The sequence below is a fragment of the Nuphar pumila genome, chromosome 10 (assembly GCF_984573655.1).
Source record: "Nuphar pumila chromosome 10, dmNupPumi1.hap1.1, whole genome shotgun sequence".
Classification (NCBI taxonomy): domain Eukaryota; kingdom Viridiplantae; phylum Streptophyta; class Magnoliopsida; order Nymphaeales; family Nymphaeaceae; genus Nuphar; species Nuphar pumila.
Genome location: NC_143258.1, coordinates 38,004,537 through 38,076,625, shown reverse-complemented (window position 1 = coordinate 38,076,625; position 72,089 = coordinate 38,004,537). Strand labels below are relative to the sequence as shown.

Sequence of the window (72,089 nt, the reverse complement as noted above, 5' to 3'; positions counted from 1 at the left end):
CCTAAGCAAACTGAAACTCTAGACTAGAGTCCTAAACCAACTAAAACTCTAAAATTTAGGTTTTTGAAAGCCAAATAAAGAGGTTTTTGAAATATTTTCTCAAAATAAGTCAGAAAAGGCAGTCAGGGTTAAAGTCTTAATTCAACTGAAACTCTGAAATAGAGTCCTGAATCAACTAGAACTCTGCAAAATGGACTAATTTTTGAAAAACAAGTAAAGAGAATGAAAATAAAAGTAGAAACAGAAATTAGAATGGAGTCCTAACCGGATTAGCACTCTGCGACAGAGTCCTGATTGGACTGAAACTCTAAAATTTTGGGTTTGTTTTCGAACAACAAGTAAAATAAAGGCAATAGATGAAATCATGGTAGAGTTCTAAACCAATTGGGACTCTGGGAAAGAGTCCTGATTCAACTGAAACTCTAGAATTTTGCTTCTTCTGAAAAACAGATGAAAGGATTTTTAAAAGCAGATAAAAAATAACAACAAACAGTGAAATCAAAATAGAGTTCTGACCCCACCGAAACTCTGAACACAGAGTCCTAATTCAACTAAAACTCTAGAATTTTGATATATTTGAAAGATAAATAAAGGAGTTTTAAAAGATTTTCTCAGAATTTGATAAAATGAGCTAAAAAATAAAGTTAGGGTCAGAGTCCTGATCAAACTGAGACTCTGGGATAGAGCCTTAATTTGACTAAAACTCTCAAAATTTTGAACAAACAAGGAGGTTTTAAAAGCTTTTTCGCAAAAATAGATGAAAATAAGGTGAAAACTGAAATCAGAATTATAGTCCTGATCTAACTGGGACTTTGGGATAGAGTCTTAATTCGACAAAAACTCATAAAATTTAGGGTTTTCTAGAAAACAAATGAGAGGGTTTTAGAAAACGTGTGAAAATAAGACAGAAATTGAAGTCAGGTTCAGAGTCCTTATCCGACTAGGACTCTGGGAAAGAGTCCTAATTCGATTAGAACTCTAAGAATTTTTGGTTTTCTGAGAAGCAAATGATGAGATTTTAAAAGGAACTTTTGAAAACAAATGAAAATGAAGTAAGAAAATGAAATCAGGATAGAGTCCTGATTCGATTAGGACTCTGAGGCAAAGTCCTAGTCCAACTGAAACTCTAAAATTTTGGCCAAAATGAAAGGTTTTGAAAGGTTTTCTCGAAAAGAGATAAAAATAGAAGTGAAAAGTAGAGTCCTAATCCGACTAAAACTCTAGAAAAGAGTCCTAATCCGACTAAGACTCTGAGATTTTGGCCAAAATGACAGAAATTGACAAGGGATGAGACTACCTCTGATTTAAAACCAAAATAGAATTTTGAAAAAGTTTTAAAAAGTAAAAAGATAGAGTCCTGATCCGACTAGGACTCTAAAAATTTGAGAAATTTGAGAAATGAAGGAGTCCATAAGAGACACCACCTAGATGGGTCTCATCTGAGAACTGAGATCAGTTAAGAATTGATTTTAAAATGAATCCAAATAGTTTTTGTAAAGAAAATATTTTGAAATAAAAGAATATAAGACCCAGGGGTTAACAAATGGCAAAATGTCGATTTAAAACCCAGGTATTTGGAATTGATTTTGAAAGAAAAGTTTCAAAATCGAATCTGGATTGAATATTTTAAAAGACTAGAGTGTTGGATCTCGAAAATGAGATGCAATGTCGTGCAATGCAATGAAATTACATGCAATGATATGCAATGGTGTGAGATGATATGTAATGCTATGCAATGAGATGCAAAAGGCAAACCCTAGATGAGGGATTTGAAATCCCGAACTCTTGGCAGAGATAAAGATTTGAACATTTCTGTTTAAAGGCAAGAATTGATAATTGAAATCGAGCCAAAATAGATATTAAATCTTTATTGCAAGATGAAATATTGGAATTTGATGCAAAACTTGGGCTTTGGATAGCCCTGGCTCGGGTGTCGACTAGCTGGTTCTCTGGAAGCTTTAAAGAGTGGGCCCCAGTGGCCAGAGGCAGATATTTATGAATGAAGGTAAAATTTTGGGGTGTTTACAAATATGAAATGCAATAAAATGACATGCAATGACTACGAAATGCAAACCCTAGATGAGAAATTTGAAGTCTCTGACCCCTGGCAATGATAAGGGATTGAAAATTCATGTCTGAGGACAAGAATTGATATTTAGATTAAGCCAAAAAGAAGTTTAAATCTTGATTATAAAATGAAATATTGGAATTTGATGCAAAACTTGGGCTCTAAACAGCCCTGGCTCAGGTATCGACCAACTGGTTTCCTGAAGGATTCAGGAGGTGGGCCCTAGTGGCAAGATGAAGGAATTTGAGAATGAAGGTGAAAATTTTGGAGTGTTTACATACCCTCTCATAACTTCTATAGTCCTCCTTGGTTATCAGCATACCTGGCCTCCAAGGGTTGGACGTTCAACCCTTCTCTGGAGGCCGAGCTCCCTCAGTATTCTAGACCATGTGTTTTGTTATTACGATGAACCTAGTAGTGTCTCTACATTGCAGATCGTGTGTCCAAGTTCCAAAATGTGATAAACTACATCTTAACCTGTTACAGACCTCTAAGGTACTTCTACTACCCTTCCTAAACCTTAGATTAACTTTCGTTGATTCCCTAGATCCCTAAACCCAAAATTGCATCTTGTTGGGTACCTGAAATACTCGAATTCCCTAAACTGATAACCTCTGACGATCAATAGCCTCTCTCAAGTATTACACATCTTAGACCTTTACATGCATTCCTAAGTGACCCTAGAACTCTCAGACTAGGTCTTTTCAATTTTGAACCAAAATCGTACCTGAAACGCTTACTGGGGCCAAACCATGCCTACCTGATTTAGTCATTTAGCATTGTTTCTTTTGTTTTACCCAATCCGCAATCGCGAGAAACCTCAGACCTTTTCCCACCATGTCTAGTAGGGTTCTACACCCGGATATGTGTACCACAAGTCCCACGATCAAAGAATCTCATGTTCGATCCTCTTGAGTCTGTTGGGCTGAAATTGAAATACCCATCCATCGAAAATCTGAACCTACCTTGTGGGCTTTCTTCTGAACCACCCGTTTCAAAAATTCTGCAGGGTCTAACAATTTTCTTGTCTATTGTTCCAAGAGAATTATGTTTTTGAAGTCGATTGATCTGTCTAATACGCCCAATACAACATATATATTACTAAGAGTATTTGATTAGGTTGTGGAAGATGTTCAACCTCAAAATATTATTCAATTCATTACTGATTGGCAGAAAATTATGGGTTATTCTTCTGAATTTTATGTGTTACCCATCGCATAGACATCATGCTTGAGAACATTGGCAACATCAATGAGATAAAGAATGCAGTTGAATGTTGTCAATAAGTTACTAAATTTGCATAAATTTTAAGCCTAATGAGAAAGTATACAAGTGGTGCTGAGTTGATTCATAGAGCAGTTACTAGATTTGCTATGAATTTTTTGACAATGCAAAGTCTAGTAAAGAATAAAATTGTACTAAAAAAAGTTTTCAGCAGATGAAAGGAATACATATCCCCATGTATAAAAAGAAAGCCAAAAGAATTTGTATATATTGTATTTAGAAGTGAATTTTGAGATTCATGCATAAGTTGTTGAAAATAATTATACCTTTGGTGAAGGTGATTCGATTGGTTGATAGTGAAGACAAAACAACTGAGTTATCTCTAAGAAGGAATGAATAAGGCAAAAACGGTCATTAGAGATAATTTGTATAAAAAAAATTTGTACATATATATATGGAACATCATTGATCATAGGCGGACTGAAAAACTTCATCAACATCTTCATGTTTTAATATGTTATTTAAATCCTACACTTAGATACTCTCCTCCATTTAAAATGAATAGGAATGTCAACAAGTGACTCTTGGATTACATTGAAAGGTTGAACCCTAATTATGATATTTAAGATAAAATTCAAAAGGAAAAGAAAATTTATGATAATGCATTGTATAATATGGAGACGCCTGCAACAGTGTGAAACCGTGCCATGATACATCCAAACAATTTATTTTATCTATTTTTATTTTAATTTCATATTTTTATTTAGTTATGATGTTTTGTATGATTATAACCGTTAATCTTATTGATTTTTTATTTTTTTATTTTGTTTTAGACATGTGAAGGACCAAGTTTCAAAGTGATGTTTTAAACTTGAGAGTTTTTATCATTTACATTTTTAGTCAAATGTGTAGTTCAAGTGGATGTGAGAGAAATTAGATCGTCATTGAGCAAATACATACAAAACAAATAAATAGATTGAAACACAAAAGGCTCAATGACCTTGTCGACGTTTGCCACAACTTATGGCTACGGTAAAGGTACATAAATTTATAAAGTTTATTTGTCATTTTCATATGTTTATATAAAAAAAATTATATCATATAAAACCCAATTAATTTTAATTTTTTCATGTCATCTTTTTAGGCAACTACAAAAGTTATCATCAAAGAGGCACAAAGAGCAATTTGATCTCAATAATTTGGAAATTTTTGATGTACTAAATGCATGGGTTCAAGAAGAATCAGATATTCTAAATGAAGAGGATATTTAGTAGATAAATATGAAAAAAGCTTAGGACATCGATGATGAAGAGCCCACGTACATTGGAGACGATGTGAATATTGAAGGAGGAGAAGAAGAAGATAATGACGATGATGATAATTGATAGTATATTTTAAAAAAACTTTGTTATTTAAGTGTTAAGTATTCATAAACTTAGTTATTTTGTTTTTTTTATGTAATATGAAAGTATGAATCTTATGGCATGTTCTTAATTGCAAGATATTTAATATTTTGCATTGTTCTTGTGAGATAATTTATGTTTGATGTTGTCTTATGTAGCTCACGGAGACATAAATGCTTCTTATGTGATTTTATGGTTGTATTTTGTGCAATTCATCATTGTTTCATGTGTTGTGATTTTTTTAGAATTTTTGAAATTTTTTATTAAAAATTTATGATTTTTTACTATACGATACAATACAAAATGTATCTTATTTTGGACCCGACCGATATGAGTAACGATACAATACTTACAACCTTCGTCATTTCCATGTGCAATTTATCATAATGATAGAGTTTTGAAGACAAAGCAACAACAATCCAAGGAGGAAACTAAGAGAAGTATAAAAACAAAATCATTATAACGATATGGGGACAAGAAAGCAGAACATATGACCCGAGAGGAAGCAAACTGCTGATATGAACAATTCGACTACTATCCTATTGAATCTGAACACTTGGTCCTGAAGGAGTGCTAAGGGTGTCATTGATCCCATTGTTGTTGTCTCCTGAATTCATTTATGGAGATGCCACTTTCAATTGATCTGTTATCACTGGTCTGTGGTGTGAATAAAGACCAAACCTTAGCTTGCACACCTTCACTTTACTTTTGGACCCTGTTATTACTTGAGATTATTGCTACCTACATGATGCAACAAAAAAATGGCTCAAATATTTTTAACCATAGTAATTTTCAGATTGGTGTTAAGTGAAGGGGAGTGAACCTCAAGACATTGTGCGAATTTTCAGATTAACCCCACCATGAGTCCTGTTTACTGGTGCCAGTTTCAAGCCTGAATAGAAAAGGAGGATTGGATTTAGCTGAAGGGGAGTGCACCCCAAGACGTGTGAATTTTCAGATTAACTCCACCAGTGGTGAAGTTTTGGTTTACTTGTGACGCTTCCAAGCCCGAATAAAAAGAGAGGGTTGGCATTAGGTGGTAGCGGCCATGAGACTTTTGCCATATCCTATATATAATCGAGTCCTGGAATTTTTGGATTGAACATATTGAAGGCATTATGGCATCTTCCTAAATGTATAAGACTAGTGTTGAGAGTTTCTACATGGTTGAATGTGCCTGAATCACTTGCCTCTGTACACGGTTCCCCAGTGCCACCACCTTTTCAACATTCTTTTTTCATGCTCTATGTTTCAATGAATTCATCCAAGATGAAAAAGCATGAGGACAACAAAGACAAAACACGATATTAACTAGGCTGTCAGCAACTTAGTTTTGTTGGAAAAACTGAAGTTTTAATGTTGGAAAACTGAAGTTTTAATGTTGGAAAAGGTCTGAAGCAACGCATTTACATATATTTATAACTAAAATCAGACTGTTGGATCATGGGGTGATGATGTTGTTAGTACCAAAAAGTATTTGGGAGGACAGTCTTGTATTTTACAACACTTTGGTCATGCACTCATGCTGTAAACCTCTCCCAGACGGGCGGTTGTATCTTTCTTACCTGGTTATTCTCACTTGAAAGCACTCAGAATGGGGTTATGCAAGATTCTCAATAGTTGAATGTGGACATAGGGGTCCTACTATAACCTTAAATTTCAGAGATAGCAGGACCACTCTCATGTCAATGTGGACATAGGGATAGTTCTGTTTTATGTAAATATTCTTGTTTCATATCCTCGTCCTGCTTGGTTTTGTCTCATCGGGTCATTACTTATGAGAGCCGTTGACTAGATAGAAAGAGTTCTACCAATCTACCAACAAATTCCAAACTTCAAAATAAGATAAAAAAAAGACCTGCATTTGTTTTTTAGTAAAACCATTCCCAGTCAATGCTTTGAAGTTTGATCAGCAAGAACAATATTGTAAACCAGACCAGGCAAAGGAATGGCTACATTAGTTTCAGTTTCAACATTTACATCATGCCATTCAGCGCAATGCAAGAATATTGCACAGACGTAAGCACATAAAATGCCTTGTGTTTAAGTTCTGAAATTGATAGTCTATTCCTTTGGATCTTATTCCACATGCATAAAGTTTGAAACTCTAAGTTAATCTTGCACTCCCTTTAGTATGGATTCTCACAATTCGTTTAGTCTGTGCAATACGGGAACCTCTATTACAACTAGAAGCTTCATTCCGTCCCAGGCTTTCCCCTCTAGTAGGTCATCCGTTAAACTGGAAATAAGCAGAGGAGCAAGAATAAGAAAAGAGAAGATTCATTACAGTCTATATCCCTACAAGGTTAGGATTGAATGCTGTTTTTATGGCTGAATTAATGAACACGATAGATCACACCATTCAGTTCAATGCAAGAATATTGCACAGACGCAAACACACGAAATACCTTCCATTTAAGTTCCAACATTGATACTTGAGTCTATTCCTTTGGCTCTTAATTCCACACGCATAAAGTTTGAAACTCTAAGTCAATCTTGCACTCCTTTTAGTATGGATTCTCAGAATTCATTTAGTCTGTGCTGTAAGGGAACCCTCCATTACAACTAGAGGCTTCATGCAGTCCTAGGCTTTTCCCTCCAGTAGGTCATCCGTGAGACTGGAAATAAGCAAAGGAGGAGCAAGAATAAGAAAAAGAGAAGATCCATTACAGTCTGTATCCCTAGAAATGTATGATTGAATGCTGTGTTTATGGGCGAATTAATGAACATGATCACGGGCTTGAATCGGTAGGGCCTTCATGAATCTCATCAGCCATTTGATACCTAAAAGCTACTTTCCATATGGTTACCTTCTATCGCAAGTGACTGTGTATTATTTCTCTTCTCTCAATCCTTCCACCACTTCATCAAGAATAAAGTCAACTAATGTTTGATTTAGAGCGCTTCTATGTTTCTGAGAAGGAATCTTCCTCATTGGAATAAGAAAGGAACATCCTGCTCCTAACAATCAGATCGATGAAGTCCAAAATCCCACTTGACCAAGTCGTGAGAAGTCAGTTTCCACTTGCAGGCTAAACATTCTTGGAAAATAATCGAGGCTTTATAACTACCTTCTTTGGTAATTCAATCTTGGGAACCAATCAAGACCGGAATTGGAGACTAACCACCCTTAATTGTTAGAATCAAAACCTGTTGAGCAAGATCTTCAATTCAATACATACATTAATAGAAAAGAACAATCTTACAATATCATATACCAACCAAGGTCGTATTATCCAAAAATTACAAAGACAAGACAAGAACCAAGTACAAGTAAGGCATTGCCAATGTTAGATACCTCTTCATTGAATGAAGTATCCAGAGAGGAAGAGAATAAAGAACAGGATCAAGCTTCCATAGATCAACACGGCCTTCTGGCCGGACGTTAACGAGTTGCCGCCGAGCCCAAACTGCTGGTTCTGCGCGAACCCTGCGATCTCCACGCTCTTGTTCTTGAAGAAGGACTTGGCCGCCCCGCAGGTCGGGCATCTCCAATCGTCGGGCAACTTCGCGAATTCGAACCCGGGCGGGATCGGGTACGAAGGATCCCCCAGTTTCTCGTCGTAATTGTACCCGCAGGACCTGCATTCATGGATTCCGGTGTTCAAGACCGCGAATTTCTCCTCTAATCTTCGTCGGGCCGCCTCCCCAATTTCAATTTCGTCGTCCGTCGCCGGAGTCTCGCCTGGTTTTCCGGCATCGACGGAGGATTCTGGGGGAGATGAGGGGTTTTCCGAGATGGGTTTGTCTTCTTTGGGGATATTGAGGGACATGCAGAGGATTTGCTTCCGGAGGGGAAGGGGTTTCGGGGAGAGAAGATGGGTTCTTTTGCAAAGGGAGGGCAGGAGAATTGGTTGGGGTGTTCTTGAGGATAGGAATTCAATTGGGTGGAGTTGGAAATAGAGAGTTGTCGACCCCCCTGCCGATAACGCCATCTTCAGTAGGATTTTGCTCTCGGAGAGTGTCTGCAGGAGCCAGAGATTTGAGTGAGCTCCCTCGGTTTCTCTTCTGAGTTTCTCTTATGTCATGTCGGGTTAGAGAGAGAGCATATGCCTCTCTTCTTTTTCTCATTCCATAAATTGGATAAGATGGTGTGTGTTGTTGGTTGTTTGTAGTTTACACATGGAAGGAGGAGGGGTGGTAAGCACTTCTGGGAGTAACACGACCCTGGAGTGGGACCATATTGAATTCAATACTCCAGCTTCTCTCGCTCACCAAGATGAACAAATGGCTTTGTTGGTAGGTACAGGCTCGACGTGGTACGTTTTGTATTTCAAACCTGAGGTTCCTATGTGTGATTCCAGCGATAGCTTATGACGGAGTTCGGTTCCACTTACCGCCTGTGTCATCCCCCATTTTCATATCCTCTTAAATGTTATTGATGCAATTGTTTTTATCAAAATCTGAACTCATTGATGAATTCAGCATGGCCGATTTAATAAGAATTGACTTTGGGTCGTAACTTTTGGATGAAATACAAGTTTTTTTAAAAACACAAAAGTATGTGTTTTGTCAACCATTGATATTTGAGTCGCCAATAATTTCTGAACAGGATTGTCATCTCTATGTTCTTTCTTTTGGAACCATAAATTTCTTAATTCATCAAGCACACCAACTGCTCATACAACCCTATGAAATTTATATCAATCCAGCATGCATTTTCAAATACTGCATCTCAAATCATTCTCATAATAAGGAATCATGTCAACATGAGGATTAACAATTTATTCATGTAGTATCATAACATTTTCAATATTCAGGAACATGCATACAATAATATCACAGATATATATCATTCTACATTCGCACATATGGCTAATATGCAATAAAATTAACACTCATAATCATTTTTCACATGTTTTATACTTACAAACATGCTCATAATCAGTTTATCATAGAATAACATAATTAAACTACCATAATTGAACAGATTCACAAATTTCAATCACCATATGTGTAGAAGCCTTCTTTCTTAGAAACAGGGCACCCCTACACCATAATCATAATTTACCTAGAAGCAAGCAAACTCACCTTTATCTCTATCATAAATATTTATATCAAATCTAATATGATTTAAAATTAAATTTATAATAAGTTTAGGAAAAATATCAAAACATAATTAAAGTCATAAACCCAACTTTCTCGATAAGAGCTCCTATAAACCCTCACCGAGAAAATCAGTATGACTCCAATTAATATCTTGACTTTTCAGATCTCAAATCATACCCGACATACACCTTAAAGAATTTACTATAACTGGTCCGTAACTAAAAGCACATAAGTCTTTTTTCCCTATTCAGGCCCCCATAAGCCCAAAGTGAAAAAGCTCACATGTTTATAATTATGTTCAGTTGTAATCATGCTTAAACAAGATGAATACACTTTACTTAATTCAATTCATGTTGTAAAAACTTGTAAACATTCATATCTCATTGGCATATGCCTTTTGAAACATCAAAATCAAATAAAAAACTCAAAAACCTAAAATCGATTTCTGAGAAATCAGAGTCTTGATTCTATTATAAAGAAATCATCAGATATATATTAAATCAAGCATGTATCTAGAGATTTAACAAATTAATATGCTGAAAATAATAATATAACAAAAGTAATTGCCTTTGGAATCAATCAAAATAATTAATTTGCAAGACAATACAAATTGATTCATGTCTTACACATACAATTTGCATAAACCTTCATTCACATCTTCTTACATGTCTAACACATTATTTGTGATGAAATACGGTTAATAAACACTGATAATATGCAATACATGTTAGAAATATATTAAAATCATAAGTTCCTAACACATTAATACTTAAACACAAGTATAACTCTTCAGGAAAATTCTGATCCATGTTGACCCATTTTTATAAAATCTGTCAGAAACCACATAACATATATAAAATCATGAGATTTTTACCGTGGTTACCTGTACCTATCAAGAACACAACTCAATAAATAGATCTTAAAAATAATAAATACAAAATCAATTAAAAATCTGTTACAGAAACCCTATTCTAATAGAGTTTCGTTCCAGAATCTATAATCTACAAGATTTTCACTGGATTGATGTATTTCTTGTAATTTATATAAAATATTTTTTTATAAAACCCTTTTTACACAGTTTTTATTATGTATTAAGATTCACCCAAAAGTTTTATAAAATATTTGGAGTTTTTTTTCAAGGGTGTATACATCTTTTATCAGAGATGAGTTGAAACAATCTTGTAACCAGAGCCAGAAACTGGGCTATGTTAAAACTGGTGTATCTTCATCAATACGAATCCAAAACAGATGAAACAAGATTATAAATTAAAGATCAAGATATGTAGATCATCATAGTTATTTTATTTAGATTTTTCCCTGATATTCCTAGAGATATTGATTTATGTCTGAAACTAGTCAAGAATAATATATCAGACATCACAAATTTTAGTTTCTGAGAAAATATTTTTATAAAAAACCTTTTTAAAATCATAAAACCTTTGAAATCTTATTGTTTTTTATTTGATTTAACATAATATGAATTAACTCATAAATAACACCATCAAAATCATGCTATGATTGAATGTAATATGAAACAACAACAAAACCCTAATTATGAATGTTTCTCAAAATCATTTTTATGGAAAACTTATTATTTATCATTTTTTAACCGAAGAAACTATTTCTTCAACAAAAAAAACATGTAGAACAAATCAAAACATGTATATATGCTGCTAAAAACTAAAATAATCTGGACATGCATGCTTCATGTACATAAGAATCATCAGCTACGTAAATCTTTCTTGTGAATCGATAGATCTTTAGGGTAGAATGAGGGGATCGAGTAATCTGACTTCTACACCACCACCACCAATGAGGTATATGCAGGTTTAATGACTACACAACTCTTTTTCAGACCTCCTAGATGTTTTAGAGGAGATAGGAAACAAAAACCACAAAGGAGAAAAAGAAGAAGAGAGAGAAAAGAGATTTTTTTCTTAAAAGATGTGAGGGGCGTGTGGGAGGGAGTATTTATATCCCCTTCCCAACCCTGGGCTGATCTAATCTAGACTCTCCCTCTCTAAAATCGTGTGGAGGGGGGAGAAGAGTAAATTCTAAAAAAATTCTAACTTCTAGACTCCAAATTCTTTAACTAATTTAATTTTTTTCTAATTTTATTTTAGTAAGATAATTAGGTTTGACTTTTCAACAACTAACTCTAGCCCTTCCAACTTGTGTTGACTCTTCTAGAGGTGTGGGATGTAACGGCCTAACAGATTTTAAACCAAAAATACTAGGAAATTTTTTGTTATATATAAGGTTGAATATATTCTTTTCTTTATTTTTTTTCTAAAATATAATAATGCAATGGTCTCATCAACAGACTCATTTTAATTATTTCATATACTAGACGGCCCGCCTGAGCGCAATCGCGAAAGTGTCTTAGCCTCCTAGTACCAGATCCAATACGGAACCATCCATTAAAGAATCTCATTGAACCATTACATAACAGAAATCATTAATCTAAGTTTTTCAGCATTGACATCACCTTAATCGAATCCAGATCTAGGGAGTCAGCCTGTGCATGCACCAACGTTTGATAGCTTCGTAGAACAAGGTTCGAAGTTAAGGCATCTAAATGACAAAATCCTTATGTTATTATTAGGTGCGTAAACACAGCGAAAAAGTATTGATTTTTGAAATCAACTTTATAAACTGGTTTCTAGGTTAAATCTTCGGACACATTATGAGAACTACTACCCGCACATACCCGAATAGAAATTGACTACACATAAAGTAATTAAAATTTAGAATTAAACTAATAATCAAATGTCCAATTAAATAGTCCTTTATCAATTCAAAAAATATTAAAATCTAAATAAAACAAGAAGCCCTTGGGCTCATCAAAAACATCAGTGTACACAACCCCCTCCAGCCTCCTGCACTCGCTCTAGCATCACATATCTCCTGAACAATCATTTTATTTTGAAAAAATGAGACTTTTAAAAGTCCCAGTAAAAGTCATACAGCTAATGTAAAATACAACACCTAAAGCTTGCATGGTATAAATATCTCAGAAGTTGCATCAACTATCAACAAGGCAGATATAAAATTTCTACAAGCTATTCATGAATTCAAAATTCATAAGCAAGTATGGAATAATAATCTTAAGCATGCTAACATCAACTCCAGATGAGAACAAGATATATATTAATGAGCATGAATTTATCAACTTTCAGGAAATAAGAATAATTTGCAGTAACATAAAGTAAAGTAAAGCAAAGTGCAGTAAAGTAATGTGAGCAAGTATTTTATGTTTCATCTTAATTACCTGGTCTACTGGGTATGACGTAGACCAACCCGAAACAGGCTGATAACTTGGGTGTTTATTATGCTATGCATTTTACTATGCCTGAGAAGCCCTTTGAGTCGTAACCCCTAAGAACGGAGCCCACACACAATGAGAGGAAATGATTTTTCCTAGAGAATTCTACTTGGGGGAGTGACGCTCATGCCACAACGATGATCATGATCAGTCACTTCTACAGAAGTATCAGAGAACTGCCCACCTAGGACAAAGTGACAATCATGGTCCCCCTAACCTCTTTGGCTAGAGGACCGACGAGGTAATGCCCCTCATAAGCTCAAACCAACATATCTAGGGAGTTTCATACCTTTTACCCTCTCTAAGGTAGATCATAGTCAAGTAATCGGTTAAGCATACCTCAACGAAACAAGGCATACTTGGAAGGGCTATCATAGGGTATCTTTTTAATTAAGCCATAGGTAACACAGGCAACTACCATTTAGGCTAGTGCACTTCCATCTCATTGTTTCCTCTTATAGAACCATTAATATTTTAATTTCATTAAGCACACCAAGTGTCCATCAAACCCTATGGGATTTCATTCTTGCATGTATTCACAAATACTGCATATCAAAGCATAACATGCATTATAAGACAAGTTAACATGCTATTTAGCAATTCATTCATGCAGTATCATATCATTTTCAATATTCCAAAATAAACATGCAGCAATATCACATATACATCATCCTGCATCCGCATATATGGACAATATGAAACAACATTAACATGCTCATATTCATTTTTCACATGCTTTGCATTTACAGTCATACTCATAATCAGATTATCATAAAAATCACATAATCAAACTGCCATAATTTAACAAGTTCACAAATCTCAATTGAAACATGTGTAAGAACAATCAATCTCGCTATTATCTCTATCACAAATATTATATCAAATCAAATATGATTCAAAACTGAATTTATGAAAAGTTTAAAGAAAACATCAAAATATAATCAAAGCCCTAAACTCGATTTTTTCGATAAGAGCTCCCATAAACCCTTGCCGATCAAATCGATATAACTTCAATTAATATCTTGACCTTTCAATTCTCAAATCATATCAAACCTAATTAAAATATTTATGGTAGCATACACATTAAAGAACTCATTACAACTGACCCATAACTAAAACACATAAGACTTTTTTTCCTGATTCAAGCCCCCATAAGCCCAAACTAGAAAGACTTACATATTTCTAATCATGTTCAGTTGTAATCATACTCAAACAAGATGAATACACATTACTTCATGCTATTCAAACTATAAACAATTCATATCTCAATGGAATATGCCTTCAAAATCAATCAAAATCATGTATTTATAAAACAATGTGAAGGGAGTCATGTATTACACATACTATTCACATAAACATCACAATCAAATCTTCTCACATGTCTAGAAAACATGAGAATCTAGAAAACAAATACTTTTGGTGTTATTTTCTGTTTATTTTGATTATATCAACATAAATATTTCAAAAACCTATGTTTTTATAGCCTTTGGAAATATGAGGTTTTGATCTAACTTTGTTTTTTTTTTTACATAGCCGAAAACTCCTCTAGGGTCATCGTTTCTCGGCTAAAAAATGAAGACAGATTTTTTTACTACAGTTTGTGGCCACCAGACAATCTATCTTTTGGGAGTCATTTCTCTCCAGTCGTACATCACTCTTTTGTGATCTTGATATTGTTGGAAAGCTGGTTCTCTAAATTCTTTTGTTCTTTTTAGTTTTTCATTGGATTTCCAGCGCTAGTGCCTAGAAAGTAGCTTAGATCTGACAGGATAGGCACCCAAGTGTCTGTTTTAGGAGCGTTGTCAAAGTTGTATCTTAGTCCTTTTTGTCATTTTTCAACAATCTTAGTATTATTTGAAAGCTATTGCTTTCTCCTTTCTCTATTCATTTTGGGAGTTTTCCTAGATTTTGTTGTTTTATAGATCTACAATCACTGTTGAAATCTGCTACAAATTGTGGATTACAAAAAAAAAATGGTGACTCCCTGACTTCTTGGACCAATCAAAATCTGATGATTTCAGTACCCTTGAATTATTGTTTGCTTTGAAAATATTTTACACATCGTGTTTCCATGTTGTGTTGCATTTTGTTCCAAATAGTCTCTTCAGTAATGGTCTCTTTCAGATCCATTCTTCAGTCCCATGAGAATCAAGGTCACACAAGAAGGTCATTTCCTATGAAAAAATAGCTTTTTGGATTTCAAAATTCCTCATTTGAAAAAAAAAAATCTCTGTCTTCTCCTTCATTTTCTAAGTAAAATCCTAGTTAGAATGATTGTGTGAATGATATAGCTAGGGAACTGAACATAGAAATCCTTGTTGAAGAATTGCATACAACGCAAACTCTTTGGAAAATATCAACCTCCAACAAGTTAGTCTTTTAGCTTGGGTGAGACATTGTTCTCTTTGTGGTTTTTCTCTCTGTTGATTTTTTTTAGGACTTTGATTATAGAGATTTTGTTTTATTGTTTGGTTTTTAGAAACCTGTATCTAATCTTATTACTTGGATCTTCGGATCCCCCACTCATACCAAGACTTCTAGCTTAGGTATATTGGTGGTGGACCCCATAAGATGAACAATTGTTTTGTGCATACCAGGAATTTTAGCTCAGGAATATCTATGAGAGGTTCAAAAGAAATAGCACTTACCCATTAGAACCCAATGAAATGGCCTCACAGATTCATGGAGCATCCAAGGATACTTCAAAAACCAGATTTTTGAAAATTGATATGTATGCAAAATGCTTGTATGGACTTTTGTTTGTTGATAGAACCAAGAACCATGGCTAAAGATACAAAGGACTCCCAAGTGGATCCTCCTAAGAATGCTAGCTAGTAGAGACCATATTTGAATTATGATAATTTCCCACATTCAGGGCCCATCTGGGCTGATCACTAGGAAGTTCAAGGCTACTATAGATCTTCAAAACCAAGAATTAGAGGATGATCCTAGTAAAGGAATAATGACTCTCCCACCTGGTGTTGGGTCCTAGTTGATGGGACATGAGGAAGATCCAGAAGATGAAGAGGATGATATCCAGTTGGTCCATCAGGCAGTAGATAAGGGAAAGGGAATCATGTAGACAACCACAAGTAAATCTACCTATAAAGATTTAGAAAATGAAAATGTTGTCTTAATGTTGCTCATCCAAGAGAACCAACAAAGGTTCACAGAAAATGAAAAACTTTGTTAAGAACTCTTTAGTAGCAACAACAACAAAGGTAGAGAGGTCGGAATACCCTTCATAGGTAGGTTTAGGTCACTCGCCATCCAAAATTTGTAACCCCCCCCTCCCTTAAAGGCTTAATTCAAAATTCTTAACCCAATGAGTATGAGGTATGGGTTCATAGTTTGGAAGAAGAACTAGAGGATATGAGCCATCAGATTCAGAGTGTGAAAGGTGAGAGACGGCCATATAAGGTTCAATATTTTATCTTGGGCAGGAGCAATGAGCCCTTGAAAATTGACCCACAAAAATTTATTAAATTCAATGGAGTTGGAAACCCAAAAACCATGTTGCTTTGTTTTTGGATGTTTGCAGGGACTTCCAAAATAATTATTGAGCCTTGATCTAGTGGTTCCCCAAGAACTTAGAAGGAGCAGTTGTATCATGGTTGTCTACCTTGGACATTCACCAGATCGAAGACTTCAAGACCCTTATGAATTTGTTTATAAAGAGGTTCTGATAAAATATTGATGTTTTGCCTACAATTAGTCAGTTTTTAATTGATGGCTAAAGCAATTGTTCAACTAAATAGACATTCAAATAATCAATAATTATTAAATTTAAAAGAAACGAGGAACTCTTGGGATCATTTAAAACATCAGCATGCACAACCCCCTCCAGCATCCTGCACTCGCTCCAACCATCACATATCACCTGAAAAATATTTTATTTTGAAAGCATGAGACTTTGAAAAGTCCCAATAAAATTCACACAACTAATATAAGATACAATACATAAAGCTTGCATGATATACATCAATAACTAAAAAACTGCATCAACTATCAACAAGGCAGATACAAGATTTTTACAAGATATTCATGCATCCATAATTTATAAACAAGTATAAAGTACAATCTCAAACATCCATAACATCAATTCTAAATGAGATCAACATATGTATCAATGAGCATGAGTCAACAAAATTTCAAAAACAGGAATAAAATATAGTAAAGTAAAGTGAGCAAGTAATTTATGTTTCACTTGATTATCCATGTCTATCGGGTATGTGTAGAACCAACACGAACACAACCAAGACTACATCGGGGTGTTTATTATGCTATAAACTTTAATTTTCATAAGTAGAATATTGAATCGCATACTTCTCCAGGAGCAGAGTTAGACCGTGAGAGGAAACAACGTGCTCTGAGAGAATCTATCAGGAAGACACAACTTCAGGCCGTCATGATAATCATAATCACTCACTTTTGCAAAAGTCTTAGGGACATGCCCACATAGGATAAAAGTAGCAGTGATGGTCCCCCTAGTTTTTTTTTGGGCTGGGAGACCGTCGAGTTATTGCCCCTCGTAGCTCAAAATAATTAAGGGCCTAGAGAGTTTCATACTACCTACTCTCTCTAAGGTCGACCAAAAGACCATTCAGGTTCAGCATACCTCAGTAAAGGCATACCCAGAATCCTGCTCAGGGTTATCTTTATTAATCACGCCATAGGTAAATGCACTACCATTTAGGCTAGTGCATGGTCATCTCAATGTTCTCTCTTTCGGAACCATAAATTTCTTAATTCATCAAGCACACCAAGTGCCCATACAACCCTATGGAATTTATATCAATCCGGCATGCATTTCTAAATACTGCATCTCAAATCATAACATGCATTCTCATAATAAGGAATCATGTCAACGTGAGGTTTAACAATTCATTCATGTAGTATCATAACATTTTCAATATTCAGGAACAAGCATATAATAATATCACAGATATATATCATTCTACATTCGCACATATGGCTAATACGAAATAAAAATAAAACTCATATTCATTTTTCACATGTTTTATACTTACAAACATGCTCATAATCAGTTTATCATAGAATAACATAATTAAACAACCATAATTGAACAGATTCACAAATTTCAATCACCATATGTGTAGAAGCCTTCTTTCTTAGAAACAAAGCACCCCTACACCATAATCATAACTTACCCAGAAGCAAGCAAACTCACCTTTATCTCTATCATAAATATTTATATCAAATCTAATATGATTTAAAATTAAATTTATAATAAGTTTAGGAAACATATCAAAACATAATTAAAGTCATAAACCCAACTTTCTCGATAAGAGCTCCGATAAACCCTCATCGAGAAAATCAGTATGACTCCAATTAATATCTTGACTTTTCAGATCTCAAATCATACCCGACATACACCTTAAAGAACTTACTATAACTGGTCCGTAACTAAAAGCACATAAGTCTTTTTTCCCTATTCAGGCCCCCATAAGCCCAAAGTGAAAAGACTCACATGTTTATAATTATGTTCAGTTGTAATCATGCTTAAACAAGATGAATACACTTTACTTAATTCAATTCATGTTGTAAAAACTTGTAAACATTCATATCTCATTGGCATATGCCTTTTGAAACATCAAAATCAAATAAAAAACTCAAAAACCTAAAATTGATTTCTGAGAAATCAGAGTCTTGATTCTATTACAAAGAAATCATCAGATATATATTAAATCAAGCATGTATCTAGAGATTTAACAAACTAACATGCTGAAAATAATAATATAACAAAAGTAATTGCCTTTGGAATCAATCAAAATAATTAATTTGCAAGACAATACAAATTGATTCATGTCTTACACATACAATTTGCATAAACCTTCATTCACATCTTCTTACATGTCTCACACATTATTTGTGATGCAATATGGTTAATAAACACTGATAATATGCAATACATGTCAGAAATATATTAAAACCATAAGTTGCTAACACATTAATACTTAAACACAAGTATAACTCTTCAGGAAAATTTTGATCTCTGTTGACCCATTTTTATAAAATCTGTCAAAAACCACAGAACATATATAAAATCATGAGATTTTTACCGTGGTTACCTGTACCTATCAAGAACACAACTCAATAAATAGATCTTAAAAATAATAAATACAAAATCAATTAAAAATCTGTTACAGAAACCCTATTCTAATAGGGTTTCGTTCCAGAATCTATAATCTACAAGATTTTCACCGAATTGATGTATTTCTTGTAATTTATATAAAAGATTTTTTATAAAACCATTTTTACACAGTTTTTTATTATGTATTAAGATTCACCCAAAAGTTTTATAAAATATTTGGAGTTGTTTTTTAATGGTGTTTATATCTTTTATCAGAGATGAGTTGAAACAATCTTGTAACCAGTGCCAGAAACTGGGCTCTGTTAAAACAGGTGTATCTTCATCAATACGAATCCAAAATAGATGAAACAAGATTATAAATTTAAGATCAAGATATGTAGATCATCATAGTTATTTTATTTAAATCTTTTCCTAATATTCCTAGAGATATTGATTTATGTCCGAAACTAGTCGAGAATAATATATCAGACATCACAGATTTTAGTTTCTGAGAAAATATTTTTATAAAACCCCTTTTTAAAATCATAAAACCTTTGAAATCTTATTGTTTTTTATTTGATTTAACATAATATGAATTAACTCATGAATAATACCATCAAAATCATGCTATGATTGAATGTAATATGAAACACCAACAAAACCCTAATTATGAATGTTTCTCAAAATCATTTTTATGGAAAACTTATTATTTATCATTTTTGAACCGAGGAAACTATTTCTTCAACAAAGAAAACATGTAGAACAAATCAAAACATGTATATATGCTGCTAAAAACTAAAATAATCTGGACATGCATGCTTCATGTACATAAGAATCATCAGTTACGTAAATCTTTCTTGTGAATCGATAGATCTTTAGGGTAGAATGAGGGGATCAAGTAATAGACTTCTACAACACCACCACCAATGAGGTATATGGAGGTTTAATGACTACACAACTCTTTTCCAGACCTCCTAGATGTTTTAGAGGAGATAGGAAACAAAAACCACAAAGGAGAAAAAGAAGAAGAGAGAGAAAATAGATTTTTTTTCTCAAAAGATGTGAGGGGCATGTGGGAGGGAATATTTATATCCCCTTCCCAACCCTGGGATGATCTAATCTAGACTCTCCCTCTCTAAAATCGTGTGGAGGGGGGAGAAGAATAAATTCTAAAAAAAATCTAACTTCTAGACTCCAAATTCTTTAACTAATTTAATTTTTTCCTAATTTTATTTTAGTGAGATAATTAGGTTTGACTTTTCAACAACTAACTCTAGCCCTTCCAACTTGTGTTGACTCTTCTAGAGGTGTGGGATGTAACGGCCTAACAGATTTTAAACCAAAAATACTAGGAAATTTTTTGTTATATATAAGGTTGAATATATTCTTTTCTTTATTTTTTTTCTAAAATATAATAATGCAATGGTCTCATCAACAGACTCGTTTTAATTGTATCATATACTAGACGGCCCGCCTGAGTGCAATCGGGAAAGTGTCTTAGCCTCCTAGTACCAGATCCAATACTAAACCATCCATTAAAGAATCTCATTGAACCATTACATAACAGAAATCATTAATCTAAGTTTTTCAGCATTGGCATCACCTTAATCGAATCCAGATCTAGGGAGTCAGCCTGTGCATGCACCAGCGTTTGATAGCCTCGTAGAACAAGGTTCAAAGTTAAGGCATCTAAATGACAAAATCCTTATGTTATTATTAGGTGAGTAAACACAGCGAAAAAATATTGATTTTTGAAATCAAATTTATAAACTGGTTTCTTGGTTAAATCTTCGGACACATTACGAGAACTACTACATGCACATAATCGAATATAAATTGACTACACATAAAGTAATTAAACTTTAGAATTAAACTAATAATCAAATGTCCAATTAAATAGTCATTTATCGATTCAAAAAATATTAAAATCTAAATAAAACAAGAAGCCCTTGGGATCATCAAAAACATCAGTGTACACAACCCCCTCCATCGTCCTGCACTCGCTCTAGCATCACATATCTCCTGAACAATCATTTTATTTTGAAAAAATGAGACTTTAAAAAGTCCCAGTAAAATTCATACAGCTAATGTAAAATACAACACCTAAAGCTTAAATGGTATAAATATCTTAGAATTTGCATCAACTATCAATAAGACAGATATAAAATTTCTACAAGCTATTCATGAATTCAAAATTAATAAGCAAGTATGGAATAATAATCTTAAGCATGCTAACATCAACTCCAGATGAGAACAAGATATATATCAATGAGCATGAATTTATCAACTTTCAGGAAATAAGAATAATTTTCAGTAACATAAAGTAAAGTAAAGCAAAGTGCAGTAAAGTAATGTGAGCAAGTATTTTATGTTTCATCTTAATTACCTGGTCTACTGGGTATGACGTAGACCAACCCGAAACAGGCTGATAACTTGGGTGTTTATTATGCTATGCATTTTACTATGCCTGAGAAGCCCTTTGAGTCGTAACCCCTAAGAACGGAGCCCACACACCGTGAGAGGAAATGATTTTTCCTAGAGAATTCTACTTGGGGGAGTGACGCTCATGCCACAACGATGATCATGATCAGTCACTTCTACAGAAGTATCAGAGAACTGCCCACCTAGGACAAAGTGACAATCATCGTCCCCCTAACCTCTTTGGCTAGAGAACCGACGAGGTAATGCCCCTCATAAGCTCAAACCAACATATCTAGGGAGTTTCATACCTTTTACCCTCTCTAAGGTAGATCATAGTCAAGTAATCGGTTAAGCATACCTCAACGAAACAAGGCATACTTGGAAGGGCTATCATAGGGTATCTTTTTAATTAAGCCATAGGTAACACATGCAACTACCATTTAGGCTAGTGCACTTCCATCTCATTGTTTCCTCTTATAGAACCATTAATATTTTAATTTCATTAAGCACACCAAGTGTCCATCAAACCCTATGGGATTTCATTCTTGCATGTATTCACAAATACTGCATATCAAAGCATAACATGCATTATAAGACAAGTTAACATGCTATTTAGCAATTCATTCATGCAGTATCATATCATTTTCAATATTCCAAAATAAACATGCAGTAATATCACATATACATCATCCTGCATCCGCATATATGGCCAATATGAAACAACATTAACAAGCTCATATTCATTTTTCACATGCTTTGCATTTACAGTCATACTCATAATCAGATTATCATAAAAATCACATAATCAAACTGCCATAATTTAACAAGTTCACAAATCTCAATTGAAACATGTGTAAGAACAATCAATCTCGCTATTATCTCTATCACAAATATTATGTCAAATCAAATATGATTCAAAACTGAATTTATGAAAAGTTTAAAGAAAACATCAAAATATAATCAAAGCCCTAAACTCGATTTTTTCGATAAGAGCTCCCTTAAACCCTTGCCGATCAAATCGATATAACTTCAATTAATATCTTGACCTTTCAATTCTCAAATCATATCAAACCTAATTAAAATATTTATGGTAGCATACACATTAAAGAACTCATTACAATTGACCCATAACTAAAACACATAAGACTTTTTTTCCTGATTCAAGCCCCCATAAGCTCAAACTGGAAAGACTTACATATTTCTAATCATGTTCAGTTGTAATCATACTCAAACAAGATGAATACACATTACTTCATGCTATTCAAACTATAAACAATTCATATCTCAATGGAATATGCCTTCAAAATCAATCAAAATCATGTATTTACAAAACAATGTGAAGGGAGTCATGTATTACACATACTATTCACATAAACGTCACAATCAGATCTTCTCACATGTCTAACTCATTAATCTTGATGCAGTATGACATAAAATCACTAATAATATACAATTCGCGTTAGAAATATATTAGAATCATAAGTCTTTAATACGTTGCTAATTAAAAACAAGTATAATTTTCTGGGATAAATTCAGATCTCTGGTGACTCGATTTTATAAAATTTATCAAGACTAGTAGAACACTGATAAAATCATGATGTTTTTATCAAGGTTACTTGTATATGTCAAAAATACAACCCAATAAACCGTTTTAAAAAGTAGTGAATATAAAATTAATTAAAAATCTTTTACAAAACCCTATCCTAACAGAGTTTTGATCCAAATTCTGTAATTTGTAAGATTTTAATTTAATTAAAGTATTTATTAGAATTTATAAAAAGTGTTTTTGACAAAACACTTTTTACATAGTCTGGTATTCTGTATTAAGATTCATCCAAAAATTTTATAAAATATTTGAAGTTGTTTTTCAAAGGTGTTTATAACTTTTATCAAAGGTGGGTCAAAATCATCCTGTAAAGAAGGTCAGAAATTGGGGCTCTGTTAAAACAGGTATAACTTCAATAATACGAATCCAAAACGAGCAAAACATGATTCTATATTTACGATCAAGATGTGTAGATGATCATAGTAATTTTATTTAGATTTTTTGGACTGGTATTCATAGAGTTGTCAATTGTTTTCCAAAACTGGTTGAGAAAAGTTTATCAGACATCACAACTTTAGGTTTCTCAGAAAATGATTTTGTAAAACCCCTTTTAAGATTATAAAACCTTTAGAATCTGATTATTTTTTATTTGATCTAACTTAATATAGATTAATACATAAATAACACCATAAAAAATTATATTATAATTAGATCTAATAAGAAATAACAATAAAGCCCTAATTTCGCATGTTTTTCAAAATCGTTTTTAGGAAAAACTCATTGTTTATATTTTCTATCTAAGAAATGGCTTCTTTAACTATGAAAATGTGAAGAATATATCAAGAACATATTCAAAGTTGCTGGAGATCAAAATAATCCAATCATACATGCTCTAAGTTTATAAAAAAGTATTGACTATGTAAATCTTACCTGTCATGATAGATTTCTATGTTTAGAATGAAAGAAACGGATGATTTGACTCCTATTCCACCACCACCAAACAACTAAGTTCAGGTTTAATGGCTGCACAAGGGTCCTCCAAACCTCCTAAACATTTTGGAGGAGAGAGGAAACTACAAGCAAGAAGAAAAAGGAAAAAGAGAGTTTTTTTCTCAAAAGTGAGGGGTGTGTGGGAGGGGTGTATTTTTATACACTTCCTAAACCTAGATCAATAAGGACTGGACTCTCCCTCTCCAAAAATCCGTGAAGGGAGAGAGAAGACTATTCTAGAAAAAAATAAGCTTCTAGACTCCTAATTATTAATTATTTGATTTTTTTCTTTTTATTTTATATTTTATTCTTTTGTGAGATAATAAAGTTTGACTCTTCAACATTTAATTCCAGCTATGAAATTCATGTGGACTCTTCTAGATGTGTGGGAAATCTCCTATAATTAAAGCTTTAAAACCATTTAATTTAAAGGTCTTAATTATCCCCCTTTTATGCTTAATTTAAATTGTTATGAATTTAAAACCAGAGGTTTTAGAATCCATATGGACTCTTGGATCCAAATGGAGATCTACATTGGACGTCCCCCATAAGGGTCCAAAATACATCTATTGGGTCCAAATACTAATTAGAATTGGACCCAAACCAAACTAAACTTTTATGATCCAAACCAAACCAACTTGGATCCAAATAGCAATTTTGGATCCAAACCCGAAATTCAAGATCCAAATCACAACAATTCAGAATTTTTTTTATGATTTATCTTTTTTTATTATTCTTGAAATATTATTCATATCTTAAGACAAAGATTTATAATCAATCAAAATCAAGACAATCGCGAAAATCAAGAAATTCAAGGAAATCAAGAATATCAAAAATTCAAGATTTTTAATAAGATCGAGAAGATCGAGAAAATCGAGAAAGCACAAATATAATCATAATCACATCAATACATTTTTCATATCATGAAATTTTGGGCTGATCTTTAAATGTATCCAAAGAAAAAAATATACTAATCCAAAACATGTTTTTACTAAATCTTAGCATGAAGCACGAGGCATTTACAAAATCCTACTTATTGGGCTAGGAAGATGAGGCTCTACATGCCTCAATAGAGGGGAGAAAAAAAAAGGAATCAAGGGATGCAAAATTTAAGAGAAATGAACTCTTTAGCCAATTTGCATTTCCCCACAAATTTTGTTTGTTCTCCAACTAAATGCTTCCTGAGACAAAAGAGCCACCGTCTCCATAATATCACAGCTGTAATTAGTTTACCATTATTCTGCAGGATTGAAATGTCACTGATGGACTATATAAAGCCAAAAAGAAAATTTGAACTTGTCAGCAAGGAACCCAATATTTATTTTAATTATCAAGAAAATCTTGGGTTTTACATGGGACGACTCACCCTCTTAATCCCTTTATTTATTTTTTAAAAAATATTTTCAATTAAAAGTCTTGATTATCCCCTTTTTATTTTTTATTTAATTATTTTTTTATAAATTTAAAACTTGAGCATAATTTAATCCATATGAACTCTTGGATCCAAATGAGGGTCCACATTGGATGTCCCTTATAAGGGTCCAAAATATATCCATTGTATCTAAATAACATTTTAAATTAGATCCAAACCGAACTGCACCCCAGATCTAACTTGGATCCAAATAGGAATTTTGGATCCATAACCGTAGTTAAGATCCAAATCACTCCAAACTCATAAAATCTTCATAATTTATCTTTTTTTATTATTATTGAAATATCATTCATAACTTGAGACAATGATTCATAATTAATCAAAACCAAGAAAATCAAGAAAATAAAAAAATCAAGAAAATTGAGAAACTCAAGAAAATCAAGAATATTATGAATTCAAGAATTTCAAGAATTTCAAGAAAATCAAGAATGCACAATTATAGTCATAATCACATCAATACTCCAACATATATTTATTTTAATCATCAAGAAAATTCTTGGGTTTTACAACTAGAGATAAGTTTTATCTCTAGCAGGAGAGAGAGAGACCCATAGGGGGGGACGACCCCCTATGGAGAGCTTTTTAAGCCCTCCTCTCTAGTCTCTTATTCTCCTCCTCCTCCTCCTCCTTCTTCTTCTTCCTTCTTTTTTCTTTTCTAAAGCTTTTCCAGTAGCCATTGAAGCTCCTCTAAGGTTTGAAGATGGGAGACAAAGGTCATTCTATATTTAAGAACCTAATTAAGGTAAGTATATCAATCACATAGACATGGATCTATCCAAATGCATGAAATATGCATAGGAACAATTTTTAAATCTAAACCAATGAGGATAAGACCTAGAAACACCTCTTTAATATTGGTTTAAAATTTAGAGAACACTTTTTTTGTGGATCCATGTCACCATGGAAAAAAATGGTTTTCAAAATGGGACTATTTTCGGGTTTCTAAGGTGAAAATGATTTAGGGAAACTTGTTTTCTTGTTATTGGTTAGATCTTATTTGTTCTAACATGTTTAAAATGTTAATATTAGATTATATTGATGAAATATAAGTTCTTAAAATTTGATATGAACTTGAATCCATGTTCTTATATGCGAAAATCATTTTTGAAGAAGGTTTTGGCAAATACATTTTGGGGTTTTGATGTTTTATGATAAAGAAAGTTAATTTGCGCATATATGGTAGTTATGTTCATGTATAGCATAATTAAACTGCATGTTATTGCATACACAAACCATGATTTCATGTTGTATGTGCAAACCAACTCGGTGTGGGTAATACCAAACCGAGCTGGGTCAGTTGTGTTTTCCACTTTGTCTCAGTCTCACAAAAAGCAGGCAGACCGACTCGTTCTAGGTTCGACTAAACTGAGACACATTTTGTAGGGGGTATGATTGGCCATATGAAGGAAGTTTTGAACCGACTTGAAATTCCACTAGAGGGGGGTGAATAGTGAAATATGATAAAGATCGATAATATAAAAATTAAAGGCAATAAGGCACAACACAGAAAACACAGGATTTATACTGGATCGGTCGAGTTACTGACCTACATCTAGTCCTCAAGTAAAACACTTGAGCTTTTCACTATAACATTCGTGTTACGGGATAAATAGTACAATCACCCTCTTTCCCAGAGGTCTACTTCTCTCAACAAAGAAGGGAAACACCCTCTTTCACAGAGGTCTACTTCTCTCAACAGAGAAGAGATCTTCAATAGAGAAGGAAACACCCTCTTTCACAGAGGTCTACTTCTCTTCAACAGAGAAGGGAACACCCTCTTTCACAGAGGTCTACTTCTCTCAACAGAGAAGGGATACAGTGAATAACAGAAAGTTGCAATACTTTCTAAAGAACCTTCAGAATGATATGAATGCATGAATGAAGATTCTCAAAATGTTCTTTTCTTTTCACACAGATGATTCTTTTGTCAAAGAGCTTTTCTTGACTTTTTCTCTTTCTTTTTCTAAGCTCTCTTTTTCGAATATTGAATAAGAGTTTTTCTCTTTGTAAGCTCACGTATGTATGTCTCTTGTTTTGAAAGACTATTTTTTTGTATATATATAGTCTTAAAAAAAATAGTCGTTGCCTTTTTGAAATGATTGTCCTTTTGAGATATGAGGTGTCAGGTCATTTCAAAAACAACTTTGTGTGAAATGATAAGTGTACTATATTGCTATTTTAAAAAGTCTTCTTTCCATAAGTGTAGCATTTGGGGTACACTATTCGTTGTTTGCTTTTTAAATGTGATATAATTTGTAATAGGTCTTTTCTCATAATAAATGATTTGTAGTACATTGAACGTTGGAGTGTAATCTATCATGTTATTTTGTCTTTACTCAATTTAATGATTTGTAGTATTTAATATTTTTCTTACAAATCGTCACTTCTTTAGTTAAATAATGTAAGTACAATAAATACTTTGTTAAGTACTTTATTTATAAATGGTCATTTCTCAAATGCTTTTTGAGATGACATTTAATGTTTACAGAAAGAATGATGGCTTTAAGTAAGTCGATATTCTTGAGTGTGAATTTTTATTATTAAATAAATAGTCATTTCTCAAATGTTTTTTGAGATTGCCTTTAATGTTTACAGAAAGACTGATGAATTTAAGTAAGTCAACATTCTTGAGTGTATATTAAATACATAAAAGGTCTTTTCAAAACTTAATTGTCTTGTTTAAACAATAAGTAGTTTTGTATATAAAATAGTATTTGTTTTCTCAATTTGTCAATTCAAGATAGACGATTGTATATTTTGTCTTTTTCTTTCATATTTGAAATCATTAGCTTTTATATCATTTCAAGTTTTCTTTTTCATAAATGCATGTAAGAAAGTACAATGATTTGTTTCAAAAAGATGTTTTTGAAATATCGTATTCTTTTTATGAAAGCTTTACTTTTTGTAACTAGATGGCTTGTATGATATTTAAAGCATGTAATATGAAATATGCAATATGCATGCTTCTGAAGGTTCTGTTACATATGACTCTAAAGAAGAAAAAAGTTTTCATCTTGAAGTAGCCGAACTTCTTGGATAGACTTTATGAATGTATGGCCCATCAACCTTTTTCTTCAGAGAGTATGATTCCATCAACTAGTTGTACTTGATCAGGTTGTCTCCATTCTTCTCAGGGGAAATAACCTTGCATCAAATACTCATTAAATGCATGTAAATCATATTCAGTCATAATATAACATTTTCATGAAGGCATATCATCATATCATATTAAAGCATGTATGATAGTATATCATATTATGTATCATCAAAACATAGTTTCTCAACATTCTCCCCCTTTTTGATGATGACTGTAACGCCCCAAAATCGTGGACTTGAAACCTTTTATGAAAAAGGTTGAAAGCTTTGAAATCAATCATTTATCAGAGTTTAAAACAGAAGTTCAGCGGAAGATCAGGTTCAAAACAACAAGTCCCTAGACCTTGGGCACATTACAACCAAAAAGCAGTTTCCCCCTTACAAACCGATTTGCAGTTCAAATAGATATTTTATTGAAATTAAAGAAGAACCACATTTTGGTAATACAGTTTTAGAAATGCAGAGTTATAATCGAAAGAGATACTTTCAAAGAAACCTTGTACCATCTATCAAAAGAGTCCCCAGGAGCGCAACGTCAGGAAAGGGCATTGCCTTGAATGCATCGCATCATCATGCCATCGCAAGCTGTCTCAACCTGTTCACCACCTGCCCATGAAAATGGGTCAGTCACACAACAGACTAGTAGGGGTGCAAAGGACAAGAAAGAGCAGAAGCTGCAATAAGTAAGATAAACGCTAGCTCAAGCAGAAACAAGCAAGACTAGCAGATCTAACCAAATGTGATGTGGAGTAAGCAAAGCTCTAGTAAAGCAGACAGCTACGTAAAAGAGCAGGAAGGATCAGAGTGCTGAACAAACAACTATAGCAATCTCACAAATATAATAGGTGAAGAGTAACTAACTCTATCCACCAGCCAAGCAAAGCAATTTCATAAGACAGGTATTCATAACAACACTCATAATACCTACAAGTTCCATAGGATGGCTTAGTTCGTCGACAAGTGATTTCATTAATTGTGAGGCACAAGCTATTGCATCACAAGCAATTCATAAGCAATACAAGATAAGCAATCAACTAGTATGAGAAGTTAGTTATTACCAAGCAAGGAACTGCGTAAACAGTTTAACCAACAAGAGTAACGCCTCGATGGGCGTACCTAGCTCAACGAATAGCATACCGAACTACCGAGCTAACAAGCAAGCAAGCAAAGCACGTCACAACATGCGTATCTCACGATCATGTGTATAAGTTATATCTTGTCTCATTACTGAGCGGGCCGTTGTGGGTACGCACAAGGCAAAACGTAGAAACAGCCGAGATCGATTCGGGGGTCCATTATGCTATGTATTTTATTATACCCCGAATGACTGACTGAGTCCGCTTCCTAAGGGGACGGTCTGTGACCAAGAGAGTAAATCCCCAAAGGCAAACAAAGGCTCAATGGATGCGCATCCGTACTTCTGCAGAAGTGGCCCGAAGGATTTCCCCTAACCTTCGATGACTGGGGAAGGTCGGATCTTTGCCCGAGATTGCCATATATGACTGTCCATCAGAGTTTTGCACCATCCATCCTCTCTCTTGATGAACCGTCCCGAATGAGCACGATGGAGGGTTTCTTAACCGTCGTCCCATTCTCATGCTCTGGTCTTTCAACCCATTCGAGCATCTTGCCTATAAAGGCGCATGATTATTATTTAGGTGAGTTATACGCGCCATTGCGCGTTCGAGGCAAGCACACAATTCACATCTTACTCATAGCAGTACGCATCGTAACTATTCACATATACAATCACGATAAAAAGGGGGTCAATCCTCAGCGAGGGTAGAAACATCACTCTTGTGATCTCAAACACATGTCATTGCATGTTCGAGGCAGACATAGGCCTTTCATCCTACTCATCGTAGTACGCAACGTACCTGTTCAAAAGTACAACCACGATAAGAGGGGTATGGATCTCTCGCAGGAAATCCCAATGCTTCTACTTTATAGAAGCCTGCAGTGAACTCATTCCAGTTCCAACTGATCGTGCTCGGGTCCTTTAGACAATCGCGAGCAAACTGCCTATTAGGCGAAAACAACATAACATGATTAGCTTAATGTGTCAATACACACTTAGAGGTTACTGTAGACCTCTCGTTTTGCTCTCGTAGTCCAAACATATCGTATGTGACTAAGGGTACAACTACAAGAGGAGGAAACATGGATCCTTCGTAAGAGATCCGACAATACCTTCACAATGGAAGGCACTACAATCTTGGTTGAACCAGAAAGCCTAGAAACTAGGTCTCGTATCAAAGGTGAGGTAATGCCGATCTAGGGATGGAGCAAGTACCTCGCTAGGATCCCCGCCCTACTCGTGCACATGATCCTAAACAGGGTTATCTAAGTCGTATCCAATAGGCGAACTGAGGTTGTAACACATCTATCCTGAATGCATCGATTTGGGAGATCTGGCCGCTATCACTTTACAAGTGATACATTCCTGAAAATAGGATCGCACTTAAGACATCGTCTTTGGAGAACTGAAGTGCATAAGTGTGTCGAGACCTTTAAGATAAGTGAAACGATATACACTATACACTTGAAACTGCGCTCAAGGAGCGCAAGCTGACAAGAGGCAAACTCGTGCACAAACCAATACAAAGGCAAATCGAGTGGTAAGACTCGATGAGTGAAGCCGCATCGCGAGGGTAGAACGCTAGAGGTACTCACGGGGCATGAGATCATACCTCGATCATCGTAACGCACAAGCAGGCAACTACGCAAGCAACTCGTGAGGTAAGAGATCCTATACTGACTACGCAAGTGTAAAGGACGACTCACGAGGCATGGGGTTGCACCTCGATAAATCAATAAGCGCAAGCAGAAAAAGGAGCATGCGACAGAGATAGGATACATGCATGAACAAGGCATATGCACGAAGCGCAGCAACAAGGTAAAGACGAATACATACAAAAGGTAAGTGCAAGAGCAAGCACGTCAGTACAGGAAAGTAAAATACGAAGAATAAAGCAGAAGCAAAGCCATGGCGCATAAAGCGCAGGGCAACAAGTAAATACAGGAAGTAAAGTGCAAGAACGTAAAGGAGGACCAGGACTTGCATCATGGAGAACAGAGCAGACATAAGCAAGTAAATGCCAAGGCGCAAAGCGCGGGGCAGCAAGAAAGTAAAGTACGAGAAAGTAAAAAGGACAAGGATCGCGAAACCGCGTCCTTGAGTTAAAAGACAGGAAATGTAAAGACAGGAATGAAAAGCCTACGCACATATAGCGCGGCGGCGACAGAAAAAAAAGTGCAGGAAAGTAAAGAGGACAAGGAGCGCGAAACCGCGTCCTTGAAGGTAAAGACATACGTATATATATTATACGTATACATATATAGTCCTCTTTTAGTTATCTTTCTTATTTTAGCATTTATCAGTTCATTGTCCTTTCACGCAAGAATCCCCTACCTTAAGAGGTTGCGGGTCCTCGTACGCATGCAGTGTAGGCAAGCAAGAGCTCGAGCCACAGAGGGCGAGCTGGATCCACCGTTCAACCTGGAGATCTTAGAACGTTAGCACATGCCGAAAATAAACAAGCAATAAGGCAGCAAGGCCTCCCTGCCTACAGGAGGCAGATGCAGAAACTCTGCACCCTGCAGACAGGGGTGCCAGAGGCAGGGGCTTCAACCCTGCTTGGCAACAACAGCAGAAGCAGGGAGCAGGAGCTCCCTGTCTGCCAGGCACAAAGAAAGGCAGGGGAGGGAGCAGAAGCTCCCTGCCACACCTGCCACAACAAGGCAGGGAGGGGGGGGACACCCCCTGTCAGAACACGAGACAGGGGCGCAGCCCCCTGTCGTTAGCAAGAACAAGGCAAGGGGACAGAGCCCCTTGTCAGAGAACAGCAGAGGTGCAGGGGACAAGCCCCTGCTCGAAAACAAGAAAGCAGGGGGGCTTCGCCCCCTGGTGGCACAACGCAGAAGGCAGGGGGGCCTCGCCTCCTGCCGGCACAATGCAAGAGGCAGGGGGATAGAACCCCCTGCCAAGGAACAACAAAGAGTGCAGGGGGGCTCCGCCCCCTGCAGAGGAAAATAACCGAAGGCAGGGGGGCTAACCCCCTGCTGGCAAGCAACACAAAGGCAGGGGGAGGGACCTCTCCCTACCGAGAACCAACAAGGGAGCAGGGGGGCTCGCCCCCTGCCAGAAGACAAAAGCAAGGGGGGGGGGGGGGGGGAGGGAGCCTCGCCCCCCTGCAGGTAAACACCAAAAAGGGACAGGGGGAGAGGAACCCCCTGTTAACAAAACAAATGGTAGGGGGAAGCAGAGCCCCCTGCCAACCCAATCAAGCGAGAAGAGACGGGGGGTGATAGGGCTCGATCGGTCCCTACCGACACACCCCGAAAGCCCAAGGTGGTGGCAGGGACTCGGTCCCTGCCGACCCACCAACAAAGAGGCAGGGGGGGGGGGGTAACCCCCTGCCAAAACAAGCGACAGGGGGCTCAGCCCCCTTTGTCGACCCACAGCAAACAGGAAGGAGTCACAGGGGGTGGAGCCCCCTGCCAAGAAGGGCCAACGACAGGGGGCTCAGCCCCCTGTCGACCAAAAACAAAGGGAGGCAGGGGGGGTTTAGCCCCCTGCCAACAAGAGGTGACGACAGGGGGCTCAGCCCCCCTGTCGATCCACCCAAAACAAAAGAGGAAAAGAGAGAGGGGTTATACCTCGAACGACCACGGCAACGGGAGAAGTCGCTGGTCGCCGGGGATGCTGGCTACGAGTCGCCTGCGACAGAAAGGGGAGACAGCGAAGGGGCAGCCAACGCTGTCGGTTGCCGAAACGTCGGCGACTGAAGGGGGAAAGAGGCCTCACGGGAGCAGAACAAGGGGGAGGCGACGATCGCCGACGGCTGCAGCACCTAGGACGGCGGCCATGGCTGACGGCGTGTCGTCGGTGCTCGAGGTTGCTGGCGACTGAAGGGTGGTCGGTGGTCGGCGCAGTCGACAGCAGACAGGAGGGTGGCGACGACCGTCATCGGCTGTTGTCGACCGAGGTCACCGAACGGAGGGGGGGGCGCTGCTGAGGCTCAAGGGGAGATGAGGGGCGAATCGCCGGCGCTCGACGACTACAGGGAGGAACGCAGGTCGTCGGGGTGGCTGCCGAAACTCAGAGGGGAGGCGGCCGGACGAAGATGCTCGCATCGTCAGGAGGCCAGCAGCGAGGATCATCGATCGTCGGGGAGGCTGCCGGACGGAATCACTCACCGGCGTCTCTGATCGCCGGCGGCAGCGTGAGGGGCGGGAGATCGGAGCATAGGAGAGAGAGAAGGGGCGAGGGTTTTGCCCCTCGCCCGAGACACCTGCGTCTTTTTAAAAGACGCAGGTTCTCGAGAGTTCGAGAACCCGGGTCCGGGTTGATCTCGAGTCCGGCCCGGATCCGGCCCCGATAAAGGGGTCAGACCCTGACTCGTGTCCAACACGTGCCGGGCACGAGTCGGACGCGATTTTTTTTTTCACGGGCTTTACAATGACAATATATGCTCTCCCTATCAAAAAGTCATATGCATAATAATAATGATGTCATAAAAAATGCATAAAAAGTAAAAGTAGAGTAAATGTTTGAGTTTAAGAAAACGAGAATTTCTCCAATATAGGAGAGACAGGTTTTTCTCCCCCTTTGTCATAGACAAAAAGGAGGGGATCAGAGTATATAAAGTATTATTACAGACCAAAAAAAATAAAAAGTTCATTCGGATTCAGATGAGTGATTAAACTTCTGGAGTAGAGCATCTTGGCCGATCTTCAAAGATTGAAAGGCTTGGTGCAGAGAAGCTTGGTTCCGCAGTAGGAGATCCTGAGAGTTCTGGACGTCAACAAGGGCAGAGAATATGTCTAGTTCAGAAGTTGTTGTCAGATCTGCCTCACCATGGCCTTCGTCGTCAGAGTGGTGTTGAGGTGACCCTTCTTCAGGGAAGTAGGAGTCATCAAATGCATGAATGGAATAAGAGACGACATCATTTTGAAGTGGCACTTTGAAATACTTAAGAATATGGGTGATAAAATAACCGAATGGAAGAGAGCAAAATGTACGAAAATTAATCATGTTATTGAAAATGATGCTGGACCAATTTATGGGGAAGTTACAGAAGATTACATAGATGAGAAGAGAGATTTTGTTTGCCACGAATCCCTTGGATGGTTGTTTGGGGAAGACATTGGAGGAGAGGATTTGTGACAACAGCAGAGCATGAGGTTTCAAATTGCTCGTATGCCACGGGAAGTTGGTGGATTGAGTGGAGTGAAAGACTTTTTGAAACACAGTACGATCTATAGGTACTATGTTTGGTAATTCGATTCCATAGGAAGAAATGTTAAGAATACAGCCTAACAAGGGAATGTCAAAAGAAATTATGTTGCCATGGACCATGGATGTGATAGTCAATTGGTCATGGTTGACAAAGAGGTTGGTGCAAAAAATTTTGATTAGATGAGGATAATAGGACATAGAGTTAGACGATCCTAAGATATAAACAAAGTCTTGAAGGGAGCTTTTTAGGTCGAAGGAGGTGAATGCTTCAAAGTGGACTAGCTTACCAGTTTGGATCGGCAGAGAGTTAATGGAGTGGAAGTGGTGGATGAGATCAATATATCTCAAATCAGCAGCCTCAATTATGTTGACATCAGAAGATCTTGAAGAAGATGCCATTGCAAGTAACTTGAGAGAATAAAAGCTTGAAGAGAATGAGAGCTTGGAGAAAATAAGAGCTTGTAGGTTGATGAATGAATTTGTGAAGAGTGAATCATTTCATTAAATAGAAGGATGAAATTTATTATAATAACAAGTGAATGACAATTGAAGTGAAGGAAGTTTGGATTGTAGTTGAGTTGAGAACTCGTGAATTGTAACTTAAGGCACTTGTGAATGATAGATCAAATCACTCTTTGGAAGAGTGTGTTGATGAGATTATATTATGATAGATGACAAGAACATAGTTTCAAAAATTATTTTCTATATAAGGAAATTTTAATATAGGAGAGTCCATCGTGTTGTAAAATTTGTCATGGTTTGAGTATGGAGTGCTCTTTGGAAGTATAGTGTGTGATTGAAATCAGATGGATAAAAGAAAAAATAAATGAATGGAGCCAAAGAGGTGAGTTACACGATGTAAATAATGATCCATAGATTTTAAATATTTCAATTAAAGAGGTGATGAGATGTGAAGATCCTTGGAAAAAAAACGTGACAAGAAAGTGTGTAAGAATTTTATAAAGCAATATCATGTGAGATGGAAGATGAATAATGGCCTAATAAGACAAACAACAAGTTGAAAAAAAAAATTATTTAAAGAGGATTGATTCTATATTCGTAAGGGATGCATTTAGAAAGGATTGATTCTATATTCGTAAGGGATGCATTTAGAAAGAAACAAAAGAGACTTATGAGAGAAAAGAGCAAGAGTAGTCAAAGATGACATACATGGATTTTCGAATGAGACATGTATGGAGAAGAGGACAAAAATAATTGATGATTGATATGAGATGAAAGACATAAAGAAATGTCATGATTGTCTTGAATTAATGTTTATAGCTCATAGATTGTTGAAGGTCATTTTTTAAAGAAACTCGACATGAGAGAGTTCATTGTTTTAAAAAAAATGAGGTTGTCAAATCTTGTCATAGGGGTCAAAACCACGATTTTGAGATGACAAAAGGTGGATTCAAATTTTGTAGAGGAGAGAGAGAAAGATGGGACCAATGAAAAGGACAATTAATACTTAATTGATTTAAAAAATATAAGAGGAAAGACATGTTTGTCGAAAATGAGTTTTTGTATGGATTCTTATAGGGATGTGTAAAAGAGATGATTGGACATAAAGTTGAATGTACTTTGAAAGATATGATATATTTAAAAAGAAGAGTGACATAAAGCATTTTTTTGGTGTTAAAAAGTTTGTGGTGTACGTGAATACATGAAAGACTCTTTTTGGCTTTGAAAAAGGAAAAAGGTGATAAAAGAGAATGAAAACAAAACATGAGAAGAATTCGAGTATAAATTATGATGATAGTCTAAAATATAATTCATAAATAAGTGTGGAAAGACAAAAGATGATTTGACATAAAGAGTTTTTAACATACTTACATGTTAAGCTTTAGTTAAGATAAATTTTGTCAAGTAAAGTTTGTAGTTAAATTATATTTTATTATTTAAAAAGGTGAACTCGTGTAGAATGATTTTACTATATCCCAATTAGTCATATGAATTAAATTTATAAATCATTTAATTTACAGATTCCTAATTCTCTTCTAATTCTTATAAAGTCTTCATTTTTAAAAGGTTTAGAGAAAATATTTGCTAATTGTTTATTAGTGGATATAAATTCCAGCTTAATTATGTTGTTTAAGACTTGTTCTCTTAAAAAATGGTGTCTAATTTGAATGTGTTTAGTTCGTGAGTGTAAAATAGGATTTTTAGACAAATTTATAACACTTGTATTATCACATAAAATAGTTGTATTTTCAAATTTTAAACCAAAATCTTTTAAAGTTTGTTTCATCCAGATGACTTGTGTACATGCTAGGCTTGCAGCTATGTATTCAGCTTCAGTAGTTGACAATGATACACAGTTTTGTTTCTTACTGAACCATGAAACTAGTGAGTGTCCTAGCATATGACATGTTTCACTTGTACTTTTTCTATCAGATTTACTTCCAGTGAAGTCAGCATCACTGTAAGAGGTTTATCGATATTACCAATATTGCCAATACCAATTATCAACCATTTGTTGTTATCTCCAAAGGTGACGATTCCTCTTTCTTTATGATGAAGAACAACAAAAAGATCTGGATGTCCTGTCATATGTTTTGAACATCCATTGTCTAGTATCCATTTGTTCTTCTTCTTTAGAGCCTGCAAAAGATCAAGTAAAACTTCTTTTTGGTACCCGATCGGGTCCCTTTTTGTTAGACTTTTGAACCCATATCCATTTAGATTTGGGTTTGTCTACAGATTCAGAGGAGTACATGATATTAAAATTGAAGTTGTAATACTCCTGTTTAGGCTCAGCAGACCCTTTGACAAATGTAGTCCTTTGATTCATACAAGAAGGTTTATTTAGATGAGAGTAACCAATACCATTCTTGTAAAAAGAGAGTTTTGAGAGGATAGGAGTTTGTCCAGGTTCTCTTTCCCTTTGGTAAACTTGAAAACCGTTTTCATAAGATTTTCAGTTTTGCTTTTTAATTCTGAAATTTCTACTTGAAGATTTTTTGTCTTGGAATTAGTAGAACTGATTTCAAAAGTAAGAATAAAATTTTTCTTTTTCAACTCAGAAATTTCAACACTGAGTTCTTTATTTTTTTGGAGAAGCTCTAGATTTTCAGATTTTAAATTTTTGTTTTTGAGAATCATTTTTCTTGATTCTTCAAAAAGTTCTTGAAAAGCATTTTGAAGTTCTTCAAAAGAAAAATCAAAGGATTCACTTACAGAGCTTTCTTCTGCCATGAAGCACATGTTAGCCGTTTCGGCTTCATCATCACTTGACTCTTCACTTGTGGATGGTTCTGAATCATCCCATTGAGCATGCAGAGCCTTCTTCTGGAAGAACCTTTTCTTTGGTTCCTCGGTTATGGATTTTCTTTTTAGAAGAGGACAGTCACGTCTCATATGACCTGACTTATTACATTGATAGCACATGGTATCTTCCTTAGAATCTTTTTTTTCCTTGTGCTTATTTGATAGCCTGTTCTTTCTCATGAAGCGTTGAAATTTTCGAGTAAGCAGCGCAATTTCAAATTCCTTTTCTGAGTCCTCATTCTTAGAAATGGCTGGGAAGGCGAGATTTTTCTTCGTAGGTTGTTCTTCTTCCCTTCTTTCCTTCATATGAACCTTATAGGCCATAAAATTGCCTATTAAGTCATCCAGAGTAAGCTTGGATAAATCTTGAGCTTCTTCAATAGCTGTTGTCTTTTTCTCCCAATCAGTTATGAAAGATCTCAAGATTTTCTTCACCTTATTGGTCTGAGAATAGGTTTCTCTCAGAGATTTAAGATTGTTGGTGATGTTGGTGAATCCTGTAAACATCTCTCTGATGGGTTCATCTTTATTCATTTTGAATAGCTCATATTTTTGAACCAGAGATGATATCTTAGCTTCATTTACTTTGTTGGTTCCTTCATGGATAACCTCCAATGAGTGCCAAATATCATATGCGGTTTCACAGACTGATATTCTGTTGAATTCATTTTGATCAATGGCACAGTACAAAGCATTCATGGTCTTTGCATTTAGATTTGCCATCTTCTTTTCTTCATCAGACCAAAAGCTATAGTCTGAAGATGGAGATGTGTATGGACTTTCAACAATTTTCCATACAACAAAGTCTATAGATTTGAGAAATATGGCCATCTTGCATTTCCAATATCCATAGTTGGAGTCGTTGAAGAAAGGAGGACAAGATGCGTGTTGTCCTTCGATGTCACGAGCATAAGAAGTTGATGCCATTAGTGTTGAAAGACTTGTTAGGTCGAAACCAGCGAAACCTGCACTGATATTAAATGAAATTCCACTAGAGGGGGGGTGAATAGTGAAATACGATAAAGATCGATAATATAAAAATTAAAGGCAATAAGGCACAACACAAAAAACACATGATTTATACTAGATCGGTCGAGTTACTGACCTACATCCAGTCCCCAAGTAAAACACTTGAGCTTTTCACTATAACATTCGTGTTACGGGATAAATAGTACAATCACCCTCTTTCCCAGAGGTCTACTTCTCTCAACAAAGAAGGGAAACACCCTATTTCATAGAGGTCTACTTCTCTTCAACAGAGAAGGGAACACCATCTTTCACAGATGTCTACTTCTCTTCAATAGAGAAGGGAACACCCTCTTTCATAGAGGTCTACTTCTCTCGACAGAGAAGGGATACAGTGAATAACAGAAAGTTATAATACTTCCTAAAGAACCTTCAAAATGATATGAATGCACGAATGAAGATTCTCAGAATGTTCTTTTCTTTTCACACAGATGATTTTTTTGTCAAAGAGTTTTTCTTGACTTTTTGTCTTTCTTTTCTCTTTCTTTTTCTAAGCTCTTTTTTTTTAATATTGAATAGGAGTTTTTCTCTTTGTAAGCTCACGTATGTATGTCTCTTGTTTTAAAAGACTATTTGTTTGTATATATATAGTCTTAAAAAAAATAGTCGTTGCCTTTTTTAAATGATTGTCCTTTTGAGATATGAGGTGTCAGGTCATTTCAAAAACAACTTTGTGTGAAATGATAAGTGTACTATATTGCTATTTTAAAAAGTCTTCTTTCCATAAGTGTAGCATTTGGGGTACACTATTTGTTGTTTGCTTTTTAAATAAGATATAATTTGTAATAGGTCTTTTCTCATAATAAATGATTTGTAGTACATTGAACGTTGGAGTGTAATCTATCATGTTATTTTGTCTTTACTCAATTTAATGATTTGTAGTATTTAATATTTTTCTTACAAATCGTCACTTCTTTAGTTAAATACATGTAAGTACAATAAATGCTTTGTTAAGTACTTTATTTATAAATGGTCATTTCTCAAATGCTTTTTGAGATGGCATTTAATGTTTACAAAAACAATGATGACTTTAAGTAAGTCGACATTAGTGAGTGTGAATTTTTATTATTAAATAAATAGTCATTTCTCAAATACTTTTTGAGATGGCATTTAATGTTTACAGGAAGAATGAAGACTTTAAGTAAGTCGACATTCTTGAGTGTATATTAAATACATAAAAGGTCTTTTCAAAACTTAATTGTCTTGTTTAAACAATAAGTAGTTTTGTATATAAAATAGTATTTGTTTTCTCAATTTTTCAATTCAAGATAGACGATTGTATATTTTGTCTTTTTCTTTCATATTTGAAATCATTAGCTTTTATATCATTTCAAGTTTTCTTTTTCATAAATGCATGTAAGAAAGTACAATGATTTGTTTCAAAAAGATTTTTTGAAATATCGTATTCTTTTTATGAAAGCTTTACTTTTTGTAACTAGATGGCTTGTATGATATTTAAAGCATGTAATATAAAATATGCAATATGCATGCTTCTGAAGGGTCTGTTACATATGACTCTAAAGAAGAAAAAAGTTTTCATCTTGAAGTAGTCAAACTTCTTGGATAGACTTTATGAATATATGGCCCATCAGCCTTTTTCTTCAGAGAGTATGATTTCATCAACTAGTTGTACTTGATCAGGTTGTCTCCATTCGTCTCAGGGAAAACAACCTTGCATCAAATACTCGTTAAATGCATGTAAATCATATTCAGTCATAATATAACATTTTCATGAAGGCATGTCATCATATCATATTAAAGCATGTATGATAGTATATCATATTATGTATCATCAAAACATAGTTTCTCAACACGACTCAGTATGACCAGACTGTGTAAGTCTTGAAAGGAAAAGAAAATAATATAGTAATTGACTCAGTCCAAGCTTGACCGAACTGAGTCAGTAGGAGACTGGCCTGGATGCAACCCAGGTCAGGTCAGTAAGGTCCACAACCAGACCAACTCGATCTGGGTGAGTTTTCAGACCTATTGCACTTTTTTAAGAATAAAAAGAAAAGTATATAGATATATATGTGTGTATATATTATATATACATATATATAATTATGTGTATATATATATATATATGTATATATAAATACACACATAATTATAAAGAAAACCGAAATAGGTGGTATTTTGATTTTCTACCATAAAAAAGATCCAATAGGACCCAAGTCAGACCAGACCAGACCCGACCAAGTCAGTATTGGACCCAGATAGCGGTTTTGGATCCTATAGGACCAAACCAAAAAATAGTAGGTTTGGATCTAGTTCGGACCCAAACCTAGACTGGATCAGTCTGGCTTCAAATTTTGCACCAAAGCGGAGAACCAAGATTTGAATCTGTCATATCGGATTTGGACTTAGTACACGAAAAAAAATGGATCTCTCTCTAGTTCGAGATTCGCAGTAAGGGGTTTGGATTTGGATCCAAGTTAAGGAATCTAGAACTGAATCAAAGAGATTCAACTTCAGATTAAATCTAGACCAGACAAGTGATGGGTTAGGTTAGTGACAAGTTTAGAGTTAAAGGATCTAGACCTGTATGAGAAGTGAAATTACCATTTTGCCCTTGTCAATAACTTGGGCATAACCCTTCCCTCTGAACTCGAAACTGAATGAATTTTAGTGAGATGGATTCAAGACATAGAGAAGAATTTGACTGTCTTATTTTTATAGTCCAACACACACAACATAGAAAAATGAGTATCAACAGACCATTCTTAGGAAGGGTAGTTTGGTAATTTTATAAAGTATAAGAAATGTCGGTTTGACAATTAAGTAAGTTTTTTGCACTGAACAGATCCAAATATCTCAACAAGTAATTCAACTACAGGTTATAATTCCAGTGCTTGTATTTTGAGGTAAGGGATACTATAAACATGTTAAGTTAATAATACACAGTTTGTTTGTATGAGTTAGCTTGCATGAAATCATATATGTTTGAGAACATAGATGTATCTTGTATTTGATATAGTTGCATTCTAGAATGTATTTCATGTTATATGAGAGATAAAATGAATGCATATGAGTTTGTTGTAATGCCAAGAATGATTTCATGTATTTATAAGTTTTTAATACAAATTGCATGTTAATGAGCTATAATATTTTAGACAAAAATACATATAAAAAATGTAGAACTACATGCATAAGAGCAAAATTGAGTACTTGAGTAAAGTCCTTGGAGTCCCTTCTTTTAATTAGTTTACTGGAAGCTTAAGTTAACTTGGTATGCTAGACTTACCTCTATAAATCTCGAAAGAGGTGACAGATGAAAAGGGTTACATGATGGTCGTCAGAGTGAGAGTTGCCACAAGCATGGGCAGCCGATGATTTATTGGCGTAGTGTCACTACATCATTTGCATGCTTAGAACTTTTAATGAATATCAGAACCCTATGAAGAACTTGAGAAACTTAGCTTCATTTACTTCTAAACGCTAGAGGACAAGTTTGTGCGCTGGAGTATCATGACTCGTGGCATGAGATATTGTCACTAATGGAGTTCGCATACAACAACTTTCAAGCTAGTATTGGTATAGCTCCCTATGATGCTCTTTACAGGAGGCATTATAGAACACCTCTAGGTTGGAACCAGGTAGGCAAAAGAAAGCTGTTGGGACCAGAATTAGTTCAGCAGATGAAAAAACAAGTCAAATTTATTTGTGAGAAACTACTAACAGCTCAGAGTCAGCAGAAAAGTTGAGCCGATCAAAAGCAACAAGAGTTGGAATTTAAATAAGCTGATCATGTTTTCTTGAAAATATCACATTTCAAATAAGCAATGAGGTTTAGAAAAAAAAAATGAATCCAAGGTACATTGGGCCCTTTAAGATTTTACAGAGAATGGGACCCACTGCCTATAGACTTGCATTACCCCCATCATTGTCAAGAATGCACAACGTGTTTCACGTATCGATGTTAAGAAGATATGTGTCAGATTTCTCATACATATTAGATACGATAGAATTAGTATTGGAGTGTGAAGCAGACATCCGTGCATAGTTCTCACATTTCTTTCTAGGTAAAATTCGAGACGAAACTTCTATTAGGGGGTTGGAATTATAATGCCTCTCATTTATGAGAGGAAGGTGGGGGGTCCCTCCCTCTGCCCCACGTTTTTAGTGGAGGAAGGAGGGAAAACTCCCCCATTAGTGTCTAAGCCCTCCCTCTCACCCATGATCCTGGTAGTGGGGGAGATGGAAGAGCCTCCATTAATAGAGGATTTACAGGTGGACCTCTATATAAGAGACCCACAAGCCCCCCACTTCTCTAGCCTTTCTATAAGAAGTTTGAGAGAGAGAGGAAGAGGGAAGGAGGGAGAAGATAGTTGAAGAAGGAGGCAATGCGAGAGTTCACATTTCGGCGATTGGTAAGTATTATTTTCCATGTTTCTTTTCATTTCTTTTAGATTAAGTTCATGGCACCGACAACCATGGGGGTTGCCAGCACCGGTATTAAGGCTGGCAACCATAATGGTTGCTCGCACCTGTGGTTGAGAAACAACCCACCACCAGACCGAGCAGTCTAGGTGAGCCCAGACCGAGTTCAGTCTAGTGAAGATCAAGACAAAGAGCTAGGGCTCTCTACCTTGATTTGGCCAGATTTTTACCCAACCAACTTCGTCTGGGTGAACCTAGATCGAGCTCAGTTGGAGTTAATGAATAAAAAAAAGCAGACTGACTCAGTTTAGGTAATACCAAACCGAGTCGGGTCGAGTATGACGGGGACAGAGAGGAAATCTCCTCTCTATCTTAGTTGGGTGATTTACACACAGACCAACTCAGTCTAGTAATACCAGTCCGAGTCGGGTCTGGTATGAGGGGGAGACAGAGAGGAATTTTTCCTCTTTGTCTCGATTTCGTGATATACGCATAGACTGGCTCGGTCTGGGTAATACCAGACCGAGCTGGGTTTGGTGTGTTGGGTTCTTCTCTGTCTCGGTTTGGCGAAAGACATGCAGACCGAGCCAGATTTTGTAGGGGGCGTGATCGGTGTAATACCACATATTTTCCATGATTTTAAAATTCAAAAAAATATAATATTTAAATTATATATTTAATTAAATCGATAAAATCATGGAGAAATATATTATTTTATAGGTGACATCAGCTGGGTCTAGGCGTGGCCCAGAGCCCACTTACAAGACCTACTTGAGCCAATTGTGATTTGAGAAATTTTTCATTTTTAACCTTTAAATCTGATCACCAATCAAGTAAAATTTAGGTTAAATTCAAACAAATTTCGGAGGCAAAATTTAGGTTTGAACACCATTAGATCCGCCTCAGAATATTGATCGTGTTGGTGACCTATTTTTTTTAAATCGGATTATGATTGGCCCGAAAATCATATTTTTCAAAAATAATTCATCTCTATTTTTTACTTTTTCTAGATTAGATCGGACTGGATCCACTCCATTTGATCCAAGTGAATATGGATCTGTATCCAATCTAAGATCCATATTGACTAGAATCTGGTCCAGATAAGATCTATATAGATTTGGATTTGGATCCATATCTGAATTCAAAATCTATCCATGGCCAGTTTAAAACTTTAAAATCAACTTTAAATTAAAAGAGGATGAGGTAAAGTTCTACCTGGGGTAGAACTCTACCCCATAGAGCCTTCAAGAGGGGGGCTGACACCTCTAAAATATTCTTAAGAATATTTAAAAAAAAATATTTAATAGAAATAATTAAATAAATTTTTAATTTAATAAGATATCTAGAAGAGGTAGAGTTTTACATTAAGTAGAACTCTACTCTCTAAAGCTATCTAGAGGGGACGTCACCCCCCTTATAGATTAGATTAACTTAGAAAAAAATAAAGAAAATAAAATTTTAAACAAATATAAAAGAGTGTTGGTCTCTCCCTCTCTAGAACTCATGTTCTAGAGAGAGAGTTACAAAGAAAGTGAGATAGAGAAAAAAGCAAAAATCCCAAAATCATGTGAGGAGAGAGAGAGAGACAAAAATAAAAAGAGAGAAAAGTGGAGGAAGAAAGAAAAGAAACATTTTTTCTTCATACATCCATCGATTTTTCGATCTTTTTTTGCTTTTTTATCAATGTGCGAGTTTCTCTCTAAATTCTTACGAAAAGAAATACGTATAAATCAGTTTATGTATAAGTATTAGATGAAAAAGGGAAATTTGATTCAAAAGGATATATATTCATATATAAAATGATGATTTTATATATACATATATATGTTTATTTCTTAAGATTGTCAATTTTCCTAGAGTATCAAATTATAAAAATATGCATGATTTTGATTCCATAGATGTCGATTTTTCTTGATTTGAAATCGAACATGCATGTAATGCATGTTAATGATTTTTTTTCATGCTTATGCTTACCGAGTATATATATATATATATATATATATATATATATATATATATATATATATATATATATATATATATGTGTGTGTGTGTCTCGATTTTTGTGAGTTTTTTGATGCTCACGCAAATCCCTATATATATATATATTCAGGATGTTTGATTTCTTAAAGCTGAGCCTGTTCGAATAAGATTTGTCGAGTTGTATTCATATTAAAAAAATTTGATTGTATTTAGTTGATCAAGCTCACATACATACAACTGATACATGTTTTTTTATGTTAGGTTTGTTTGTTTGGCTTATTCATGCTTTTGAAAATATTTTCTTATTTCAAAATTTGATGAATCACATATTCGTGTACCTAAATGTCTACATGTTGTTTCAGATCAGATCATATGCTGTTCTGGATCAGATCTGCTGAACAACAAGCATATGTTGTTTTGGATCAAATCTGCCGAACAACATTTACATGTTCTGAAGAGATCTGTCGATCCTTCTCATGTGCATAGATCCGGACAGATCTACGAAGTGCACATGTGGACAGATCTGCTAAGTGCATGTCTTTTTAGTTTATGATTTAAACATGTCCTTTTACGTGCCTATGCAGCTGAATATTCTTTTTCGGTCTTGAATCAGATTTGGTTGATTATATGCTTATGCATCTGAATAAGATGATTTGATTTTTAAACTATATGCTCATGCATCTATATATTATCATTGGTTTAGATTTAATGATGTACATATGCATGCACATGATGATATATGCATGCTTTATGATCTGATCGACTCATGTACGTGATATAAATAATGTACATGGATCAGCGAACATAGTTTTAGGTTCGGTTTCAGATCGATTATAGCTTCTCTCTATCCAGGTTGAACACTAACTCCAATTACCACATATCGGATCATATCCGACCCCATTTACATTCATCCTCCATTGGTTGGATGCCAGGTGGACCGGCCTAAAGCTCCAATATCCACACTTGGCCTCTCCAATCACCCACCGTTTTGTACAAAGAAGAGCAGTCATTTAAAACAGATGATGGTGTGCTCCATCTTAAAAAATGTGGCCGTTGAGGCCGCCAATCTCCTCCTCCACTGTCCCTCCTCCACCACAGCCACCCACCCTCACATCCTCCCTCTCTTCCCCTCTCTTCACTCCCCTCAGGCCCACCTGCCCTCTCTCTTCCTCTTCCTCCCCACTCTGCCTCAGACCCAGGCGTCTTCACCTCTTCAGGTCCCACTCATCCCTCCAGAAGAGCAAGAAGCAGACCCTTCACAAGGTCTCCGGCGTCCCTCCCAATCCGAGGATCGGGAAAGCGCAGGGCGGCGAGGAAGGCAACGACGGGCCCTCAAAAGCCGAAGATGGAGGGTTGGACGGAGAGACTGCCGTCAAGGGGACTGTCCTGGCTGGGCTTTTGCTTCTTGGTGTTGTTGGAGGGTTCGGGACGGTTGGGTACATCTACCGGGATCAGATCAACGATTTCTTGACTCAGTTCTCCGGGTTCATTGATGGTACGCTGCGATCGACGGCCTTTGATTTTTAACAGATTATGGGTTGTTTGTTATCCCATTGTTAAGTTAAGAATTGGGTTTGATTTTGCTGATATTTCAGTTTGTTAGTTTAAGTGTTTGATTTTGATGGTGTATATTTTGGATTTCCAAATATCGAAATGGGAATTTATTGATTGGCCTTTTACTGATTCTCTTTCACTCCTTGTACTGGCTGAACCAAAGGGGGGGGGGGGGGGGGGTTGTGTACTCGATACTGATAGTTCTCTTACAAACAGGTTACGGACCAGCAGGATATGCTTTATTTGTAGCTGTCTATGCGGGGTTGGAGGTATGATCTACAGATGCATGTGCTTGTTTTAGATGTACTCATGGTTCGACCTTCCCATATCAGGAGTAGTGTATCTTATAGTAAATGCTCCCAGAATATGAAATATCATAGAAAAACAGGTCTAAAAATCAGGTTTTCCTTATAACAGGAAATATTCTCTTATTGTGTCTTGGACCACTGTCTTAGTTTTGGGAAACCAATACTCGGAGCACCTTTCAAATAATTTGCTATGCAGTTATTTAAACCATTCAATGCCTTGAAAATACATCTTCTCTTTGATTAAATGTGAAAATCGAGTCCTCTCATCTGTCCCTATATATGTTTTTTTAATTGTTTGTATTGTGCTAGATCCTTGCAATTCCAGCCATTCCATTGACAATGTCTGCAGGAATTCTCTTTGGCAGTGTCACAGGGACTATCATAGTCTCAATCAGTGGAACGGTACTGGTTCTTGAAACTGGATTTTTCCTTCTTGCTTGTTGATGGTTGTGCTTTTGTAGTTTTTAGCATGTTCTGTGCCCTTTGGCAGGTGGCAGCATCTGTTGCTTTTCTGATAGCCAGATATTTTGCTCGTGAACGCATCTTAAAATTGGTGGAAGACAACAAAAGGTTTCTAGCAATTGATAAAGCAATTGGAGAGAATGGTTTCAGAGTTGTCACTCTATTGCGTCTGAGTCCTTTGCTACCTTTTTCTCTTGGGAATTATCTTTATGGTCTCACTTCAGTGAAGTTCATCCCATATGTACTGGGAAGGTGCTATTCCTAACTCTGGATGATTCTATCAGTTTTCTTTAACATGAAATGTTTTAAAGATCAACATATATTACTTGTCTGTAACTGGTGTTACTGTGCAAAACAAAATTTAAGTTAAACAAGTGAAGAGACTGTTGCAAATTCTAGTGATTTATTTGTTTTCACCTTCTGATACAATTCAGGTGGATTTTACTATTTTTATCATCTAGGTTATTGTGTTTCCTGTGTGTCTCCTAGTTCATGGCATGAGTTTCATTAACTCAAATTTGTATCGCTTATTCAATTCTTGTTCTTTTAGTTGGGCTGTCCTACAGTTAGTGGGAGTACCGCTGTAAATGGATCTTCAGCCCCTTTTACATTGGCAGTAATATTAAGACTAGATCTATCTCGTTGGTTATGACTCTTTTCAAACTGTTATTCATCTATTCTGTCTGCAGTTGGCTAGGGATGCTACCTGGGACATGGGCTTATGTCAGTGCTGGGGCATTTGGTCGAGCAATCATCGTAAGCAGCGTACAGTTTTTCTATTTTCTGTTTATTGGTTAGGGAACTGTCTGTTTCACATCAAATCTTATATTGTTTCCACTTCCAGATTGTCTTGTGCAATGATGTTTTTTGTACACTTGAAACCTACAGTTAACTGTTTACGCGATGCATGGATATGCATTTTGTTCATGTTTTCGCACAAAATTATGTGTCCTCATATTTATGGGTTTCCCTTGTTATATTTGTTTCTTATCACTTTCCTTTTGCTCCACTTTTATTTTCTTTTAAATTTTGTATTGGGATATGGAAGTTTACCTGAAATTCCCTCCAAAAGCAATTGATGTTTGATTATAGTTCTGCTGTTTACCTGTTATATAGATATTTCTGGTATATTATGCTTCCAATACACCTTTGTAATCCTTAGTGAATGACTCTGTCATAGGATTGTTGATGTATTATCATGAGGCTGGGTGGTTCAACATACAGTATGAACTTTGCTGGTGATAAGCATTGGCTATTTGACAGGTTTCTTGTTAATATGATTCTATGTAGTCAAAAGCCCGGACTAGGCACCGACTAGTCCGCCTAGTTGGTCAGACGTAAGTAAAATGCCTACGTTTTGCAATTCCTAGGTGGGCACCTTAAAAGGTACCAATTTTGCCGACTAGGCACCTAGTCGGCGACTAAGCTACCTCTGCCTAGGCACGAGGGCAGTTTAACCATTTTATTTATTTTTTGTATATATATAATTATATATACATGTGTGTGTTTGTGTGATTGTTTTGTGAAATCATGAAAACATGCTTAGTTATTATATATATATATATATATATATATATATATATATATATATATATATATATATATATATATATATATATATATATATATATATGTATGTATGTGTGTGTGTGTGTGTGTGTGCTACTTTGCTTTTGGGATTTTTTCTATGAAACAATGAAAGCATGCACAATTAATTTTAATTGATTATGTTTTTTTATATAAATGTGTGTTTGTTTCTTATGAATTTTTCTATAAAATCCTGAAAGCATGTTTAGTATTATGAATTATGTAATATGTTATTTATCTTAGTTGTCATAGGTGCTAGGCGGAGTCTAGGCGGTGAGCCCCCTAAAAAGCCTAGGTGAGGCCTAGGCGGTACCCCAAATAAAAAAAAACAAAAAAAACTTACAAATATGTAAACAAACTACTAAAATTAATAACAAACATGTATACAACATAAAATCAATCAACAATAAGCAATAGCAAAACAAAATATGTCATCGAACACTATAAGACAATTATATTAAATAACTTGTTCAATACATTGTCCAACACAAAACATTTAACATTTAACAACACTACATTTAACTAAACATAGAGTTCTAAAACATATGTCTATATATGAAAGTCATCTTCATTCTTTAGTAGCAAACTTCATTTCAATGATTTTCTTCGTTTATTGCATTGTTTAGTGGCTTGAGATGATGATAGTGGGTCATTTTCATCTTCTGAATCAGACCGCTATCATCATCTTTTGAATCAGGGACTACCTCTGGCAATTTTGTCCCACAAATGTTGCATGTACTTGTGCCTTTCTCTCATCATCTTCTCTAAGACTAGTAAGAAGTTCAACACTAATATCTGAAGGAATGCTATGTGTATATAATTTCACAGTGGAGTTGATATGCCCCATAACATGACATTTAAATCTATACAATCCTCCATGCATTATAAAATCACAAAAGTTACACTTCACTATTTCTTTAAGAGGCATCTCTAAGTCAACTGGTGTACAATATTTTAATGCAGGATCGTTTGAGAGGCATCCTCCAAGACCTCCATCGACCTCCTAGAACACGAATTAATAAATCTAATCAATACAAATATGTAAAACAATGCAACTAATAACCATGTTAAAAAACGATACAAAGAACAATTGAATAAACAAACCATGCAGCTGATAACCTATACAAAAAATTAAAACATAACCAATTAATCACCAAATAAAAATATAGGCATGCAAATATTCAACAAATCTATACACACATAACATAACTAACTTTAAGTGTATTCAAGTCTAAAATAGTTAAATAACCCCGACAAGTTTATAATAAGTTTACAATAACAACTTAAATTTAATCCTTAGATGATGAACTTGAAAGTCCGTCATCATTATCTGAATCATCTTCAACGATATATTGCTCTTCTTTTTCAGTTTCATCTGCAGAGCAAGCTTCGTCCTCTTTTTCTTCCATGCTCACCACCTTCTTTCCTTTGACAGACCTTTTCTTTCTTAGGTCTTTAGTAGCACACGTTCTTGCCCCCACCCTATGCCTTGACGCTCCAGATGCCTTATCAACAAGATCTCATGTAAGTAACATGTCATTTTTGAAGATTGACTCATCTTCACTTGGCCACAAATCATTATCATCTTCTCTTAAGACGATGGGATTGAGATCTCCTTTGTTCATTCACTCATCATACATTCGTTTTAATCTACGATTATATTCCACAAAAATCAAATCATTCAACTGCTTGTGAAAAAGTCTGTTTATTTTCTTTATATGAATCTACAAAATATATATATATATAAATTCAAATACATACAAACTGACAAATACTATTTAGTAATTACTAATTAGTAATAAATAATATTTTACTGCTTTAAAAGTACTCTAGTTACGTTCGCAACTTGATGCACTGCATGTATGGCCTAAGGCTCTAACAACAAAGGTATGGAGTTGGGGACAACCAATGGCAAAAGAAATCCACCAATCCACTAAAAAAAACCAAATTAGATGTAAATAAAATATATAAGTTATAAAAATAATGTAAAGCAAGGTATATAAAATTTAATTATCTTACGTGGTGTTTGCACTTTTCTCTTCTTCTTTGTTAAGTCCATCCCGAAAGGCTCAGTAGCAGTTCTATATCTTATCAGTTGGTCTACTAGTGTATCTCGATCCACCTCACTTTGAACAAAATGGTTGATGCAATCATATAAGTCATTCTTTATCTCCTCATTGTACTCAATATTTTCATACTCATAATATATTGCTGGATTTAAATATAAGAATGTTGCATGCAAAGGTTTGTGCAATTGATTGCTCTATCTTTTATCAATTATCTCCCAAATAGGGCCATATCTTTCTCCATCATTGCACAATTTTTTCTATTAAGTAAAATAATAAAAAATAATCTTTATAAAAGCTAAGTTAAAATTTAAAAACAAAATTTACAATTAGTAGAATACAAAAAAAATAACTTATACCTTGATTTATTCCTTTGCACGGTCCATTTTCTTGTAGATGTAACTTATAACAGGCTTTTCATTGCTATCAACCAATCGAAGCACGTCAATCAAAGGGGCCTTTGCACGGTCCATGTTCAAAGCACGACTCACTCCCTTCCAAATTTTTTAAATCAAAATCATGCTTTCACATATTTTACCTACTGACGTTTTTGAGAAACTACTTTTTGCCCAATCATCTCTAATAAACTTGGACCTTAGGCTTTTTTTGCAATTATATACTCTTTCTAGAGTAAAAAATCTAGTTGCAAATCTCGTCATTGAAGGCTTATGTAAGTCTCTTTGTGTGTGTGCTCTCATTATACTCAACAATTGAGTATGTTTGTGTATAAATACTATCAATTGCCTTGCTTTTCCAAAAAAGTTTTTCAATTCTTTCAATTTTCTTATATCTTTCAACATCAAATATATACAATGTGCAGCACAAGGAGTGCAAAATAAATGTCTTCTCTTATCCATCAACAATTTACTTGCTTTGGCGTAATTGGAGGCATTATCGGTAACAACTTAAACCACATTCTCCTCCCCAACTTTTTCAATAATATCATTCAATAATGTAAAAAGCAAATTTGCATCTTTTACTTCATTTGATACATTAACTGATTTCAAAAACATTGTTCCCAAAGGACAATTAACTAAAAAATTAATAAGTATATGCCCTTTTGTATCAATTCAGCCATGTGACATTATGTTGCATCCATATTTGGACCAATGCACTTTGTATTGGTCTGAAAACTCCTTCATTTTCTTTATTTCTTTATTTTTTTATTTAAAAGTGGTTCTCGCAGCTCATAATATAATGAAGGCTTCATCCCTAGTCCAAATTGGACTATAGCTTCAATCATACTGTAAAATGAAAGCAATTTTGTTATATTAAAAGATATTTCACTGTCATAAAACCACCTACTAATGTATTCACACATTGTTTCCCTTTTTTTTTAAGCGATTTTCTCACTTGGTTTGTTTATTTGCTTCCTTTCTCTACTAGATCACTTCAGAAGTACAAATCCATAGGCCCTTTTGCCTGTGATAGTCTTAAGCCGAATGTACTACTCAATTAGCCCTCCATATGCGAAACTGCAGCATGTTCTTCGCCAGAATCAGAAGCTGGGAACAAACTTTCACTTCTTTCATATATATTAACTGACTGTCTCTTATTTTTTTCATTTCTTTTTCTTCGATTCCTCCATGTACTTAGAAAGTACTTGCTTGATTTCTGCAGTTTTATCATAAGACTTTACGTTTCCTTCAATCCCAAGTAGATGTTTTATTCTGTATATGCCTTCTTTATAAGTTATTCCATATCTAAGGCATGTTACAAAATTCGAATTTTGTTAATCCTTAATGTAGGCCCACTCCCATGCTGGATCACTTGATTTTCGCTTAAAGTTATGCATATCTTCGAAATTTAGAAATGTCGAGCTTGGATTGGACCCGCTAGCACTTGCAGAAGAAGCCCCTTCCATCATTGTTTTAAGAAATGATAAGAATCAAGTAATGTGTTTGATTAATAATAAGGAAAACAATTGAATAAGCAAAGCAAACAACTATCAACAAATGCCAAATAATTTAAAAATAATCTAAATTCTTAAAAGTGCTAAAACTAACAACAAACATATATCCAACATAAAATTAATCAACACTAAATGCACAAAGCATAAGATATTGCTATCGTCAAGCATAGTAAGCATGTTATATTACAAAAGCTGCCCAAATACTATTAAGACTAATAGCCCTTTCAAGACAATTTGAAAGGGAAAAAGGTTGATAATACTAACAGCCTGCCCAAATCTTATATATACACACATAACTAATATATATATATATATATATATATATATATATATATATATATATATTGAGTAATACTAAACTCACCCAGTTAAAAAAGTTCATAAAAATACACAATTTGGAGGAAAAAAAATCAAAGAAACATAAACATATTACATGGATACTAACAAGTAATAACAGTTCAACACACAATCACAAAATCAGCTGCAGCAAAAAATAAAGACAGAGCAATTACAGCAATTACATCCCTAGCTACCATCCACTACCAGTTTCCAAACATAGCCTAAGATATTCCTCCAGATCCTTCATAAAGAACCATTATATTTCTGAAAAATCAATTTATGCGACTTAGCATTAGTTTCCTGCTATTTTTGGCGTGAAGGAATCTAGTACCCAATGAAAACTCACACAAGTCCAATGCCCATCAGAATAAAGGTACATTTTAGATTTTTTGGTTCAAATATAAAAAAAAAGGCTGAAAAAGCATTCAACAATGTATCAAAAAATCCCACTTGAAAGAATCTTCATGGTAGAACAAATATATGATACATCTACCTACAGTTGGAAGATGGTATAGATAACTTATAATTCATATATGCAAGTTTATGCAGCAAGAATTGAGCACTGCTAATTGTACACCAGATTGCATAAATGTCACGCTCAACTATATAAAGAAACCATAGTATTAGTACCTTAAATCAAAAGAAAAGAAATGTTAGAGTTTTAAGTGATAACAAGAGGGGATACAGCCACCTTAAAAAGTTTCTGTTCTGAAAATGAAATACCATAAACCCTTTGTAGGCTTTTCCGCTTTGAATCTCCTCTCCAATAAGATGAAGATGCCTGTGAAAAGGGTAAACGAAAAAAGAAAAACAGAAAAATAAACATTTTCTTATCCAAAAAGTTTGTTAAAAGATGATCAGGTATCATCAAATAAAACTTTACCTTCAAACAAGTATAAGCTTTTACAAAAGATGTATTAGGGATGTGTAGACCACGACAAAGATCAACTAGCGGCCCACATCTATAAATAGTGATTGTCTTGTCCTCTGGCAAATCATTAATTATTTCAATCTGTACAAACGTATATAGTGAAAATGCATCAGCTATCACTCTAATCCATGCAGATGACCTTGCAAAAGCAATATCAGTGTGCATGTGTGTGTGTGCAATTTGTGCTGTTACCTTGAACCTCAAACCCAAATTATGGGTATACTGCAGTAAGATCATTTCAACTAAAAATAAACCTGGTAACCTAAGAACACATCCCAAAGTAGAGAACCTGGTGACAGTGGACTGAGCGAGCTTATATAAACAATCTAAAAAGTAGAGAATAAGAGAGAGAGAGAGAGAGAGAGAGAGAGATAGATAGTGTAACAGCTCAATTTTTAAGTCCCGAAAATCGGGGATTTTTTTTTTTATACTTTTAAATACTTTTATAAAATTGCAGCGGAATATTCAAATGGGAGGAAAACTTGACGCGTTATTTCTTATTCACATTCACACGTGCATTTGAACTTAAAAATTAGACATTCATGTATGAAATAAACGTTCATATATGTCCAACATTATTAATAAGTCTAATTATCAAATCAAATCAAATAAAAGAGTTTTTGATCAACTAAAATGCTCTTATTCCAAAACTTTGGAGGATTGAGAAAGGTATGACTCGGTCCCCGTCGCAACCTCCTGCCATCGCACGTGAATTCACTCACTTCCTGAAAAACATTAAAAAGACATAGGGTCAGACAAAACTTGTCTCAATAGTGTAGAGTTATACTAAACATGTAATTTAGAATTCATAAGCAAGAATTGCTTCAGATTTTTATGCATTTAACAAATAAAATACGACAAATTTCAATAGATATTGCAAATATCTCAAGTGAACGTGCAATTGCAAAAGTTAACATTTATCTGTCATTCATTAAAACTTAAATAAGTAGAAATGCATGAACAATTAAAAATGCATGTACTTACCAATGCAAAAGCCATTCATATATATGAATCAATTCTTATATTTAATTATTTATTCTTTCTTATATGATGCATGTCATGCATTTTCTACATACATAATTAGGTTCCTCTTCTTAAGCCCGTGGGTACAAACACAGACATATACGTGGATCAGGGTCGTGGCACATGCGGTGTTTTCATACATGGATGACTTTGGCCTGGTCGAGCACCTTTTACTAGTACTAGGTGAGGGATGACAAGTACGAGAGAAGCTCTCAACACCACCATCCCGATGCTTCAGACTTTCACTCATGAGTTTCTTTCCCCTACGATGCAGTCTATTGCAGAGGGTTTTCCCTATCTTCGTGGTTGGAGAAGAGCAACCTTCTGTGCTCAAAGGACATATTCCCACAAAGCCATTTGTACCGTTTGCCCTCTCATTGCAAACCCTTACTTTAGTGTTACATGTTTCACTTATTTACATTAAATGTCTTACATGCAACACCATATCAGAATCTATCAAAGCTGATTCAGCCACTTCAGGACAAATGGATGCGAGTTTAGAATATTGCATTCAATAACATGCTTATATTTCTTACTTTGCAAATATGTGCACATATACATAAACAATATGATAAACTTTCATAACTTTGCATACACAACATCAAATACGATTAAGCATCCACACATGTTATATTGTGCAAACTCGGATCTCTGTTAACCCATTTTTGGAAAACCCATTGAAAATTACAGAAACCGAATTACACCCAATTTTACTAGGAATGCCCCTATGTTTCAGAAAAACAGTTTAAGAAAAAGAACTGAAAATTCATTATATTAAAAAAAAAAAATCGGGACTAAACCCTGTTCAAGAAAAATACAAAACAGATCCTTTGCAGAAATTTATCCCGGTTTGGGGAATTTCTCCAAGCCTACAGAGAAATCTTTTCATAAAACCCTTTTAACAATATCATCTTATACAGGTTAGTTTTTACCCAGATTTTTCTCAATTTATTTTGATCAGTCTTGGTTGGGTCTTTACAATCATAAAAACGTGGGTCGGAATAGTCCTGCAGATAGGGCAAAAAACCTATGCTCTGTTGCAATGGACGTTTCGGCCTCAATACTGATCCAAACAAAGCGAAACAAGATTTTAAATTCAAGCCATGGATGTGTAGAACACTCCAGTATTTTTATTGTAATTTATTGGCTTTGTTTTCATGGAGATATTGATTTTTTTTCTAAAATAGGTCGAGATAAAAAACAAAGATAGAAAAGCTAAGATTCAAACTCATGCAAGATCCATCAAGCAAGAACAAGATTCAAGGTTAAAATCCATACAATCATGTTTTTTGATACTCTAAACATTGTTACGTCATCATATAATGCATATTTGATCAGATTCATACTAATCTTGCTAAAACAATAACATACATCATCCAAGAATCACAAAATCTTCAAGAAATAACCCAAATATGATTTCATATACACAAGAATCACAAGAAATCCTAAACAATCATGAAAACCTAGATTCTTTATTCAATAACATGTTGTTTAATCATGCTAAACATGAAATAATCTGTTATACATGCTCAGATCAACTTTTTTTATAAAAAACATTAAAACCATAAAAACGTTTTTTTGTCAAAACCTTCTTTAAAATGATTTTTCGCATACAAGAATATGAATTCATGTATATAACGAATTTCTAGAACTTATAAAACCTATATTTCGTCACTAAAACCTAATATTAACTTATTAAACAAGTTGGAACAAATAAGATTTAACAAATAACAAGAAAAAACCTTTTCCCAAATTTGCGAAAAGTCCAACTTTGTTCGACTGTTACAGAAGATGCAGAATTTTTTTCAATTAGTAGTTAGAGCTGAATTTTTTACAGTTTGTAGAAAATTTTGTCAGCTTTCCGATGCCACAACCTGTTCATAAAAATTCATCTGAATGAGGGAGTTACAAATGCTTTGGTGCAGACCTACACTTTTCTGTTCCGACTGTCACAAATTCATGCTCATTCCATGAACAGAGTTTAAAATTTAATAGTAGATGAAAAATTTTGTTATCTTTTCAACGCAATAATCTGCTCGTTAAAAATTCTCCGGATGAGGGAGATACGAGCGATTTACTGATCGGGTGTCGAGCCGAAAATACGTAATTACCATTTTTTTTGGAGAAACCCGGTAATACAAAACATGTATTTTCCTATGAAAACGACCATAGAAATCGTTTCAATTTTTATAGCACATCAGTATAAACATAATCTACTAATCCAAATCGAAATATACAGAAAAATAATTGGGTAACATGCATATTTTGCAGTTTTTACGATTTTATTTTTTGAGGAATCAGTTTTGAGAGAACGATTTTTAGAGGGGTTTTCTTTTGAAAACCCCTTTCTATCACATGCATAGACAACCCAAACCCAAACCCACACGTGGGAGGCATGGTTTAGGGTCTGTACCTATGAAAAATCGAAAGAATTCATACCCACTATTTCGTTTTATGTGTAGAGTATAGAACTCCTTACCTTAATCGGGTTCTCAAATGTAGATCGGTCTTTGTCTCCCGTCTTCAAACCTTAGAGGAACTTCAATGGCTGTTGGAAAAGCTCCAAGAAAGAAGAAAGAAAGAAGAGGATAGAGAATTCTAAGGAGAATAAAAGAGAGACAGAACTAACATTATTAATCCTCCCTACGAGGGCCTCTATTTATAGATGAGCTTAAACAAGTGTCCCATCTCCAATATAAGAGGTTAATATCTATTAATATATTTTATTAATAAAATCATTAAATAAATTATAGGTCCTAACTTACTAAATTTCGAAATTAACTAAGCTAGAAAAGAAATGTGGCGACGTCTTACCTTGGCTGGGCTCTAGTCACATGGTAACCTTTTGGGAGACCTACAAACCCAAAGACTTATCATAATTTGATGTTTAAATAGTCGATTCGATAGCCCTCGAACTGTAGATCGCTGTGGTGGTCTTACATTTAATCATATGCACATGGATCGGTAAGAAAATTTAGTCGACGTTGAAGAACGTTAATTTTTTACCTACAATTAGGCATGAACTTCAGTCGATGATAAAATGTTCAAATCAATACCAATTTGGTCGTGTAAATAGTCAATTTTGATGCCCTCGAAATGAGGAACGTCAATGTTGACTCCGATTTAATAGATAAGCTACTTATCAGCCGAAATTTCTGTCAAAACAATAATGACATTTTTCAGAGCGTTCAATCTAATGATATATGATTCAAAATATCCTGAGTTATATTCAATCTAATCTATCCCTAAATTGATTTAAATGTTATGGATTATATCCAACTTAATTGGTTTTGATCCAAATATCATTAGTTAAATTCACTACCTAATTTAAGGTCCAAATTCATATAATTTTTTTATTTATGATTAAATTTAATTTCATGCCTAATTAAATTAAAATTCAATTCTTGACAAATTCAAATGTAAAATTTGATGAAATGACATTAAATGACTCTGAATTATGCTTAAATGTAAATAGATTTCATCTATAAAAAATTGAATTTTCATGTATTTAAATTATTTATTTTAAATATTCCAGGTTAATTCAAATATTTCAGAAATAATTTTTGAAAAATTTAAACTTAATAGGGTCGATGACCCTTGGGCGTGTAGGGGTGTTTCTTATACTTAGAAAATTTTGTCTAAGTCCTAGATACTCTGTACTCAAGGCAAATTATCATTATCTAGACTGTTAATTTATTTTCTAAAAATGATGTTTTCTCATAAACGAACTTCGAAAGCGATCTCTACCAGGGTCGGCAGGACCCAGTGTCGTTTTGAGTATTTTTTTTTGTGGATTAGATTTCAAACTTATGAAACTAAATTCAAATTTATTGAATTTACATTACATACATATCGAGTTATCCTAAATTCATTGAAAATCATATTCAACTTTATTTCGATGAAATTTATCAGTTATTTTATTAAATTTTGATATTTTTCATAAATTCAATTCTGAATGCGAATTTCATAAAAATTAACTCAAATCAACTTTAAGTTTTCTTATGATATTTCTTATAATTTCTCTTAGGCTAATTTATATTTTTACACTTCTTTCTCATAAAAAATATTATTTATTTATTAAAAATACTCTGAAAAATCACATGTATTACTTCTGAACTAAATTTAAAACCGTAGATTTAATTTGAACAAAAATATAATTTATTGTATTTTTCAAACTTGAATTAATATTTGATTAAGTCTTAATTTAGATTTGAATCAAACTCAAATCTAATTATAATATTTGAGACATATTTATTAAATCCGAATTCAAATCCAAACCCGATTAAAAATCGAAACCCTGATTCAGAATAAATTCTTCACTGAAAATTTATTCTGAATCTTAATAAATGTTTGAATTATAAATTAATTCTCATCTTAATCTTAAATAATATTTTTAGCTTTAATTCAATGTTATTTCTTGTAAAATATCGAAAATTTGTGGGTTTTACACAGAGTGAGAGAGAGAGCCCGAGCGAGAGAGAGAGAGAGAGCCGTATCTTTTTTTTTTCTTCGTGCCCTAACGGGAGAGAGTCAAAATGAAAAGAAAAGGGGGGAAATCCCTTTTCTCCCTTTTTATAGTCGTTGACACTTGGTCAACGACTTTTTTTTTCACCTAGGCGGTAGGCGCCGTGTAGGCGGAAAAGTAGGGCCCCACCGCCCAAACTGTATCACCCAGGCAGTGGAGCTGCGCCTAGGCGCCGCCTTTTGACATCTAAGTTATTTATATATGTATGTGTTATTGTGCTTTTGTGAAAGGTTGAAAGCATTTTCTGTTTATTATACTGAATATGTTTTGAATAATTGAAATATATATATATATATATAGATATATATTTTTTTGTGTGTGTACAGTTAGATATATGTATATTCTGGTTATGTATCTTAATATATTTTGTGAAAGCATGTGTAATTTTGTATGTGTAATAAAAATATCTTATTAGTAAAAGAATTTAAACATATTTTTATGTATATTTTGTATTTTTTTTTATATTTTAATTGGGGTACCGACTAGCCCCGCCTAGTCCTCGACTAGTATTTTTAGGGGTCTACCGACTAGGCACCGCCTAGCGCTTTTGATTACATAGATATGATTATGACATGGCAATCATCCAACTTGAGAAAGAAGTGAGCCAAGATTCCTAGCTGATTGGGAACAAGAAACAGCATAAGATTGTGGATGCATTTATGAAAGCAGTAAAGCAGCCATTCTGAATGATTGAGTAGTATTGTTGTGAGTTCTACTAGTTGAGTACATAGATATGATTATGACATGGCAATCATCCAACTTGAGAAAGAAGTGAGCCATGATTCCCAGCTGATTGGGAACAAGAAACAGCATAAGCTTGTGGATGCATTTATGAAAGCAGTAAAGCAGCCATTCTGAATGATTATGACATGGCAATACTACTCGTATTGTTGTGAGTTCTACTAGTTGAGTGAGTGCTCTACAATTACAAACCCTAACTTCAGAATGTTCTGACACACTTTGCAGACCAGGTTGTCTTCATGGAGGTTCAGATGTACCAGGTTCTTTTATAGGATAGGTGGCCTATTGTCACTGGGTAAGGATTAAGCAGAACTTGTCTTCACTTCAATCTGGTGTACAGGCACCAAGTATGTAAGAACTTGGATAGTTGCATTTTAGATATCTCCAGTCCAGGTCCATATTGGATTATGGGATTCTTATACCTTGTTATAAAACATCACAAGTCTGCATGTAGGAAATGAACTGGAAGTTTTTTGCTAAAATGTGCACTGGGTAAGGATTAAGCAGAACTTGTCTTCACTTCAATCTGGTGTACAGGCACCAAGTATGTAAGAACTTGGATAGTTGCATTTTAGATATCTCCAGTCCAGGTCCATATTGGATTATGGGATTCTTATACCTTGTTATAAAACATCACAAGTCTGCATGTAGGAAATGAACTGGAAGTGTTTTGCTAAAATGTGCATGGTGAAACAAGATTAACATTCTGTTAAAGGGCCTTGTTAAGGGTGCAACTAACTGAATGTATCTAAAATCTCTAGATGCCTATGCTGTCAAAATTGTGGCTGGCATGTGCAACTAAGTGAATATATCTAGAAGCTCAAGATGTACATGCTCTCAAAATTGTGCCTGACAAACTCATAATTTTGAAATTTTTTATTATTTTTAATTACTCTCCATCCTCTTTAAGAATCAAATGTTTTAATGGTGAGATCTGTAATAATACTTCATTCATCTTTTATTATTGGAACTTGTGTATTATCACCACACATTCTTTATTTCTTGTTCTAGTTCAAAACCATTCTCCTGGTAATTTTTTGCCCATCCCAGCTTCAGTAAGATTTTTCATGTTATTAAACCATGAATGATGAATCTTGTTATCTATCTCTTAGATGCTTCATATGATCTTATTTATGTGAAAATTTTGTGTCAAATAACTAGAATTTCTACTTTCTGGTCTTCCAGCAAGAAGAATCTGATGTTGATTTACCAGGAGGAAATGGGCAATTGTTGACTCTTGGTCTTGGCCTTCTTGCAATGGCATTGGCTGCAACATATGTCATACGACTTGCCAAGGTAGAGCTTTTTGCAAAATGCGTTTGCTTTTTGGTCAGAAATCAGCACAAACGATATTTTGGTACAGTTTTTTTTCTGAGAGTAATAAACTTAAATTTTTAGCTTATATTTTCTTGTTCCATTTAAAAGAAACACTTACATTTTTTGTTCTGAATGATATACAAAGGGGGATGTATAAGACTTTTCAAACTAATTTTTTTTTACGCTCCAACTTGTAAGAGGCATTGAACATGGTATGTCACGAACAAGTGAGAAACATTGAGCAAATGAGAAATTCTGGATGGCTTTATTTTCACTTACTCTGCAAAGATTACATGGTTCAACCTGCTGTATGTTATAACCTCTTTTGTTAATTTCTCCTTTTATGACGGCACACTATGTACAGCAGTTTATTTTGGTTGGCAAGCACTGATGAACACCATATGTATTAAGACCTGATGTTGGTATTGCAGGATGCTGTAAAAGATATTGAGTAGCTGACTATCATGAGCTTCTTCAATTTTGCTGCCACAGATGGACTGAAGATGTATTTAAATTGCATGAAGTTCTGTCATTGTTCTGAAAATTCTGGCACAGTAATGGATCAGTATATTTACTGAAGATGGATAGTGCTGATTATTACCCGTGGTTAATCTTGTAAACTTCATAACCTACTGGAAACTATAATTGAAATCTTCTTGAGTGGGAAAAGATCTAGTGGACAAGCTGGAAATTTTGGCTCACTGTACCAAACTGCTCCGTTCACACGCTCGCGCACACATATCTAGAATCCTAAATTTGGATTTTTTGTTTTGGAGGCTAGAACTGTGGCCAGAAAGTCCAATGGAAGGTTTTGGTAATAAAGGATAAATTTTTGTTACTCATGAAGGTATGAACTATTCAGTAGAAATTGCCTTCATTTCATATTTTTGTAGATTTTTTTGCCTTCATTTCATATTCAGTACTCACGAAGGTATGAGCTATTCAATAGTAATTGCCTTCATTTCATTTCATTTCATAGATGTGATATACATGGTTTGTTTAGTAGGAAATAGCTCTTGAATCATGTGATTATGTCGTGTAATCAGTTTTTTCCTGCAGTATACTAATACTGCATGACTCAAAAAATGGAATTCTTTTGCCAGAAAAGCACGATCCAAAATATTATCCTTAACAAGTCATATTGAACACATCTATACTGTGTCAGAAATATTCACCTGCAGGGGTTAGAGATGAGGTAAAGAGAGAAGAGAGGGGTAGGTGGCAAATGGGTTTTCCCTCTTTCATTTAATATTTATAAGTGTTGTACATAGTATGACTTTACACAAGAAGTAAAAACAAATTACAAACATGCCACCGCTCACGCATCCCAAGATGGATCTTGGAATGTGGTGCAGGTCGGATCCAAGATCCAAAACTAACAGCCTCCCTCAAGTTGAGTATGGTCTTTGATCATGCTCAACTTGCCTTTGAGTGCCCAAAACTGATGAGTTGATAATCCCTTGGTAAAGATGTCAGCAACTTGCATATCTGACCGAACATATGCAAGCTCAATTTCTTTTTCTTTCACCTTTTGCCTAACAAAATGTTGATCGATCTCGATATGCTTCGTACGACAATGGAGGATGGGATTAAAAGCAATATTAATAGCACTCTGATTATCGCAAAGAAGCATAGAAGACGAGATTGGTTCTTGTAATTCCTGCAGTAGATGTCTCACCCATGTAACATCGGTTGTTCTTGCTGCCATTGCACGATATTCTGCTTCAGTACTTGATCGCGCCATTGCCTTTTGCTTCTTGCTACTCCATGTTACAATATTATTGCCGATAAGAATGCAATACCCCGAAACTGATCTTCGCTCGTCAGGATCACCCGCCCAGTCCGCGTTTGTGTAGGTGAATAGTCGATGCCCTGACATATAAGTTGTGTCCTTGGTGTATATCAAGTCATCTCCAATCGTACCCTTTAAATACCGAAGGATCCTTTTTACTCCTTCCATATGTACATCTGTAGGAGCATGCATAAACTGTGAAGCCTGGTTGACAGAGTATGCTATGTCAGGCCTAGTGAATGTTAAGTATTGTAACATCCCTACAACTCGACGATACAAAGTAGGATCATGATAAGTAGTGCCTTCTTTAGCACTTAGCTTATGATTTAGAAGGCAAGGTGTGCTAATTGGTTTACAATTCTCCATCCCGGTAGCAAGTAAAATATCAATGGTGTACTTATGTTGGCTCAATGTAATTGTCTCATGTCGACTATCAACTTCCACACCCAAAAAGTATCACAAGGGACCCAAGTCTTTCATCTTGAATTTAGCCATCAGCATAGACTTAACCCAAGATATGTGAACCTCATCACTCCCGATATTAATGATGTCATCAACATATATAAGCACCCAAACAATAGCTGAATCACTTTTGAATATGAACAATGAATGATCTAGAACACTTTTAGTGAACCCATGATGCTGGATCTTCGTGGAAAAACTCTCAAACCAAGATCGAGAAGCTTGTTTCAAGCCATAAAGAGAGTGTCGAAGTTTACATACCCAATTGGATGAATCATGCATACTATAACCAGGTGGCTGCTCCATGTAAACTTCTTCCTTTAGTTCACCATGCAAAAAGGCATTTTTAACATCAAGTTGACTGAGTGACCATCCATGTTGTAATGCCAATGCAATGATAATCCTGACGGTGCCCAATTTTACTACTGGGCTGAACGTTTCATCGTAGTCATGCCCATACTGTTGTGCGAAGCCTCGTGCGACCAGACGAGCTTCGCACTTGTATATCAAGTCATCTCCAATCGTACCCTTTAAATACCGAAGGATCCTTTTTACTCCTTCCATATGTACATCTGTAGGAGCATGCATAAACTGTGAAGCCTGGTTGACAGAGTATGCTATGTCAGGCCTAGTGAATGTTAAGTATTGTAACATCCCTACAACTCGACGATACAAAGTAGGATCATGATAAGTAGTGCCTTCTTTAGCACTTAGCTTATGATTTAGAAGGCAAGGTGTGCTAATTGGTTTACAATTCTCCATCCCGGTAGCAAGTAAAATATCAATGGTGTACTTATGTTGGCTCAATGTAATTGTCTCATGTCGACTATCAACTTCCACACCCAAAAAGTATCACAAGGGACCCAAGTCTTTCATCTTGAATTTAGCCATCAGCATAGACTTAACCCAAGATATGTGAACCTCATCACTCCCGATATTAATGATGTCATCAACATATATAAGCACCCAAACAATAGCTGAATCACTTTTGAATATGAACAATGAATGATCTAGAACACTTTTAGTGAACCCATGATGCTGGATCTTCGTGGAAAAACTCTCAAACCAAGATCGAGAAGCTTGTTTCAAGCCATAAAGAGAGTGTCGAAGTTTACATACCCAATTGGATGAATCATGCATACTATAACCAGGTGGCTGCTCCATGTAAACTTCTTCCTTTAGTTCACCATGCAAAAAGGCATTTTTAACATCAAGTTGACTGAGTGACCATCCATGTTGTAATGCCAATGCAATGATAATCCTGACGGTGCCCAATTTTACTACTGGGCTGAACGTTTCATCGTAGTCATGCCCATACTGTTGTGCGAAGCCTCGTGCGACCAGACGAGCTTTATAGCGCTCAACACTGCCATCCGGTTTGTGCTTGATTTTGTACACCCATTTGGATCCTACAACATTCATGTTATCTGGCCTTGGTACAATTTCCCATGTATTGCATTCATGCAATGCTTCCATTTCCTCATTCATCGCCTCTACCCAGGCACGGGAATGTACAACATCATGAAAGGAGGAAGGTTCTGTTTCTTTGGACACTCTGGTTAGAAATGTTTGAAAATCCAAAGAGAAATTGTCATAACTTACCCAGCGATCTATAAGATGTCTAATCCGAGTGGAACGTCGTAGAGGAGTCTCATCATTGACTGGATGAGCTCTACGAGAATAAACAAGACCAGAAAAACGTGAGGATGTTGTTGTAGGAGGAATGTCTTCCATATGCGGTTCCACATTGAAAGTATAGGGCTCATTATCTGTCAATGAAGATGAATCCTCATAGGGCAACGAGTCATATAAAAGTGAGTCACAGAGCCAAGGATCATAACTGTCCTGTGTATCTGTGGAAGATGAATCCAAAGTGTCAAAATTTTCATCATCAAAAACAACATTTCTAGATACCCGAATTTTGCCTGTATGAGGATCATAACACCTGTATCCCTTATAGTCATCTGCATACCCAAGAAACTTGCACTGTACAGCTCTGTCTTGAAACTTATTTCTCAATGAATGATCAATGTGAACATAACATACACAACCAAAAGGATGTAGTTCTTCATATGATGGATGACAATTATAAAGAACAAAATATGGAGAATTATCTTCAAGGATGCTCATGGGCAACCTGTTGATAACATAAACAACTGTATGGAAAGCCTCAGTCCAAAGAGAGAAGGGAATACCCACAGTGTGCATCATGCTCAAGGTTGTCTCAACAATATGCTTGTGTTTTCTCTCAGCTACTCCATTTTGTTGGGGGGTGTGAGGGCAAGAAATGTTACGTGTAATGCCATGCTCTTTCAAATATTCACTAAAATCATGGGATATGTATTCTCCCCCCCCCCCCCCCCCCATCACACTGGAAATATACAACATTGGTATTGAATTGGTTTTGGACTACTGCATGAAACTGTTTGAACAACTTGAAAACTTCATGTTTGTTTTTCATGAAGTAAATCCAACTAAAACGAGTGTAAGAATCAAGAAAGAGTACATAGTATCGAGATTCAGAAAAAGAGGCAGTGGGCGCAGGACCCCAAACATCTGAGCATATAATCTCAAAAGGCTTTGTTGCTCTTTCATTGATACTATGAAAATGAAGTACATGACTTTTGCATAAATGACAACTTGGACATTTTGACTCTAAACTGACTGCGGGTATTAGACCTTTAGCAAACAACTTGTCAAGAAAAACTTGACTACAATGACCCAAACGAAGATGCCATAAGTTTGGCTTATTAAGTTTCAAGACTCTAGATGAAGAACTATGATCTGTGGATCGACTCAAAAATGTTGGAAAGGGAAGGGGCTGAAGAAGCCACGGCTACGGAAGATGACGTCTTCAAAGGCACATGAGATTCTTCAAAGACGTACATGTTCCCGCGCCGTTCACCTTTAGCGAGCGTCTTCTTGGTGTGAAGATCCTTAAAATAAATAGAAGGAGTAAATTCAACGGAAGAATTTGTTTCATCAACTAATTTAGACAGATAAAATATTCTTTTAAATAGCAGGTGTGAGTAAGACATTTGACAAGGGTAATTGAGATTCAGGCAAAGAAAGGAAGACATTTTCAGTGTGAGAGATGGGGTGGTGAGATCCATCTCCTATGACTATAGTGTTATTTCCAGTGTAAGGAGTCAAGTGAGAAAATTTACATGCATCAGAAGTAACATGTGTTGCTGCCTCTGAATCAATATACCATATACCATCATCATTTTGACGCAAGTTCATCTGATTGAAAGTAGTCATAAGGATATTTTGTACGTCCTGTGGAAGAACCTGTCCCTGAGGATTACGTGCAAACGTCTAAGTTGCCCTCTGCCTTGGTCTCCCTGTTTTGTTTCGGTTCTGAGGATTGTACCAGCAATTTGCTTTAACATGTCCCTGCTTGTTGCATAGAAAACAAGTAGGAACACGTCCCCCTCGTGGTACACTGCCTGAGCCAAGGCCTCCTCCAGCTGGTGTAGGTAGTAATCCTCATTTGTTTATAGTTGTTCCATTTGGACGAGGATGAGTAAATAAAGCTCCTGTTTGAATAGGCGTATGTGCCATCATCACAGGGTGAGTATCATCTGACGCGTGTTTCTGATTTAAACTGACCTCATATTGCAGAAGCTTAGATTGAAGATCATCAAAACATGGAAGAACTGAGACAACCTGGAGTGTTGTGCAAAACATGCGATATTCAGGTCCAAGGCTACCTAATACCTGTTGTACCATATCCTTATCTGATACAGGACTTCCAATGGCAGCTAACTGATCTGTAATAACCCTGACATCCCCCATGAACTCTGTAATGAATTTGTTTCATTTTCGCATGGATTGGAATTGCCACTTGAGTTGCAAAGCCTGAGATTCAGAGACCTGAGAAAAGGAATGAGCTAGTCCATTCCACAACTCGGCAGCAGATTGATCATCAGAAATGGTTTGTAAAACACGATCAGAAAGTGTGGAAGTTATGTAAGCAACTAATGTTTGATCCCGTTGTACCCATATGTCATAAGCATGATTGGTGGTTTGAAGTTGACTCACCTTCCCATCTTCACCTGTTATTTCTTGCATGATATGTGTGGGTGGAGCGGGTGATCGTCCATCTAGATGACCATAAAGACCATGACTACGAATAAAAGGCACAATCTGACGTTTCCAAAGTAGGTAGTTATCATGAGATAACTTGTGGGTCATGAGGTGAGTAAGAAAACTAGGGTTCAACTTGGAATCCATGGATTATATGAAGAATAAGAAGCCAAAATTGTTCTAACAGTGTATTGAAGAGGAGACAGCAATGTTGTGTGCTGAAAATAATATCAGCACACGTTATTTAGAGAAAGAGGAAAGCATCAATGTTGTTGTGTGCTGAAAATGATACCAGCACACACGTTGCACACAGAAAAAGGAAGCAGCAATGTTGTTGTGTGCTGAAAATGATACCAACACACACGTTGCACACAGAAAAAGGAAGCAGCAATGTTGTTGTGTGCTGAAACTGATATCAGCACACACGTTACGCTGTGTGCTGAAAAGGATATCAACACACACGTTACGCTGTGTGCTGAAAAGAATATCAGCACACACGTTACACAGAGAATAGTAACGTGCGAACCAGAAAAAAAAATCAAAAATATTTTGGGGAGAAAACAAAACTCGGCAAACTAAAAAAAAAAACAGAATGTTAAGACGTGCGTACAGAAAAATTTAAAATGAGAAGAACGAAAAAGAAAAACTGGAATGACGTGAAAGAGGATTAAGGGAGAAGGGACAGAAATGAACCCACGTTCTTTAGTAGAATGTGTTGGTCTTTAGAGGCCTTCTAGGTGATTGATTTCCGCGCTTGTGCTCTGATACCATGTCAGAAATATTCACCTGCAGGGGTTAGAGATGAGGTAAAGAGAGAAGAGAGGGGTCGGCGGCAAATGGGTTTTCCCTCTTCCACTTAATATTTATAAGTGTTGTACATAGTATGACTTTACACAAGAAGTAAAAACAAATTACAAACATGCCACCGCCCACGCATCCCAAGATGGATCTTGGAATGTGGTGCGGGTCGGATCCAAGATCCAAAACTAACATACGGTCTAATTTAGTAACGACCCCAACCTATCCTTGTCAAAAATGATTTTTTTTTAACAATTGCAGAAATTAAACCCAAGGATTTGATGCCTCGTAAACTTAACAACTACCAAACCACAAGTGATATTTACATTGAATTAACTAACAAATAATCAGTTTTATTAATCAATAAATGTCATAGAACAGAAATAAAATAATATATGCAATCCAGAGCCACACTCTCAAGAAACATCAAAAATTAGTCACGCCATTTTGCAGGCTCCCTGTGACAGTCACCCTCCATCACTGAGCTCCAGGTCCTAAGAAAAAAAATAATTGAAATATCGGGTAAGAACTATAGATTATTTGTACGATTTTTTTTTTAATTCAAACAGAAAAAGAAAAGAGCATAAATCAAATTCATGCAAAATATTTAGAGGAATATAATAACAATAATCTCATAATCCATTTACTATTCAAGTATCTAAAAGCAAGTGTCATGCAATAACAATTTCTCGTATGGGACAGAACAAGTAAGAATGCATGAACTAATGCAGAACAGTAAAGATGCATGATTCAATAAACATGCATAAATAAATTATTAAGTTATTATGAGAGTTCTCTTTTACATGTATGTTCTTATTAAATACACACAAGTTTAGTTTTAGTTTTTATTAAACTCACGAATACTCAAAACGAAAACAACAGTTCTCAAAAGTCTAAGTTAGGTTCCTAGTGGTAGCTTAACACACCATTTGTATTTTATTATTAAGTTTCACACTTGTTCTTCAATCGATATCAAGAATCAGTACCATCCATCAGAACATTAGAAATCAACATCTAATGTCGGGACATCAAGAAAATCAGCATCCACTAATATCACTTTATTAATATACCAATAACAATAGTTGTGTCTACAACACCACTCTAGGCAAAGTGGCTGAAAACTCTCTAAAATCATGGTCGGGAGACAAACCACTACATCAGGTTTAAGAGCACAAACACACATGGAGTTTTAGTATCCTTACAGTTTTTCTAAAATCGTTATCCAGAATTTCCACACTGTAGAAGGGATATCTAAGAAGAAGATTAATTACATTGTTTATCTTTTTTATCTTTTTAACAAAAATCAAGTTCTTTACACAAGAACTGTTTTGCAAATTAACATGCAAAACTCAACACGAGACCTAACCCACTATAATTTTAATAGTGCAATTAAATTAGAAAGCCAATGAATTTCAAAATAAATTTTACAATGCATAAAACAAATCTACTGAGAGACGCGCTGTACTCTCTAGGCCCGGAGGCAGTGATAAATGGGCAAGGGTTGCTAGGTCGTCGCCCAGAAGCGACGCGTCACACCGGTGCCCGGGTGTGGTGTCAAATAGGCAAGGGTTCCCTCACTTTGTTGGACGGGTGGGGGTAAAGAAGTTAGTCCAAGACCATAAAATTAGGTTAGCCACTTGGAACATAGGGTCTTTAACTGGTAAGTTGGTAGAGTTAGTAGATGTTATGTGTAGGAGAAAGATTGATATTTTATGTCTACAAGAGACCAAATGGGTAGGTGAGAAAGCAAAAGTGATAGAACCTTGGGGATATAAGATTTGGTATACAGGAATAAATAGGAATAGGAATGGAGTAGAGATTGTTATGAGTCGTCAGTTTATAGATCATGTAGTTGAGGTCCGTAGGAAGGGTGATAGAATTTTACTTATTAAATTAGTATTAGGTATGGATATTATTAATATTATTAGTGTTTATGCACCTCAAGTAGGTTTAGATGATTCCATTAAGCATCAATTTTGGGAAGATTTAGATGGAGTAGTACAAGGGATATCTTATGGAGAAAAGCTTTTCATCGGCGGTGACCTTAATGGACATGTAGGCATTAGTAGAGATGGATTTGAGAGTATCCATGGAGGCTATGGTATAGGAAAAAGAAATGAAAGTAGAGAAAGGATTTTAGATTTTTGTTTGTCCTATGATATGATCTTAGCAAACACTTGGTTTAGGAAGAGGGAGTCTCACCTAGTAACATTTAAAAGTGGGGTTAATACGAGTCAGATAGATTTTTTTCCTACTTAGAAAGAGAGATAGGGGTTGTTGCATCGATTGTAAGGTTATACCGGGAGAAAGTGTAGCTACACAACATAGAGTCTTAATTTTAGATCTTAGAATTAGACAATGCCGCAAAAGGGATAGACATAGGATAGATCCTAGAATTAAGTGGTGGGCACTGAAAGGAGCTAAACAAGGAATGTTTGTAGAGCAGGTAGTTAAAGAAGTTGATTGGTGTCTCGAGAAGGATTCAGAATCAATGTGGAATAAGATAGCGGGTGGCATGAGAAAAGTGGCTAAGGAGATATTGGGTGAGTCTAAAGGCAGTGCACCACTAGGTAAGGATACATCACGGTGGAACGAGGATGTCAAATTAGCTATTAAGGTTTGTAGAAGATGAACC

At 35.4% G+C, this 72,089-nt stretch overlaps 2 protein-coding genes across 2 annotated transcripts; one reads left to right on the top strand and one right to left on the bottom strand.

The window, feature by feature from the left end:
* Positions 1 to 7,829: 7,829 nt before the first annotated feature.
* LOC149826686 (Rubredoxin-like superfamily protein) lies at positions 7,830 to 8,783 on the bottom strand. The gene has a single exon (XM_090018944.1). It carries the CDS (start codon positions 8,628 to 8,630, stop codon positions 7,998 to 8,000), a length of 633 nt encoding a protein of 210 aa, XP_089875070.1. The 5' UTR covers positions 8,631 to 8,783; the 3' UTR covers positions 7,830 to 7,997.
* Positions 8,784 to 46,564: 37,781 nt separating this feature from the next.
* LOC149826685 (uncharacterized) lies at positions 46,565 to 63,155 on the top strand. Its single transcript, XM_090018943.1, has 7 exons — positions 46,565 to 47,043; positions 47,319 to 47,371; positions 47,720 to 47,812; positions 47,901 to 48,124; positions 48,562 to 48,628; positions 62,182 to 62,292; positions 62,745 to 63,155. Exons 1-7 carry the CDS (start codon positions 46,593 to 46,595, stop codon positions 62,766 to 62,768), a joined length of 1,023 nt encoding a protein of 340 aa, XP_089875069.1. The 5' UTR covers positions 46,565 to 46,592; the 3' UTR covers positions 62,769 to 63,155.
* The last annotated feature ends 8,934 nt before the right edge of the window (positions 63,156 to 72,089 follow it).

Bases quoted from the DNA above. Each gene is read 5' to 3' on its own strand.
- LOC149826686 (XM_090018944.1), bottom strand. From the start codon at position 8,630: ATGGCGTTATCGGCAGGGGGGTCGACAACTCTCTATTTCCAACTCCAC.
- LOC149826685 (XM_090018943.1), top strand. From the start codon at position 46,593: ATGTGGCCGTTGAGGCCGCCAATCTCCTCCTCCACTGTCCCTCCTCCA. The intron at 47,372-47,719 runs GTATGATCTACA...GTATTGTGCTAG, and splicing joins CTGTCTATGCGGGGTTGGAG to ATCCTTGCAATTCCAGCCAT. The intron at 48,125-48,561 runs GTGCTATTCCTA...TTCTGTCTGCAG, and splicing joins ATCCCATATGTACTGGGAAG to TTGGCTAGGGATGCTACCTG.